This window comes from Ambystoma mexicanum, chromosome 6q, assembly GCF_040938575.1.
Source record: "Ambystoma mexicanum isolate Mex_15411 chromosome 6q, UKY_AmexF1_1, whole genome shotgun sequence".
NCBI classification, from domain to species: Eukaryota; Metazoa; Chordata; class Amphibia; order Caudata; family Ambystomatidae; genus Ambystoma; species Ambystoma mexicanum.
In genome coordinates, this window is record NC_090937.1 from 1,005,472,998 (window position 1) to 1,005,545,086 (window position 72,089).

Here is a 72,089-nt window from a genome sequence, read left to right on the forward strand (position 1 = left end):
GCAGAGGTCGCGAAAGAGTCCAGAGGGAGGACAGGAGGCATCAAGGTGAATATTGAAGTCTCCAAGAAAGAGGAGTTGAGTGGTTGAGGACAGGAGTGAATAGGAGAGGTCAGCCCACTCAGAAAGGAAGGAGGAAATTTGACCAGGTGGCCGATAGATAGTAGCCACGGTAAGGGAATGGCTAGGAGAGAGAGAGAGTCGGCAGACAAGGCATTCAAAGGAGGAGTAGGTCTGCGTAGGGGTGACAGTGGCAGGAATCCACTCAGGGAAGATAAGGGCCACACCCCCCAATTAGTAGAGAAGAGTGGGAGGATACCTGATGAGTTCTTATTCAGACCACATGTACCTATGGATGAGGAAGAAGGACAGACTATTCACATGGAATTAGAAGCAGCTATAGTACAAGGCGAAATAGCAATGATTGAAGGAGTAAATGACGAAGGCAGAGCATGGAGGACCGTGATAGCTCTTGAAGAGGGATACAGATTGACTGACATAACAGATTAAGATATGTTGAGAGATGAACGTATCGATAATGAGGTACTGTTTTTGACCCAACACCAGCGGGGCTTCAAGTTAAATTGTATCTGTTTTAGGATTGCGATAACGAGATTTGGTTCAAATACCAAGGGCAAAAGATATTGTTAGTACATATCGAATACATTGATACCCTGGATTACAGATACAACTTATTTGGGTTATCATTTATCAAAGACTAAAACATACTCGTTTACCTCAAGGGTATTTTGAGTCCCAATCAATCTTTAACAGGGTCCTACAGATGGATCTAGATAACAGAGAACTCAAGAGTGCAGTAATTCATTTCATAGATGACATTCTAGTCTGCAGTGAAACAGAAGATGAATGTAGACAAGACTCCGTTCAGTTAATTACTATATTGGCAGAAAAAGGATACAAGGTAGACAAGGAGAAATTACAGTATTGTTGTGTTGTACATAGGACAGTTAATTTCACATGAAGGAAAGAAGGTGCTCCTGAAAGAGCTAGAGCTATCATGAAAACACCAAAGCCAAACACAGTGAGGGAGATGCAGAAGTTTCTGGGTTTATGCAATTATTGCACAGCCCGGGTGTTTTCTACTACAGCATAATCACTAAGCCACTTTTGCAAGCACTAAAGAAAGCACAAGTTGGTAAGGAAAAGATAGAATGGACTGAAGAAATGGAGGAAGGATTTGAGGAATTAAAAAGAGCTATATGCACAGCTCCAGTTTTAGGCATTCCCAACAATAGCGAGGAATTTTATTTGTTTTCACACACAAATGGGTAAGTAATGACAGCAGTACTCACACTAAGAACAATATTGAGGTATAAGCCTTTGGCATACTACAGTGGGATTTTAGATCCAGTTTATGAAAGTACACTTTCCATGCGAACAATCTTTGGCTGCTGCCTGATTTGCAATTGAGAAAACCACAAGTATGACCATGGGCTGTTCCATTACTCTCTACGTGGAGCATGCCTTGTTTGCCATTTTAGAGAAACCTAAGGACATATTAACACCACAAAGAGCTTCAGCTTATGAAGTAATGATTTCTAATCCAGCAATTAAAGTAGTGAGGTGTAAAATAGTGAACCCATCCACGTTTGTAGCTGAACCTATAGAAGGAGTTGACCATGTGCATGACTTTTCAGATTATGTCGAATGCTAAGATGATATACCCCATGTGAAAGAAAATGCTCTAGCGGGAGGGTTGATTCGTTTTTTGATGGTTCTTTCTTCAAAAATTGACCAGACAAGTGGGGAGAGGCATTCAGGCCCTGCAGTTGTAAGGCACAGATTAAATGGTGAGTTTGAGGTGGTAGTGAGTGCAAGCCTACCATCTTATTTTTCAGCACAAGCAGCAGAATTGGTAGCACTTATTGTTGTGCTTCCGAAACATACAGGCCAGGTACTGATGGTGTACAGTGACTCTGTCTATGTAACGCCAACCATACATGCAGTGCTGTCACGTTGGAAAAGGAGGATTTATCTCTGCGTAGACGGCACTCCAGTGCAACATGCTTCTTTATTGGACAGGCTTATTAAAGCACTACAACTCCCAGCAGCTATAGCGGTTGTAAAAAAAGTGTTGCACATACTAAACAAATAGACTTTATCCCTCGTGGAAATGAAGCCACAAATATGGAAGGCAAAATAGTTGCATATTCTTCAGAAATGTCTAGTTTTGATACTGAAGATACTAGAGACATTTTGAATAGATGTATGCTAGTACGAGAAGGGTTTAATATGCTGTCAGTTATGCAACCAATAGGGATTCAGGGTAGAGCCCCACAAGAAGAGCAAGAGCTATGGAAATGAAGGGGTGTTCCTTATCCCACACTGAAGCCTTATGGAGACAGGAACGCACTGGAAAGCCAGTGATGCCAGCAGCATTGTTGAAAGTCGCACTTGAGCAGCTGCATTACCCCATGCATATAACCAGAGAAAGTCTTACTGCCACAATTGCAGAAGACTGGTTTATCCCCAATTTAATTGGAACACGTTGTACAGTTAATGGTGAATTGTATTGTGTGTCAAAAGTTTACTGTAAGGTATACACTGAGAACAATCAGGGGAGTAATACCTCGACCAAATGGTTTGTTTCAACATTTACATATCAACTACAGCTATATGCCGCAGACATTGGTGGTGGTGTGTGCCATCTCTAGGTGGATCAAAGCCGGTCCTTTTACACACCCTGATGCCACTTGCGCAGCAAAGTTTTTGGTGCGCACATTCTTTTCAAGATTGGGTGTGTGCGAAGTACTAAGATCTGACAATGGAACACATTTTGTAAATGAGCTATTTGAACAAATAGGACTTCTGTTGAGCATAATGCATACATTTTCTTCTGCCTATCATCCACAAGCAAATGGAATATGTGAGAGACTCAACAGTCTCCTCAAAGAGAGGATAGTCAAGATTAAATTAACTCTGCAGAAGGGATGGTTATATTGCCTACCCCTACCATTATATACCCTTCGAAATCAGCCAGGTTCTTACCACGATCTTATTCCCCATGAGTTAGTGACAGGGCGTTGCATGAGAATGCCTTGTGCGCCTCCATCTAGAGTCTGTATTGAGATGCAGAGTGTAGCGAAGGCTCCGGGTGATGAAATGCACACTTATTTTACATGTATCACTACCAGTGTTTCTTTCATTGCATATCAAGTCAAGCATCGGAGCGAGAGACCAAGGAACACGGAAGAGGACAGTCCAGTAACCAATCCAATCGAACTATTGCCACTGCCAAAGCTATCAGCACTTGTACCTGTAAATGGCACAAACCTAGGTTCGAAGATTCCTTTTGTGTTGAGGAAGCCTCCCCAGGAAGAAGTGTTTGGTTGCATTTAGGGGAGGTAAAAATCTACAAAGGTGAGAACCTCCCTCCAGCGTCCTATGACCAAGAAGCAAGACAAGAAGAAGAATTTCTGTGTGTGCAGACTCGATCGATGACCAAGAAGAAGGACGATAAAACAGCAAGTGGTTAGCAGATATTTCTTTTGGACTGGCATTCAGAGGATACTCCTTAAATATTTTAACAGGAAGTGCATAGACTTGTAGAGAATTCCAGAGGCTAAAACTTACTTTTTAGAAATTCCTTGAAGAAATAAATATTGCAGCAGTACTATGCCGAACCGTCAGTTCCTGATTAGAAATTGGAAAAGAGACCAATAATCTGATAAATTTTTAGGAGAATACCCATTTCAATGAAAAATATATGATACCCATCAACAGAGACACACATCGGCTCGTAGTTGCTATTTTTGTGTTTATACTTCAGTCCTACCCTGCTCTTGTGAGGAGAGATGTTAAAATTCACACCTTTCTAAATGACCCTAAAAATGGTCCAGTAATAAGGATACACTTAATCGCAATAATTGAGCAGATTGTGCAACTATGAATGTAAAAGTGAATATTTGAATCAAAAATGGTTCCAGAAGACATTAATGGGATTATAAAAATAGCCTGAGTTCAATAAGTATTGGGCTGGCACACCAAATGTTTCTCCAGTCTCATTTATCCCAATTGCCCCATTGAAAAATTACACTTATGATTTTTCCTAGTATGAGTACAAATGATGACAATTTCTTTAACCTCTATGGGAATGTCAGGTGATATAAGAGGGATGAAGAAAAATATAATCAGTGGATAAACACCTATTTTGATAATGCAGCTCACCTGAGGAATAATATGTGGTACCAGCACATGGAAAAGGTGGGGGAGAGAGCGTCTGATGAGAATTGCTATATCTGCGCTATCATCCACTCTGCCATGAATACAGTAAAGACCTTCATTCCAAAGGAGATGCCAACGCACAATGCAAAATGCCTCAGTCATCTAGGAGCATGTACTACTAGAAGACAGTTTCAAGGGAACTGGGCAACCTTGCAATGTAGATCAAGAGGGTCATTTCCATACCAGGCAGATTATATCAAGACATCGCAAATGGAGAAAGAGGCTGGATGGACAGACAGGATGCGTGTGTATCCTGCTGCAGGACAAGACAAGGTGATTGTTGAAGAAATGAAAAGAATAAACTGTTCTGACATGACGGAGAAGACTTGAATGCCTGGATGATGGGGACATTCACAACTGCTGATATAAGGACAAGTGAGTACAAACAAAGGATGGGAAGATGGAATGATGTTCTCTGCAGCTCATCTGCTGAGGAAGTAAGCAGTGAAAGGAGTACAGAAGGTGAATGATGAGTATCTGCAGTCTTGGACCAAGTACTCCAAGCTGTTGACATGGGTGGAAGATGAAGCAGGTCTGGTGTCTGTGGTCGCAATAATTAATGCAACACTGTGCTTTCAAAGCAAAGGAAAGAATTATGTTGGACATAATGAAGTGTGCAAGAACACAATTGATATTCCAGGAATGAGGAGAGGGGTGGCTTTCTTAATGGATCAATATCAGCCCTGCGTATCTAGAACATATATTTAACTGGCCAGGAATTGGGGTGGAGTATGTATATATATCCATGTTCCAGCATTGGTGATTCCACAAAGTGGCTTGAAGATTGAAGAATTTCAAAAACTAGGCGATCACCTGAGAAAAACGAGGTCATTAGCACTCTGGCAGATGACGAGATCAAATTATTTCTCACAAAAATCACTAACAGCCTATGAAAACATTCCAGACAAGCACAAATTGTTCAGCAGAACTGCAGTGATATTCACATCTATGTTCATGCTGGGGATCCAAACAGCAGTGTATGCCAAATGGTTACAGATCACCAGGTGGGAGCTGCTACAAACAATCAATGCCACTATAAAAGGATATAACACCATAAAAGAAGAATTGAGGGCCATAAGGCAATTGACCCTCCACAAAAGATATGTCCTCAACATGATTACAGCAATGGAAGGAGGTGTTTGCGCCAAGATCGGGCCATCATGATGCACATTCATACCATCTCATGACGGTAAGAATAGGATCTTGACAGAGGCCATATCAGTGCTGACAGATCTACACATAAAAATGGTGGATGAGACAGAGGCCATTGGAGATGACAGTTGGTTTGCACTCCTATTTTCATGGTTCCCTTATTGGATGGAAAACTTATTGAAGTTCCTTGGAGAAATACTGGTGATGATCATTTTTACATTCTGTATGATCAGAATAATAATTGGACAACGTAAGAATTCGACAAAGAATTCAGTGTGGGAATGAAGATCATGATTGATGCAAAGGATGAACCAGAAGATGCTGACCAATGATGCCATCAGAGACTACATAAAAGCTAGTATTGTGGCACCTGAAGGAACGAAATTCTGGCATCCAAGGGATCATAAGAATTACGTGGGACGTTGGGTGTACTGTACCCCGAATGGACAATGCAGTTACATGGCCTGGAGTGTGGATGAACACGTTAAAAGAGCGGACACCCTGGTGGGGGTGTTGAAGATGTGGACACCCAAGAAACACTTCTTCAAGAGAAGAGGCAAAGAAGCAGAACAACTTGAGGAGGTGGTTGAGGACTCAACCAGAGGGGGGGAATGTAGAGGAGCAGCTGTATACATCTGCAGGAGACCCCGCCCACTACCTCCCCTGTATTGGAGACATGAGACCGTGCCTGGCCTGACACCAGCTATCATACCAATAATGCAACAAGTATTTGGAAGAAGATGCCTGTTGAGACATCCCTATTGAATGTACCCCCGAAGCAAAGACCACCTGCAGGAGAAACTCCCTGAAGGAATATGAGAAGGAGCTAAGCAAATGAAATAATGATGTCATAAGAAAGTGTGCACGACGTCCTGAGATACTGACTGACGACAATGTATTGATCCTAAAGGACAAATGATGAAGTAAAGGATCGACTGAACTCTCATGTGTAAAAGAAGAAGATTACACATTAACAGACAACAGATGCTCAATAAATGTACATATGCTGAAACGCAAGGTAGATCGTCATCATAGAGGCTAGCTATGAGTAGTAAGTAGAATGCAGGTGAAGCCGTCATTTTACAGAAACTGGTCATTGCTATCATGAAATAAGTAAGACAGAAACCATGAAGCAGGAAAGGAAAAGCTGTGTCACAGCAGAATAACAGGCTCATGGAACTGCATGGCGAGGCTGTCTGGTCTGAAGTCAAGATCCTAGAAATCGAGATCAGCTAACTATTCTGAAGAAAAACGAGTGTGCAGAGGATGAATCTTTCTCACATTAAGGTGCAAGGAAGAACACAAAGGATGCCAAGTTGTAATTTTTTTTGAGCATTTAAAAGCTGCAAAACGGACCAGATTGTGGTCTCCTGTCACGTGAGCCAAGGATAGAAATAGAATGTGAACTTGGAGTTCCAGACATGATAGCGAATGTCCTCACTCCTGTGCATTCCCAATGACAAGAATACTCTGCAAGGTCAAGTACAAAGACAATTTCATGGCAGGGTGATGAGAGATGCTAGGCTAATTGGGTGGTGAGGTAGCTTCATGTTCTATGTACCTGCACCTGAAAATCCCAGATGAAAATAGATACTGTAGACTGTGTAAGAACAAGGAGATTCTGGAAATGGGAAGCCACGTGCTGACTGCAGGCCCTATGATGGGGCTTATTTATATTAGACATTTGAACTTTCTGCTACATGACTTTCAACACTCTTGATACAATTACTGAGATGCTCCAGAGGTGTTCTTTCCTTTCAACACTCTTGATACAATTACTGAGATGAGGGAGATTACTCCTGATGTCTTCTTCCCATTTGGTACATCTAGCGCATGTACTGAGACGAGGGAGATTACCACTGATGCTTTCTTTAAATTCAGTACTATTGAGACAATTACTCAGACGAGGGAGATTTCACCCAATGGTTTCTTTCCATTTGATACTCTTGATTCAACTACTGAAACAAGGAAGATTACTCCCGATTCCTTCTTTATATTCTGTACATTTGAAACATTGACTGAGATAAGAGTTTACCCCTGATCCCTGGTTCTTACTGGGGTGTTGGGTCGATGTGTTCCCATGGAACGCTCTCTCTACTTTTCTTTCCACTCCCTGCTGCCGTGCTTTGGCTCCATGGGGTCACTGGCCTGATGGTGTTGGCGCAGTTAAAGGAACATTCGGTCCACCTCCTTGAGGTAACGCCACCTACTCTGCGACTGCCAGCAAAAGATTCCTGCAATCTGTTGTCAGCATCCTCCCAACTGGAGGGTCGCTACCCCAACGTAGCTTCTTGCATCCAGGTTTGAACTTCCCGGGTGTTAACTCTGACCTGGTGGGCAGATGTTTAGGAGGCAACGCTTGGTTTAGTGAAACAGGGGAACCTTCTGGACAAGCCAGACCAATCTAGGTAGCTTGGCAGATGGTCAAGACTAAGTCTCAGGAGGGGTGAGAGTGATCGTTAGCCCACAATGAGCACACACAGCAAAGGACCATAAATTACTCTGCATATGAAAAATATCTATACATTTATTGTCAGCCAGACCAATAGACACAAGTAACTTTAGTAATGCGAAAACAGTTATCACACAAAATCCTTATATTATACAATATATATATATATATATACACAATGTTTCCTAATGCAATACAGTAGTACATCACAGCCACAACCTGTAAATAGAGGGTGGAGTTAACACATTAATAGCATTAGGCAATGGAGTTGTTCCATAACTTTCCAGTTCAGCCCTAAGAAGAGTGGATCCTTGTGCTCAACAGTAGAGTTGTGCTTAAAAACGCACGATTGCACAGGTGAAGCCAAAAGCGGGTCTTTTTGGGAGAGCTGTAGCAAGTCAGGAAGGGGCTTGAGGCGATGATGAATTGGTTCCCACTATTCGAGTAACGCCTGCCTTTGGCAGCAAAGCAGTGTTCAAATGGAGAGAACAGCTAAGGAGGGCAGGCTAACCGAGCCAAGTTCTTACACCTTTTAAGGGACATTCATGCATAAAAGAAATCCGTTGTGCCACCGGTAAGTGATGCAAGTACTCACCACCTGCAGCACATTCCAGACCAAACTTTTCCAATTTAGTTGAGGTCGCTAGTATGTTCAGGTACTGCAGTTTTGTGGCTACGGTGGGAGAACGATCACCCTTGGCGGGACAGTTGCCTTTTCTAAGCTTTCAAGGGAGGTGTGAAGTAGATTCCGATGCAGCAGTCTTCAGGGCACAGGAGAGATGCGGAAGTCATAGATGTTGGCAGCGATACGCACTCTCCTAATTTGAGACCCAGAGGAGCTAGGCCTGCGAAATTTTGAAGGAGAATGCAAGGGACCACAAGCAAGTGATGTTGCAAGTCTCGGGTTTACACTCAAGACAGCAGTGGTTCTGCGGGATACCATGAGGTAGAGCTGGACAGTTCAATAGATGGAACTCTTCCGAAGTGGCTTGTTCAGTGCGTAAGCAGGGGGTGCAGAGAGTAGTTGTTCCCACTACTCCGAAGGGACAAAGCACCCTGGCAGGCCTTCTGAATCAAAAAAGAAAGCAGGGGTCCGACGGGGCAGCAGAAGGCAAAGGGCACCAAATCCTTCTAAAGCATCTCTGGCGGTTTCACAAGTCCATTTCTTCATGCAGGAGACTTGGCTCCATCTGTAGTTCAGTGAGATCTCAGGTGATTGACCTGGAATGGATGCAGAGCCCCTTCTCTTATCCAAGATTAGCTTTGCACCAAAATTGTGAACTTCCAATCGAAGATCTGCTCTCTTGCAGGCATCCCAGTCGTGGCCCAAACACGGCCCATGGTGGTTTCAGTCATTCAGGCACTCCAGACATCCCGGTACAAGTAGTGTGGAATGGGAACAGACAGTCCGAACCTGCTTCCTGGGCACACACACGTGACAGGCATAAGCCCGCAAAAGAGATCGGTTTTCAGGAGTATTAGGGAGAATTATCCAGAATGGCTAATTTCCCTTAACTTTTGAGTCCCTCAGCAGCTTTGCTGGATTTCTAGGGTTTAATCGTTTTACCTGTTAAGAGTGTGAGCCTTTTATTCCCACTCTTACATGTGTTTTGCTGTGTATTGTACATTTTTATGCTCATGGACTATGGAGTCTCACGCACTCCATAGGCATCGTCTTTTTACTGTGTTTCACCCAGCACTTTAGTGCAGTGACACAGGGTTGTCTTTTCAGACTTTCCACTTTAAACTCCATTTTCTGGGACTGACTACTGTCTTCCAGAACATGTAAAGTTACCATTGACTTTACTAGTCTTTTTAAATTTACAGACCCAGTACACCCTATCTTCCAATACAGTACTGGAGGGGTTAATAGTTATCCCCTTTTGTCTGATTCTCATGGAACATTGTTATGTTCCCCTTTCTCTAAGATTTGGCTGGTGGCAGTGGTATCTACCATTTTTATTCTACCGCGGACTATGGAAAATAGCCTCGGTACCATTAGAGGCTATGGTGGTATTTTCGGACTCCAACCCGGTAAACCACATTTATTTTAACTTGGTTCTGGTCGAGTTCTTTTGCCATATCTTTTTGTAAAGGTATTTCTAGTGTTTTACTCTGCTCGCCAAACCAGGTTTGGTTCTTTTGTTCACCGTCCTTTGGCAGGCTTCTGCACAGAAGCCCTACTTAGGTGCCTGAGTGTCTCAGTGGGCAGGATGGTAGGGAGGGGTTTGAGGCCCCCTGCACAGGGTCTCCTTGGAGACCCAAGTCGCACTCTTGTTTGATTGGCTAGGTGGCTGCCCTGCCAGGACAGCCACTCTGCTGTGTGATTGACGGTCAGGCTGTGTGAACGGGGGATTTAGTGCATGAAAAGCCCATTTCTGGGACTGGAAGGCAGAGTCGCCACTGGAACGAGAGCATCAACGAGAAGCTGAGGAAGACGACTGCTGCAACTATTGGACACCTGGTGAAGCCCTGCTTCAGGTCCAAATCGCCTGAAACTTCGACGACAGAGGAGATCTGCAAGGAATCTTCTTCCCTTGAGCTTGGTGGGAACAACCAGCTCGCCAAACACCAGACACTGGTCCTCATCCTGGTCGAATTTGCTGTGCATCGCTACAGTAGAGCGAATAGCCAGTGGGAAGAGAACCAGTTTGGGTTTTAAGGGGCGCACCTTTATTCATCATTTTGCTCCGCTGCTGGCTTCTTCCCTGGGCAGTGCAGGACCCTTCAGCCATCCTCCTTCCTGTCACCACGACTGAAGCTTCAGGAACCGCGAGCCTGCAGGAACTGCCAGGAACAACTGCCTCAGCTACAGCATTCTTCTTCTTTTAAAGTACTGTGCAAACTCGGTCGTTCTTTCCGTCCAACCGCGGTGAAAGTGCTTGAAATCTTTCGCCTCTCCGAAGGCTTGTCTTTCCCTTCTCCTTTAAATAACTTTTCCTCTGACCAACCTCGTTTTGAACTCTTGGCAAAGACTTAACCGCAAACTACCTCTGAGCGGTGTGATCCTCTGCAACGACTCTGAACCATTAACATTGGCCCAGACCTATTGACTTGAATCCTAGTTGTAGTAGCCTTTTCTAGATTATTCTGCGCATAACTTTTTGGTGCTGTTGATTTTGAATAACCTTGTCTTTTCTCCCCTTTTAAATTGCTGGAGTGCCATTTTGCTCACACTTCATTTTGAGCTTAACTTGTCCAGAATTGATTGGGTGTTATTGTAGTATATTAAGACTGTGATTTTCTGCTGCTTTATGAAAGTGAACTGTTTTATAAATGATGATGTAAATAAATGTATATTCTTTTACTCAGAAACCTTGAATCAGTGTTTGGTTGAACCATAGTAATTGTTGTCCTTTGTGTAACCTCTTGTACTGCTCACTTTACTCTTGAGATAAGTCTGGCTGCTCAGCCATCGCTACCATTTTACTGTGTAGTATGGGCTTGTACCAAGGGTGAAATTGTACTTACACTTGTGGTCTTAATTGTGTGTGGTGTTACCAAAGGGTACTGCATATGATTCTGCCTAACAAGGAGAGGCTGCATGCCCAAATAAGGAAAACTCAGGTTACTCGACTTGGGTGAAGGCAAGGGACAAAATGGCCATGGGACAGAACAAAAGACTTTGTGGCTCTGCCATTTTCAGACCTGGCCACAGTCTTGAACCAAACGTGGTAAACACAGTGTGATTCAGTAAAAAGAGGTAAAACATTATAAAAAGTAACTGCTGCCACCTGTTCGTCCCAGGCACACTTAGACAATCACCCAAAAAAATCCTTTGAGGGTGTCTAGGGCTATAAAACAAAAAGGGACCCTACTGGAAGGTACATTGTGTACTGTTAAAAAGTTACTAAGAAATGGCAACATAGTCAAGAACAAAAGGAAACTAATTTTCCCAGTATTGACAGTCTGAAGCACGCGCCAGTTTACCCATAACAAGTGAGCAAAATCTCAGGGGAGTTCAGCTGAAGGCTGGGCTCCACTGGAAAAAGTCAGCATAAGAAAGTCAAACAAAAGCAAAATGTTTGGGCGTCCACAAATGGAGGGAAAATTACACATAAATGAAATCTTTCCTAACACAAGGTCTGCCATGATTTACACCTGCTTCACTTTTCATTGGGTCCTTTCTCCATTTCTATTTCATTCAGCTGGTTTCTCCCCAGCAGAGAGTCACAGTCCTTGGTTTATGTCCATTGTGTATTCTTCATGCCTCGTTGGGGTCACCTCTTCCCAGTACCTTCTGCCCTTGGCAAAAGTTTTGTAGTTTTCATAACTCCATCAATATTCTTCTTCACAGTACTCCTTGATGATGGCTTTAGTGCAGATTTTATGTCCATTTTAGTCTTCCTGATCTTGGTGGTATCAATATTTAAATGAAGAAGGGAAGGAGTATTGCAAAGGCATATAGTAGTGCTTTCAGATTGTTTCTCGGCAGACCTTATGGGTTTCATGGTCTCAACGGCAAGAGGGTTAGGGAGTTCCATTACGGAGAGTCTCTCCCTGTGAAGTCCCACTTTTTGCCACACATAGTAGGAATGTTGCGTAGCGTGCTCACCTCCCTAGCCCCACATGGAAAGCTTCCAGCCTGGGGAGAAATGACATGATCCCATGAATCGTCACACTTCCTAACTCATATCACAGCAATGTACTTAAAACCCTCAAACCTGGCAGCTTACTCACCGACCCTGCAACCCTTCCACGTCACTTCTCGTGTCGATCCTAATGCACAAAAATAGGAATACAAAACAGACAAAACAGAAACGCTTTGATGAGAAGCAAAACATAACATGCAGTGCTGTTGATAAGCTTTTCACTATACCAATATTTAAGAGACAGGATTGTCTACTGTTGTATAAAAAAAGTGTTTTATTTACATTCATAAACCCTCAATATTTCTTGCTAAATCAACACATTGTTCAAAACACAGTCATCTTCAAAGACTCCCATTGTACCTCACTATTTGTTCAACATAATATTCCACCACATCTGTTTGGCAAATAACAACTCACTTACAATGTGGGGCTCAATTCACATTTTAAGATGAAAACCCTGTCCATTCTTTATCCTTTCATTTAAGGAAACGGCACAACACTTCTAAAGTCAAAGCCACAATGCTCAATTCATTAAAACAATATTATGTAAAGGTACTCAAACCTAATTCTACTATTTCCAAACTAAACAGAAAGCAATATAGCAATCATATGTATTTCAATAATTGTCCATATTCAATGCAAACACCAAAGAACAGCACTGCACATTATTCAATCAAGCCACAACCCATTGCATTTTAAAAATCATTAAGCTATAGCAAAGAGCACACACACCTGTATCCTCTGAGAGGACCTCAGCACAAGCAGCCACAGCATATTTACAGGGTCTCTAGCTTGGGAATCCCCTAAACATAAATGTTGTCACTTGGTGGGGAAATCCCCTGCTTTTGGATTTAATTTAGAGGTACAGAAGTTCCTCCCTCTCTTAGGATGCAGGGAAACAATATGGAGGGTAACACCTCTCAGCCTATTGCTGAATTATCAAGCCGTAGCTTCTTGTCAAATTATCTGTGCCTCTTCAAGCAAAGATGTCTGCAGGCCCTCAAAGTGCCTAATTCAAGGACCCAGACATTACGTGGTATTTTTTCTTTAGCTTTCAAGCAAACTATTGCTTATTCCGTAGAATTGTTCTCACTGCCTATTCATTATAGCTGTGTTAAATCTATGCATATGGGTTAATGTTCTGGCTTGCTCAAAACCTCACATATAAGCACGTATGCATGCAAGCAGGTTTGATATGATTAAGCTATCAAGCTGCTTAGCAGGTTGCTGTATTAAATGATAACATAAATGAATGACACAGAAACACACTTCTCACTAAGTGTTTGTGACAATACTACTAAAAGCTCACTTCTAGACAATTTACAATACAATGCTAATATATGCCTCTTGGTGCCTCTTTCAGCATTAAAGCACATTTAGTATACTTTTACTATTTAAAGCACTACTGTTTCTATTCTAAGTATGGCAGTGAGTGCTGCCCTTATGCATGTATCCCTACTCAGACTTAAGCATGACCTAATATATCCTCACAGGATACAATATAGGAACATCACTTGCTTACCCCAGTCAAGGCATTATATTCTGATTGCCCTTGTAAAGCTAATGCAAGTTCTACTATTATGAAGGGATATTCTGAAATGAGATGGTGTCTCAGCTGTTGCTTCTACCCCACAGGGCAGAATGGGGTGAAATACCATGACACATCCACTCATGAAAATGAAGGTGGTGGCACAATCAGATATACATCTATCACCACTCTTTCAGTTTCATTTTTTTGACACTCAATATCACTTGAGATCTACAAGCACAAAGTGCAAATGTAGGATCTGTGTGCAGTGGTGAAATAGTTAAACACGTTTCAACAGGCACAAATCACACCTGAAATTGGACATTTTCAAAAATTATCTCATGAGTGACCTGTGCTTTTGTACATCCATGTCTCACTCATAACTGCCTTTTTTGCAAGAGAGAAAACGTAATAAGTAAAGACCCCCCAAAGAAATCTGACTTACACTCAGGGACGCCATTTCGAGGTCGCCAGAGGTCGCAACTGTGACCACTGAGGTCTCCCTTGCGACCTCTAGAAAAAAAAGAGAAAAACATTTTTTTTTTTTTTTTAAATGTTGTAATGTAAGCTCATGGGCTGTGGCCGGCACCATGTGGCTCTTTAGTTCTGGCGTGGCTGGCTTTCTTGTTAAAGCCCCTTAAAAAAAAAAAGAAGAAAAAGAAGAAAAGGAGTGACACAAGTCTAACACTTTCAGCACTGACCCTAAATAAGAAAGATTAGGAATACCAAATAACGTGTCTTTCTGGAATTCTATACAATAATTGCTAGACTCATTAAAGGTTTATTTCAGGCACACTTCAGGGGTTGAGTCACAGATTTAGTCTGTTCTTAAATGCCTCAATTCAGCCTTTAATCCTTCTGAGGTCGATAAATGAGTGCCAACACAGGTTGGGTGATATTGGGTGTATATTTTTTCTATATAAAGCGCTTAAGCATAAGTGCTATATAATAACACACCATTATCATTTGGTCGTGGACGTCTGCTTGCATTCACATTAATTTGGTAATATGGACCTATATACACTGATCTTAACGCTACATATGGCGATTCATTCTTGTATGAAATGTACATCACATTATAGCGATATCGTAACCATATTTTTTGTAGTGTACAATGCTATGTGATAGCACTTCCTGTTTTGTCAACGGGTGAAAGGTCGCATTCCATCACATCCCATGATATCACTTCGGGGTGGAGTCAAATGACATCACTTCCTGTGAAGTCACCAGGGGTCAACGGTCGTGTGATGTCACTTCCGCTACCCCTGCCATTTTGGTGAAATGACGTCCCTGCTTACACTCAAAGTGACAGAACCTCAGTTAATAATCATTCATCCCAGAACTCAGATATGCCAACGGGTGCTCTGTACTTAATTATGTAATTAGCATGTGACACTTTGAATGGTGCATTAGCTTACACATATATACCCTCTTAATGTACCTCTTACTCCAATAACACTACTGTACAAGACACAGAAAAAAGAAGAGCCAACCTCTTTCTATGAATCAATGCTGGAAAGGAAAACATTGTTTCTATAGTCATCTTTAAGACTTCTCATGTACATTTTACAACATCAGCTTTAGGTGTTTTTATGACATCACCAATATTAGGTTTCCTGGCAGTTTGTTGCAGGCCACTTATGTTAATATCCAACAACTGTAAGCTGAACCATCGCTGAGGTTGTAAATTACCTCCGTCTCCCATCCACCTAATCCTTGCTGTAAACACAAAACTTGTATGACAACTAAATAGATCAATCCAGAGTCTAAAAATCAAATATTTCTGACAACATACTGAGGGATGAAACACACACACCCAAAGGTCAACAAGAGGATCAACATATAGATAGTTGAAGGAGAACACAGAGGCAGGCCACAGGAAAGCATGTCACTGTGATTTTCTCCCCACTGTATAATGGGCAATACATGATTGATATGAAATGTTTTCAATGTGCCTTTACGCATGGAATGATTATCAGGGAAACCCCGCACGCTTTGTAAAATGGAAGACATAATTACACTATTACTTGCCTTTTGGGCAAACCAGAGAATGCATATATTTAGCCAAACTTTGGGATTTGTAAGTGATCTACATATTCATCTTGCCCAGTGTCCTTCTGCCTGAAGGAACCCATGCTCTGGCTATAGTGAATCCAGCTGTCAATAGGCCATTCTAAGATTTGAGGCTACTCTAAAAGTCGCGTTCTGCAAATGTCGTCATTAGACAGAATACAAAAATGCCAAATAAGTGCCGTCTGCAATTTCTCCTTCAGAGCCATTGTTGATATGGCACTTGTACTGTTGAAGGGCATCAGCATATGTCCAAATGTACATGTATGAACTCACTGAATCCGTCTTTGTTCCACCAATGCTCAATTACCCAATGTTTATTTGGGGAAGCAATTAGTCAAAAACTGTTTTTCACTGTAGTCACTTGAATCCATGCACTCCAAAAAACAAATTTCAGCACAGGCATATAGAGGAAATAGGTATTATTTTATGCTTCTGCAATTTAATCAGATATTAATATAATTTATAAACCCTATCCCTAGGTGTGTAGTGGTCTGCTCCCCATCTGTCTTCTCCCAACACTGTCACCTGCATTTCAAGGTCAATGAGGGTATGGCTTTATTGAACTCTCAAAAGCCTCCACAAAAGCCATTACGGTTCAGTTTATTTGCATGTGGCGATGGAGGCAATGAAGACCCCAGCATGTGTCTTGCTTTTTAAAAGAAATGTTTTTTTTAAACCTATGTTTTATGTATGAAATTAAAATTTCTGTTTTTGTTCTGAAATATTTCTTTTTCTTGGTGATCTTTTCATGAGCTAGTATATATGTTTATCTAACCTCACTGCTAATACAAGTTGACCACCTGTGCGTTGATAGCAAGGGTAGCCTTTTTCCTTTGGATAACCATTAAACAACATTCAAAATGATCAAATATCCCTAATTCAATCTCTGCTAAATGGCCAGTGCTGGTGTGGGACATCACCAACAACCCCATTGCTCATTTATTTGCCAAGTTACATACCTGTCAGCTAAGACTCTATTATCCATTGTTTATTTTGGGGCCGTTATCAGCAGAAAACTAAACTGTACTTTTCTGTGGCTAGTTAAATCTGTATACAGAAATATTGTGCAGGTCCCGAGTGTGGGGTAGAGCTGGCCCCAAGACAAAAGGAAACTGGATCTGGCTGACTGAGGCCTAAAAAGCACAAATACTTTCTTGTAATTTGAAAGCACACTGTTGACTGGCAGACCGAAAAGGCCAGCATGTGAATTTCAACAATGCCAGACACCCCAACAGGGTTGTCAGAAAAAAGAAAAAGAAAGCTAAATGAGCCCCGTATTCAAATGACTAGACCAACATGTATGGGTACAGTTTACTAAAACAGGGCTCTCAAGGGAAACTCTGTGCATTCTGCAACCTGGAAGGAAATTAACACATGGAAAATGAAACTGCAGTTGACAGAAGTAACTTCAAAGGCACTCAATTAAGGAAACTGGTGGCTTCTCAAAACTGTGCTTTAAAAGAAACTGCAAGAATGAGGATGGAGAAAAATATATTTTATATTTCAAGACATTGATAGCATGGTGCAAGAGAAAACTACATATGGTATGAGGTCCAATATTAAGGCAGTCCTCATGTGTAAAGGGATTGGAGCATTCACAAATACTAATTTTCCGTGCATGAAGTGAAGCTGTGATTAGCCAACGGACTTCCCCCTACACTTAGCAGGCACTCCCTTCTCCCTCTATCCAAAAATCTCGTTAAGGCTCAAAGAGCCAAGAAAGCGACAGAGCTTGTGCCAGACTAATGTTTTATTAGGGGAAAACAGATGACCACTGTTCAAACAAAGACCCGGCTAATAGTTGTGAACTATGTATAATCCTCAAGATTTCAATTCAGTTTGTGGTCCCTCCCTAGGCGGACTGACAGATGACATGCAACAGAAGACCATCAGATGAATCAGGGGGTTGGGTGGTCTTGCTCTGTTCAGGGAGCTAAGAACACATCTTCAGGTCATTTGACTTTGCAAGAATGTTAATGGATTTATAGCAGCCTAAGTCAACAAAGGATCAGATGGCCAAGGCTATAAGTGAAGTTTCTTAAAGAAAAGAAATGTTCGGTTAATTAAAAATAAAATCATGCACGTTATCAGAGATTGCCATAGTTTTATATGGAGGATCATATTTTGTTCATTTTCTCCATAACCGGACCTCTCACTGAAATTATACAAATATCACTGAACAGTTTATGAACAGACCCATTTAATTGTGCACCTCCTCTAAAATCTCGACCTTTGGAACAAGTGTTACAAGCTAAAATGTGATGATAGCGTCCCAGAAAATGTCACAAAGAAGAGATTCAGGGAGATGGTAGCTTTTGAATTAGATGCCTTTATATAAAATCTTGTGACAATGACATGTTCCCTGTTTGGGTAAACTACATAAATCAGCCATTCGCACATGCAACATTGTACCAGCGCCAGAAACATTTCATTAAGTCTGCCATGATCAGGCCAATTCATTTATTTTTATGATGCTTATCTGTAAATTGGCAAAGGTTGCCATGATGTGGTTTTAAAGTTAATAACTGAAGTCATGCATTTCAAGGGGTGGAGTCATAAACTCACCAGATATGGTGCCTAGTAACTAAGCTGGCACCTGATAATTTAGATATTGTCGGTGCGGTTTAGATTTTAAAAGGGGATGCACCATTTGAAAAGGGGAGAGCTGTCTGAAATCATCTGAGTGGGAACTGCTGGAAAAAGTGCTGGAGAACCAACATTTCCTGGGAGGTGGAGAAACCCAGGGAAAGAGACAGAGACTGTGATCCATACAAGGAGAGACCAATGGAGGGATGCTGGAGGCAGGCTATCCATGACTAATGTTGGAATCTGACTAGGTCCCTGCCTTTACCTGAGCACAAAGCCCAGTGCTGTTCAATGTAAGTAAACTGGTCTAACAGACCAAGTATTTTGGGGATCTGTTTGAGTTAATACCTTTCCCTTATTTAGTGAGTGGCGTACGGAAGTAGATCCCTAGCATTTTCTTACCAATTACTAATTTAATCAAGTCCGCTATAGTCAAATGAAAAAAAAATGTTTGGTTGAAGTTCAAAATTAACAACGTTGCTTTCAGTGTGGATAACAAATTCCCTAAAGTGGAGGGGTGCAAAAAGAAAAATGTCCTACTGCTCCCCATTCCCCAGACCCTGCCTTAAAGCAGAGAGGTTTCCATGGTAGACTTAATATCTGGGTTTGTGCTGGTGCAGAACAAAGTGTTGTCAAATTAAATAAAGTGAAGTCATTGATTTAATAGCATACCCTCTACAGAGAGTGGGAAAGGGACACCTGGTAGAAGAGAGATTCTAGATTGCATAGTGGTGAAGGAAAAAGGGTTCCTTATGTAATGATGGTCTGAAAACCCCAGTTTGGGCGGAAATGATAGGCCGGGAAATCCTTAACTCAATAACGGAAATAGTCAAAGTAAATGGCAAAACCTGCTTTATTAACAATCTCTATAAAGCAGCAACAGCATACAAGCAAATACAATCTTGAAGCTCTCACTCTTTCTCAGGCACACAAATGGTTATAAGTTAAAAATACATAAGTGACATCATACTACAATCTTGTTTACAAAAACCTGTGAGGTATGGGGATTGGTTAAGGGAATTGTATTAATATGGAAGATATAGGGCTTAGTGTTCTCATTAGTTATACTCTATCTGATGGCTCCACCTGAGAACACCTGTAAATTGATAATGGTGAGTATGTGTCATTTCTTTATTACTTGATTGGATAATGCAACATGTACTGGGCGGCACAGCATTGGGAGTTTCTATTGGTTGGCACCTTACTTACCATCCTTGAGCAATTGACACGCCATCAACACATGAGCCAAAATGAGAGTAGGGGGATAGAAAACCAGGAACTGCTTTTCTTCCAATTAAATTAAATACTATCCCTTATTCCCAGGCCACAAGATAGAGTACATTCTTTGTAGTCGAACTTGCTAGGCGCCTTGGTTCTGAATATATGGGTCGAGTCGAGGCAGGTGCTTTTCTGAGTCTTGCATTAATGAATAGATGCTGTTCTTGAATTATGGGTCACATGTGAGAGGACCATGTTCTGAATCATTTCACCCTGCATTTTATGAGATTTTAGCTAGTATGAATGTGGGTGTTATTACTTTTCTAACCACTGGGAACTTGGTTGATCTGTGGCACCCGGCATTCAATGGCTGGTTGTTCTTTGATTCATCTGAGAGAAGCATGTCTTGTGCTGTGGGAATTACTATCCTGTGTTCCTTCCTGGACTGTCCTTGTACTCTGTAATGTCTCTGTAACATTGGCAGGGTTCATGCAGCTGCCGTCTCTGCTCTGCACAGATCTGTAGTTCAGTGAATTCAGCAGTTTGAGTTTTTATGAAGCAAGCCTCGAGGTCTTTATTCCTTTTAATGCGTGCAGCGACTTCCATTTTGACTAAGATGGCTGCCTTTTACTGTTGCATTTCTATGTTAGTAAACTATGTTCTTCGTGTCTTTATGGATTCAAGCAATATTATTGTATAAATGCACGTTTGACCTAGTGTCTGCATTTCTTCATGGTGAGTGCATATTTACTTTGTGTCTATTGCATGTGCGTGTGTCAGTTAAAAGTAAGTTTGCTTAGCCTTGCCATCTTCAGTTACATCAGTTCCATCTCTTCCTGTACTGTCTGGGATACGGCCGGTATGGTCACCTTAGTGCATAGCTGATATCTCCAGTGCAATATAGGGCTGAGGGATGGGCAGTAGCGAAGAATGACACATGTATCTGCCTGTCAACACTTCTATATAAAAAGTGCTTTGTTCTCAAAAGTTTGTTGTGCTCCAATACGGCTAGCATTGCCAAGCGTGCAGGGTGAACAAAATAAAGAGTTGCATGTTATTTAAATCAAACTTCATCTTAAGTATTGCCAAGCGTATGATCAGCTCATGTTTCAAGGTGCTGCATGATACTTTGCATGAAGGGATTTTTGTGAGCGACCCAAAAGTATTTGAAGAGTTTATTAGACCTGCGTGGTTTTCTACCTGAGACCCGAAAAACCAGAAGTGGTGTTATATGGTTCACAGACAGGGCTAGATTGCATTATATGCACAGGGGGGAACAAACTCTCTGCAATTAATTGTTGCCATATAAATATACCCCACACTAGTTTGCCTAGTCACTGTTAATCTGACCACACAAATACTACGAAGTCTGGGCTTTCAATCCACTGTTTTTATTTTGGGACGTGTAGTCCCAGGTCACACTAATTGAATACAGCCCTTTGGATTGACCCCAACAATGCTCCGAATGTTCTTATTAAACCTGAAAAATATCAAATTACATAAAAATGACTCATCTAAACAAAAAAATTAAATACACAAATTGCTATACTTGTAGAAATGTTGGCCTTCAATGCGATGGCGGTCCTTTCGACTGGTTCCTGTACAGATGCCGCACCAATCGTTTGATATTATAACTCTAGATATTTCTATCAGCTATGCTATACTAATTGCCCTGCAAGATGTTCATGTATACATTGTATATATTGTAAGCATGCATCGCCTGTACCATGCATGTCAATGCTGAAAGGGCTGCTTGCGTGGTCACTTTGTTATTTTAACCCCTCCCGCCTTATATATGTGCACATTTCTCTATGCAGGAGTGTTTTAATTGTGGGTCAGTTGATGTGGGAAAGGACAGATGATCAAATCAAAATCTGCGGCTTCTGTTAAAAAACACTGCTCGCACACCTTGAAGGTCTCCTTATATGTCAATTGGGGTGGAACAGATATTTAATTGCGATAAGGTGCAGAGGTGATCTGCAGCAAGGAGACACGTAAATAAAGTGTCCATGGGTCACAGCGGCGAAGTGCAGCCCCGCCCACCCACACATGAGCTCCACAAGCAGTAGTGACATCTACATCAAGCATCGTTTGTTAATTGCAGGCCACTGCAGAGCGATGGAATATTACAGTCAGAAAAAGTACACTAATATTAAATAGTCGATGGCTTCTTGGTAAAGATGTAAAATGATACATTGGACAACTGATCATATTTTCATGATTGTGTTTTAATTGTAGGCCATTCTAGCCCTTGTTCTGTCATAACAGAACAGAAGAGAAGATCAATCCCAGCCCCCATGGCTTCTCCTCTTTTTCTAGTCGAGTGTGCAAACGTTTGCACTATGAATGATGAATGTATTTAAGCTTAAGCTCTGCATGGTACATCACTGTGTCCAGTGCTATCTTTGAAATGGCCCTGAAGGCCAATTGTTCAGAACAGTTGATAATGTGACTTATTGAGCAATTCTAAAACCGTGTGCATGTGTAGCGTGGTTTTTGTCTAGTGCCACACCACGGAGAGAGTAGAGAGGTGGAATTTGTTTGCATTTAGACCTTCTGGAGATCAGGGAAAGAAATGTGTGGGAGGCTTCTCACCATATCGCAGTGAAGGGTGCATCATGGGTAGGCTGATGTTTCAAATGTCAATGGCAAGTATTTTATGCACAGAATGCTGGAGTGGTGGGGTGGGGGGACCAGACCCTCTCAGAGTTAGATAGGCAAATGAGATGATAACAATGGAGAGGGGGGCTGAAATACAGTGCACCACAAAATAGACCCACCATCCCTTTAATGATGTTTGCATCATGAGCCAGACCTGTCTGTGTGTGCAGGTGCTGGCAGCCACAGGACACCAATAATGGTGCTGATGCCACAAACATCACAAGTCATTGTTTTCATTAACCTCTTTTAATTTGTATTAACCTATTTCAAATCATTGACTATTTTTACCTACACTTTTTCATCAATATTTAACACTTTGTAAATTGATTTAACTCTATGTAACTCTCGTCACCTTTTATAACTCTTTCGTTAATATGTGTAAACAAGTGCTTATGCTTCTACTGGTATTTATAACCCTTAATTTTAAAACGATTTAATAACTGCACCTAGCTTAGTTCTGGGAGACCGGATGAGGGGGAGTGAGAGAAGGGGAATAAGCCATGACACAGATATTAATGTCTTGGTAAGTCCCATTGTTGGTGGTAAAATCCCAGGAGCAGGATAGAGAGAGAGTAACAGTATATTGATGTACTCCTTTGTGTCTCATACCATGCATGGTGTGGCACAACAATGCTGTGTACTGTAATCATAACTCATTTTCTTTTTTAATAATGTTCATATGAAAACTCACAGATGCAACAGCAGTAGTCTCAGATGGAGTTGCAGCCCTGCCCTTCTTGGACCGGGAGCAGGACTGCTGTTGGAGCATCACCACCAGCGGCCCGGGCACAAATAAACAGCAGCACAAGATTACAGCCATATTACCTCAGAATACTTCTATGGCCCGATACTATCCATGAGAAGTTCCAGAACAAGAAGGCCGCCTGGCCCAATATGCGGCTACTGCTGCGCGTGGGGGGACTAGGAATGATGTGTAAGGCCCATAAGAAGTTAGGGGGTGTTGCACAGGTGAAGCAGCAATGGGCTAGGTGCTGGTGTGCTTGCTACCCTCTCATGCAAATTGTGGGTGATGGCTTTTTCACTTATAACTACAAGGTACAGTGAATCCACCCGAGATGACATTGATGGAATTTTAGAGGGATTACCTTAGCCTGTTCCCGTATGTGGGCCCCCTTAGAGGTGCTGGTTGGAGGGAAGTCTCAAGCTTTTCATAATTATGGAAGCCTGGTCCAGAGCAGAGAGGAGGGCGTGGCTGTTGGATGGAGAACAAGCAACAGGCGGCAACATTGATTTGTTTGCTAGTGAGCAGCTTAAAGTTATACTCATTTCATCAAGCAACTCTTCACTGCTGTTCAGTGGAGGACAGTTCTGAAGCGACCCAAACATGCAGAGATTTAAAGTCAGTCTGGATCCGGCCAATAGTAAGCTTCCATGGGTGCGATGCCAGCATCCTTCAGATAAAGATGCTGATGGATTTAACCCCCCCCCTTTTGTACAGGTTCCTGGACTTCCTCAACCTAATTTACGAGGGCAACGAAGCTTGGCTTGAACCACAAATAACACGGGAATATAGCTCCTTCCTTAAATTATGCTTTGTAGCAGGCATTTGTTGATGGATCCCTACGGAATCCGCCTTCTATTTAGTTTTATGTTGGCATGAAAACCTCATGCAGGTGCAAAACGGAGTGCACGGACAAGATGGGGGTGGTCAGCACGACGGAGCTCTGAACTCAACCCCATGCCACTCCTCCAATTCGTCACTATAGGAAAAGGGGGGAGAGCAGGAAATGGAGGCATAGAAGCATTACATCTTAGGTTTACCCTTCCATTTCCTGCACCGCCCGTTTAAAATGAGGCTGTAAATCGGATTTGCCACCCATCACAGTAAGTGTCCCTCTGGCTTTGCAAGACTGACTCGCCAGCATGCTGCTAATGTCCAAAGGAGAAAGATAGGTGGGAGGTTGTGAAGCAGCAGCCTATGTGTTGACATGATCTGAAAAGTGAATAATAGTTGGTTTATTTGGTTGTAATAAATGGATTCATCTTGATGCAAAGAACCCTGACAGAAGATGTCATGGCAGGACAGGTGTTTATGAATTTCGGATTAGTAAATATTTTGCATTACAATTGACATACAGAACCATTTAGGATTCGTTTTCTGTGACGTTTTAGACGGAGGTTATGATCCAATTCTCCTGGAAAAGGGTGGGAAATAACCAGGGCCGGCCTTAGGGCAGGGCGCGTGACTGAGGGCTCCATTAGCCCCATGCCACGCCAGCTCAGGGGAATCTTTCAAGGGCTGCCCCGAGCTGGCGTAGTGGGAGAAGGTGCAGCAGGCACCCTTTTGTTATTAAATGCACCCGCAGCCGCAGTGTGCAGTCAATAACATTAGGGTGCTGATGTTATGCATCAGCACCCTATTCACATGATTACCTCCACACTCCGACGCGGGAGCCAGGTGGTTTGCATTGGAATAAGGTGCTCATGCGTTAGCATGAGCGCCCTATTCCAGTGATTAACTCTCTGCCAGGTGCCGTAGCGGGGAGTTAGAAAAGAAATGTGGCTCTTCGCCCGTGGCTGACTTGGTTACTTTCTCTGTCTCTGTCACGTAGGCAGCAGCTTGATGAGGTAATTTAGCAGGCAGGTTATTTTGGTGCACAGGAGATCAGTGTGGTTGTGGGCTTAGTACATTACTAAAAAGAAAAACTGCAAACTGCAAGCTATATCGGAAAGAAGACCGAAGTGATTTTTTCTATATAACCTTCTGGGGGTTCCTGTTTATCGCTGATAATAGTGTCTATGGTTTTCATTTTGCATTATAGCAGTTCATCATTTTTAAGAGCATGGAAAGGGCCTGTCGTGTCTTAGTGGCTAGTCTGCTGGAAAGTGGGCATGGTCTGTCGTAGTCACACCCAACATTGAAACACCTGGTGCTTTTGTTGTTTGCATAACATTTAGTGAGTGCTGTCTCTGTTTTGGAGAGACGCGCCAAGCTCCGTTTTCCCTGTGCATAGTAAGGAAAATAAAGTAGCCAATTAAGATCGGCCTTTGCGACGCGGGTAGCAGCAAAATAGAGGAGGAAACTGTTTTAAAACATAAAACATCTAAGGATGAAATGTGTTTGTTGTTATTATGTTAACATTAGTCCTCTTTTTGGGGCTAAATTCTTCAATGTCAGAACTGTGGCAGCAATGACTGGAGACTGAATCGTGCGCCTGCCATTCACTGGAAAGCCTGTCGTGTGCCTGCTGAGGAGTGGAACAGGTACAGCCCTGTTTCTTGGCCCCAGGTGGAGAGGCTGACGGCACAGGGCAGAGAGCTAAATTGGTCAGGTTGGAGGGGCAGTAGGGGGCCCACCCAGAAAGCGGACTCTGAAAATGCCGGACAAAAGATTAAGCAGCCTGCTGTGCTGGTGGGTGCTCCTGAGATGTTCGACTGGCTGCTCTCTGCTGACTGACTGCAATGCGTTCGGAATATGCAAACAAAAAGGAATGCATGTTCCAAACACAGCGTGTGAGATGCTCTAGAGTCACACACCCTGTGCCCCTCATTCTTTGTGTTGACAGCCTTTCAAGTGGGGCAACTTGCAAGTGATGGCTCATTTAACAAGCCATTGTTTTTACACATTTCAGTGTTAAGAACTGAACATGGGGCATTTGTATTCACCACACCAGAACCAGTATCAGGTAGCTGACCAAACCTATACATTCTTCAAAGAGAATTCAATTGCCACACAGAAATGTTTTAAAACTATTTTCTTAATTTTCATGATTCTTTATTTAAAACACCAAAACCTTTTCTGTATATTACTTTTGAGCTACATATGGCGCATCCTTGGGAAGGTTAACTGTCATTTTCTTGCTTAAGTATTCTAGTGGTTGCTTTGGGACATGGACTAAATGTATCCACTCAGCTTCAAAAGTCATTTAATTTTCTTAACAAGCCAGTCACTACCTAGCACGCACACCAGATGGCAACTCAATTTCACTTTGCACCTTGATTAGGAAAGTAGAGTTCATTGTGCATCACCATGCAGACTGTAGTCCATGGCAAATCAATGCAGTGATATGTGTGAAGAAATGTTTTGTGTGCTGCACAAGCCACCACTCTGTGGGTTAATGGCGTCTATGTGGCGCTCCCTTTTGTAATTGCACATATGATTGTTTTTGTCTGATGTATCCAATGTTCATACAATAGCACACTGGAACTTTTTCTGTATGTGGCTCTGACGAGTGTGCCATACTGTGCCCACACTTAAACGCATAAAGCAATCGGAGAAGTTGCCTCAAATTGTGCATCCACTAGGCCAAACGCCCTTTCTACACTACTACACCATGATTTTCATTAGCTGCAGGCCAGCACTAATAAGAGATGCTAATGCCAGCTCAGTTAGATAATGCATAGGCCTGCTCATTTTTGCAGAAATAACCCCTGAAGCCTGCGTAATGGTGAGGAGGTAGTGGCTGAAGAACTCTGGACCCTTTACCATGCATTTGAAGCCGGTTTTGTTTAAAATACTCTATCAGCTTATTACTGGTCAGGCTAAAGTTTGTAAGAGGTACAATCCTTTCTGTGAAGCCTTTCTGTGCATTGTTTATTGGGTGTCTCTTGTACGGTATGCTGTCTTGTCTATAGATATAACTCCCCAAATGATGTTTCAGTATTGGGGGTTGGGCATGCTCAAACTGAAACCCAGACTTTCTTCATCTAAAATTCTTCAGAAACAAGAAGCAAAAGAGCCCTTGTACCGCATTTGAGTGGTTGATCTTGCAGCCATTTTATACTTGCATCCAAAAACGTAATCTGTCCAAATGAGCATGTATGGTTTATGGTTACACACATTTTAATGTTAGGGTGAGTGTTGTCAACAGTGATGTGAGCACCAAGCAATGCATCTGTTATGAATTTAGAGATTCACACATACAATCCTTTTATCATAGACTTGTTTATCCAACATAGAGATCTCTGATCACTGTTACAGTCCTGAAAGGCTCTGTGATTTAATGCAAAGCATACAGGAACCCTCACTGGTGCTAGTTGTCCCCTTTCCCACTCTCATAGAGGTATTTTGAAAGAGTACAATAAGAGTGTACCAGACTGTCCATCTTGGAATGATAACCATCCATCATAAAATAATGAATATGGCTAGTCTAGTATTGCCCCTTGTGAAATACAAGTGAAGTGGTACAAACAGAACACCTGCAACACAGGGCCAGTGGTCAGTGGGACCTCAGACCCTGGTAGGCTGGTCACACCGCAGTGTACCAGTATGGAAAGTTTGAAACTGCATTCTGGTGTTTCGCCCTGGGCACCAAGTTGGCTCGAAGCTTCCCTGAGCAGGTTCCCCGATGAACGAGGAACAGGTGAGCTGGGAACCCGAGGGTGGCACACGCTAAGGGCCCTCAGTTCAGTTTCATCACCGCTGTGCACGCACGCACATTGGCCAGATACTCCACCCTGAACGTGCAGCATTGGACACATTGTGGTTTCAACCAAGTGGACAAGCAACACTGCTTCTTGGCAATGGGGGACGCTTATGATGGCAATGAAGGAGCAAGGTGCGGTGAGATTTGCCAGCTGCATATAAGCAAAGGACTGGGGGCATGGGCAAAACTATGGTTGTAGTTATCTTGTGTCCTTTCGTTAAAAAAAGAAAGAAAAACCTAAGGTGCATGTGAGTTCATAGCTTTATGAGACCACAGTAGGCTGCAGGCAGACAGGGGTGAACACACAAAAAGCAAGGAGCAAAAAGAGGGCAGTGTCTGGTTCTGGCATTCTGGGACTGGTCTTGGCATTCATGGTGAACAAACCAGGCTCCGTGCTTTTCCTGTCCTCACCAGGAGAGCTGCCGTTGAAATGGAAAGAATGGAAGGAAGGATTTGCAAAGTATGTTTTGGCCCAACTACTCAAGTGAGAGGAAGTAGGCCCTACTGTTTCACTTTTTAGGTCCAGGGGGACAAGAAATTCTCAAAAGGCTCCTAGGCCCCATTGAGATGGAAGGCATGACTCAGTTTGACGTGAGCATTGCCAAACTAGACAAACATTACAAGGTGAAGGAGGGCAAGCTATGGGCCTGCTATTATTTGTGGTCAGGGAACAAAAGCATGGGGAGACCATTGAAGAGTAAATGAAGTAGCGGTTTCCATGTTGATTGACAGCAAGCGGATTACACCTTGATCGGTTTGGAGACCTGGAAGAACAAGCTCAAATATTGCACTCTGAAAGAACCAGGAACAAGGGCTAATGCATGGGGATGTTCCCATTGATATTGCAGGGGAATTTGAGGCAGTGATTCAGTTTATGAGAGGAGAAGCTATTGGTAAGGTCTATGTGGCTCAAAAGGGGGAGAATTGCTTACTTCGGATGACCAAGCTGCTGTCATGATTCCTGCCCCTCATATCCCAGCCCTCCAAGATGTCAGGCTGGAGCCAGGCCACGATCACCTACATGGCCCTCAAGGGCCTCTCCATCCCTCCGAAGACCCATTTGGAGTCAGACTTGGCGCTTGTGGCACCAGACTCACTCACTCCCATAGGATAACATTGGGGATTGGACTTGTAGTGCATTGATGGGGACAAGATGGATGCCCCCACATATTTCGGTTCTCAGAACTGCATGTGCAGTCTAGTCTTTTGGGTGTGGTTCAGCCCAGAGACAACTGGGATACCCAGAGACTATTTAAGCCACGCCCAGGCTGAGAAACATGCTTTGTTTTTTCTGCACCTGCAGCGTGACACTCACCATGTTCAGATCGGTCCCCAGTAGGCCTGCATCTTTCTTCTGCGCTCAGCTCCTGCAAGAACAAGAAAACCGTTAGGAACAGCCTTACCTTGCGGTGCTTCTGCCCATCATTCATCGCTTCTTCTGTTCTGCGGGCATCTTCGACGGTGTCATTCCCATCCCGGCACGCTGCTTCCTAAGGAAAAGGGAAAAGAACAGAAAAAAGGCATTAGTAAGCATTCAGCAAATCTTTGCTTATTTTTAAAGACTGTACGAGCTTCAAACGCTTATCTGAATCCCAGCCGCTCTGGGGGAACTCTCTCTCCGGAACTTCTCATCCATCTGCAAGAGGAAAAAGACACTCCAGGTTAGCGTGGAAACATCTAGAGGCGCCGCATACCGCGCTTACTCACCGCACTTCTTCTTCATAACCGGCATCCACGCTGAAAGTGTTGCGGCACCTAAAACACATAGAAAAAGAACTCAGTTCAATATAAATACGAAAGGGTCGCATCGCGCTTTCACTCACATTCAGCGCTACTCTACTCATCCCCGGACGCCGGCCTTCATCTAAGGAAGGAAAGGAACGAAGTTAGAGAACTGTCCAAAAGACTCATTATACTTACCTGTCGGACTCTTGCCAGTGAAGTAACTAGGCAGCAACATGCCCGCATCAATCAATGCGCCCCTGCACTGAAAGCAGGATGGAGAGCACACTTTCCGAGAAAACAAGGTGAGCTGTGGATCAAAGGGACGGGTTGGACCCCGGGGAAGAAGGGGTTCAAGTACACAGAAACAATAGGGAGTTAAACTCTACCAATCCTGTGTTTCAGGCCCAGTCTCCAGTCGAGTAGACTCCAGGGAAGGGTTCGAGGTCGGAAGAGGTCAGAACAGGCCGAGTGGCGTCCCCGTGGATACCAGGTGAGCGTTACAGAACACAAAGCCTCACATCAAAATCCACCTGGGCCAAATGGAAACATCAGAAACCGACCAGTTAGCCCACATGTTGGGGCAGCTACGTTCCGAAGTACATGCAGCGAGGCAGGAGACCAACACCCTGAGGAGAGAGCTGATAGTAGCCAAAGAACACACAGCAACTTCTCCAGTCACAAGCAGGGCATGCACCATTGCCGAGAGGCGTGCCCTCGATGCCAGCACCATCAGCCAATCCCGTTCAGATAACCCTTCCTGGGGCAGTTCCCTTGGCCCCGCCCGAACGATTTATGGGGATCCCAAGAGGTTTGCAATGTTCATGAACCAGTGCCGCCTGCACTTCCTTTGTAGACCAGGGGCCTTTCCGAATGACCAATCACGGGTCGCTTTTGTGCTATCCTACCTGAGTGGTAGCGCCGCGGACTAGTCTGTACCCTTTGTGGCCCAAGACGATCCTTTGCTGCATGACTTTTGGGGCTTTCAGCAGGAGATGGAAACGCTGTTCGCCCGTCGTACTCATGGGCAGGAATTAGACAACGAACTTCTGTCCCTAGGCCAAGGGAATCAAGACCTATTAACATACATAGCCACGTTCATTAGACTCGTAGTTGAAGCAGAATGGCCAGTGGAGAAGATAACCACGTTATTTCATCAGGGGTTGCGTGGGGAGCTCAAGGATGTTCTCGCACAAGTAGTGAAGCCCCCCGAAAGACTGCTCAGAATTCATTGACCTTGTTGTTCAACTGGATCATAGGTTGCAGGACCGAAGAGCAGATCGAACCAGATCGGACCCTCGCCCTATGTATGTGCGTTCAAAGGACAATATTGCCCGCACAACGGAAGGTTCAGGAGAACCAATGCAAATCGGGAGGGTCAGATCCCCCTTGACTAAAGTGGAAAGGGATAAAAGGAGACAGCAGCAGTTATGTCTGTACTGTGGAAGGTCAGGTCATTTCCTTAAAGAGTGCCCTGTGAAGCCACCGAGGAGGGCGGTAGGGGCCACGGACAAGGAAGATACCATCAAGGAATCAGAAAACTCCCCAGCCCAGCAAGTGCAGGGGTCCACTTGTCAAGCGAAGAAAGTGAACTACAGACCTCCCATTTTGCACTATCTGTGGTCTTGATCAATCACCAACAACCATCTCGGATGCACGCAGTAAGAGCGTATATTGACAGTGGAGCCGTTGGGAATTACATCGACCAGGATCTTGCGGCAAAGATGGGGCTTCCGTTAGACCCTAAATCAACAACCAACACTGTTACCACTGTCGACGGCACGGAAATAGCTTCTGGTCCAGTATCCCAATGCACTGCAGCTTTAACCCTTCTGTGCCAGGATGGACACCAAGAATCTATCGTTTTCAACCTGATTAAGGCACCACAGTTCTGGTTGATTCTGGGAATGCCATGGTTGGTAGCTCACAATCCTCGAATCGATTGGCGAGCAAAAGAATTGGCCTTTCCCGAGACTTACGTCCACACATGTTATCGCCAAGAGAAACAACCAATAGACACCAGAACCTCCACGCTTTCGACTGTGGCAATCGGCACCCTAACAAGTGAATACCAGGACTTTCTAGATGTCTTTCAGAAAGAACAGGCTAATACCCTGCCACCGCATAGACCATACGATTGCCAAATCGACCTGATACCCGGCACACAAATCCCTTTTGGGTGAATTTACGCACTCACAGAACCAGAAAACCAGCACCAGAAGGCCTATCTTGACCAATACCTGGTCAACGGGTTCATCTGTCCCTCGAAGTCTCCAGCAGCCAGTCCTCTATTCTTCGTACCGAAAAAGGAGGGGGACTTGAGAACGTGCATCGACTATCGCACACTGAACCAGATTACCGTAAAAAACGCTACCCCTGCCACTGATCCCTGAATTGCTTGATCAAGTCAAAGATGCCCAAATCTACACAAAACTAGACCTGAGGGGGACATATCACCTTGTTCGCGTTAAACAGGGGGACGAATTGAAAACCGCTTTTCGCACCGAATACGGCTTGTACGAATATCAAGTAATGCCCTTTGGCCTTTGCAACGCGCCTGCAGCATTTCAATACTTCATGAACGATGTCCTACGGGAATTGATTGATGTCTGTGCTCTAGTGTACATCGACGATATTCTAGTATATTCTGCATCAAAGCAGGACCACGTTAAACTCGTCCGATCCGTTTTGGAGAAACTCTGTCAACACCAGCTCTACGCCAAGCTCGAAAAGTGCTCATTCCATGTCTCTGAGGTGGAATTCCTGGGCTTTATTCTCAGCCCAAATGGAATCTGAATGGATGTACACAAGGTAGATGCTATCCTGAACTGGCCATCCCCAAATTCATTCAAGGGGGTTCAAAGTATGCTGGGTTTTGCAAACCTCTACCGCCGGTTCATCCCAGGATTTTCGCATATCGTGCATCCCATCACGTCATTGCTAAGGAAAAGCAACAAAATGTTCCAGTGGACAACAGAAGCCGAGGAAGCTTTCCAGGAACTCAAAGCAAGATTCACATCTGCCCCAATCTTACGCCACCCTCGCCCTGATCTCCCATACCTGGTGGAAACGGACGCCTCAAGCATGGCTATGGGAGCCATCCTCTCACAAAAGGACCCCGAAACGGTCCAGTTACACCCTGTTGCCTTCTGGTCACGTAAATTCACACCCCCTGAACTCAATTACGCTATCACAGACAAAGAACTCCTGGCCATTAAGTCAGCCTTTAAGGCATGGCAGCACTACCTCTTGGGCGCCAGACACACAATCACTGTAATAACTGACCACCGGAACCTCCAGTACCTAAAAACGGCAAAGGCCCAATCCTCACGACAACTACGTTGGGCTCTTTTTTTTGCTGAATAGGACTACGTGATTACATTGTGACCAGGGGTGAAAAACGGGAAGGCTGATGCCCTTTCCCGTATGGGGTTGGAAGAGCAAGGGTATCAGACCCCTGACCCAATAGCAATCATCCCGAGTGACAAGCTCCTAGGAATCACAGCAACCATAACTCAGAAAGAATTACATGAAGAAATCCAAAACCTGATGTGTCCGGAGCAATTACAAGTGTGGAGTGCACAAAGAGAACATTACATGATAAAAGATCAGTTGCCCTACTTCAGGAATCATTTATTCTTACCAAACCAAGAACTACGAGAAAAAGTCATGTCCGGTTATCATGATTCCTTGATCGAGGGGCAGCTAGCTTGAATCGCTAACACCCTAGCCAAGGTAAAACAAAATTATTGATGGCCCACGTGGCGTAAAGACATTATCCAATTCATCCTATCTTGTGGAGTGTGTGCTCAAATCAAGTCATCCAAGCAGAAACCGGCTGGGCTATTACAACCATTGGAAATCCCACCATCACCCTGGCACACGTTGTCCCACGATTTTATTATATTTATCTTTATATTTATATATTTATATTTTATTTATCTGCCTACCCACTGTACATATTGTAAATAATATTACTATCTGTCCCACCTTCCGCCCCACCACCTTAATTGCAACATGTATGCTTGTACCTGTAATACCAATGTATGTATTTATTTGTAACCGCAACTATTGTAACTGTTGCCTACTGCTTGCTAATGTAACTGTACTCTTATGTAACATGATCAAAAACCTTACGCGCCCGTATGCCCCTGGGCCTGGTTGCGCTTTATAAATAAACCAAATACAAATACAAATATTACTGACTTAGCACCCAGTCAAGGGTTTAACACTATTCTTGTGGTTGTGGACCTATTTTCAAAAATGGCACATTTCATTCCTCTTAAGCGGCTCCTAAATGCTTCCACTCTGGCAAAGGTATTTCTTGAAGGCATCGTACGGCTCCATGTGTTTCCTTCAGTTTTAATCTCAGACCGAGGCACTCAATTCGTATCTAACTTCTGGAGAAAATGCTGCTCTATGGCCCTGATCGACAAACGGCTATCCACCAGTCACCATCCCCAAATGGATGGTCAAACTGAGAGGACAAATCAAACGTTCGAGCAGTATCTGCGTTGCATGTTACACCAAGCTGAAGGAAGCTGGTTCGACCTATTATGGAGAGCTGAATATGCTTATAATAATTCCCTACACACCAGCACGGGGCAGACACCCTTTTATACCATGTATGGCAGGCACCCACGTACTTCTGAGTTGGACGTTCCTACAACCCTGGAAATGCCAGCAGTCAAAACCTTGCACACGATCATTTCTCAAACCTTTAAAAGGACAGATGAACACCTACTTCAAGCTAAAAATCGCCAAAAGAAGTTTGCTTATCAACAACGAGCAAAGGCCCCCAACTACCTAGTGGGAGACAAAGTCTGGCTGGCGTCTAAACGCGTGTCCATTAAAGGAACTCGAACTTTCCGTCCAAGATACCTGGGTTCATTCACCTTCACCTCCGTGATAAATCCTGTGGCGGTCAGACTAGCTTTGCCGTCAAACATGCAGAGTCATCCTTTGTTCCACGTGTCTCTCCTTAAACCTGTTCAACCTGGGACCCGGGTAGCAATGCCACCGCAGTCAGTAGTAGTCGCCGGGGAGACAGAATTCGAAGTCAAGGACATCCTGTATTCAAAGTACGTCAGATCCAAATTATACTACTTAGTAGACTGGAAGGGGTATGGTCCACAAGACAGGACATGGGAGCCTTGTGAGTGCATCCATGCACCTCGCTTGCTAAGACGATTTCATCAAAACCATCCAAACAAACCAGGACCAAACAGAAGAGCCACCTTGAGAGGGGCCTGGGGGGGAGTGCTGTCATGATTCCTGCCCCTCATGTCCCCAGCCCTCCAAGATGTCAGGCTGGAGCCAGGCCACAATCACCTACATGGCCCTCAAGGGCCTCTCCATCCCTCCAAAGACCCACTTGAAGTCAGACTTGGCGCTTGTGGCACCAGACTCACTCACTCCCATTGGCTAACATTGGGGATAGGACTTGTAATGCATTGATGGGGACAAGATGGATGCACCCACATATTTCGGTTCCCAGAACTGCATGTGCAGTCTAGTCTTTTGGGTGTGGTTCAGCCCAGAGACACCTGGGATACCCAGAGACTATTTAAGCCACGCCCAGGCTGAGAAACATGCTTTGTTTTTTCTGCACCTGCAGCGTGACACTCACCGTGTTCGGATCGGTCTCCAGTAGGCCTGCATCTTTCTTCTGCGCTCAGCTCCTGCAAGAACAAGAAAACCGTTAGGAACAGCCTTACCTTGCAGTGCTTCTGCCCATCATTCATCGCTTCTTCTGTTCTGCGGGCATCTTCGACGGTGTCATTCCCATCCCGGCGCGCTGCTTCCTAAGGAAAAGGGAAAAGAACAGAAAAAAGGCATTAGTAAGCATTCAGCAAATCTTCACTTATTTTTAAAGACTGTACAAGCTTCAAACGCTTATCTGAACCCCAGCCGCTCTGGGGGAACTCTGTCTCTGGAACTTCTCATCCATCTGCAAGAGGAAAAAGACACTCCAGGTTAGCGTGGAAACATGTAGAGGCACCGCATACCGTGCTTACTCACCGCATTTCTTCTTCATAACCGGCATCCACGCTGAAAACGTCGCGGCACCTAAAAGACACAGAAAAAGAACTCAGTTCAATACAAAAGGGACGCATCGCGCATCACGCTCTCACTCACCTTCAGCGCTACTCATCTCTATAGCACGTCGCCATCCCCGGACGCAGGCCATCATCTAAGGAAGGAAAGGAATGAAGTTAGAGAACTGTTCAAAAGAATCATTATACTTACCTGTCGGACTCTTGCCAGTGAAGTAACTAGGCAGCAATGAGCCTGCATCAATCAATGTGCCCCTGCGCTGAAAGCAGGATGGAGAGCACACTTTCCAAGAAAACAAGGCCCAGTCTCCAGTCGAGTAGACTCCAGGGAAGGGTTTGAGGTTGTAAGAGGTCAGAACAGGCTGAGTGACGTCCCCGTGGATACCAGGTGAGCGTTACATGTACGCATATGGTGTGTGGTGTGCTGTAGATACTGTTGTGGTTTACTGGTAATTGCTGAATAGGGTGTTAGGGGTGTGGCACACACGCTGTGTGAAGTCGTGTTGGGGAAGGTTGTGCCATGGATGGGGTCACCATGTCCCTGCTGCCTGTAGCACTTACAGGAATAGGTGAACATTTGTGCTCATGGGTCAGGCTGGCTAGGCCGAGGGAGTCACATGTTTCCTTGGTGTGTGCCGCTGGTTATTTGAGGGTGGTGAAGGTGCTTGGCACTGACATGCCAGGGCTAGCATGGCGGACACATACTAATTTTGCTGTGGCAGGTGGATGTGTGTCTGAGTGGCAGCAAGAGCATGTTCTGTTGGTGATACAGGGTGCCTGTGCTAGGTTCTTTGTGTATTTGGGGAATGAGTGAGGTTTTGGGTGAAGGTGTATGTCATTGTATGCACCCAGGTTGTAGGTCTGGGGGGTCAGCAGAGCTTTATTTGTGTTGTGCACGACACACTTGACATATTTTGCTGCTGTAGTGGGTGCAGGGTGGACAGGGAGGCTGGTTTGACATTGGGGTTACTTGCACTCACCAGCCTCCTCAGTTGTCATGGCTACGGCCTCTGCAGCACTGACCCCTTCTATAGCCTTGAGGTGCAGCACACTGCTGCATGGCAGCAGGTGGATAGGGGATGCGCTGCACCACCTGTGGCCGTTCCCTGTCTGCACTGGGCCGACAGGAGGTTTCGCACCCTCAAGCGCACGTCATCCCAACTCTTCTGGCAGGCATGCACAGTGCAGGGGGGGTTGTGCCAACTGCTGTCATTTTCTGGGTAACCTCTTCCCAGATGGTCTTCTTACACAACTGGGCCTGCCTGCATTGGTCAGTGGAGAAATGTTAATCTGCATGTTGGACAATGGTGTCCGCCAACATGTTTAGCTCCGTCTCATTGAAGACATATTTGTGGGGGAGAACGTTTGTGGTGAGGACTAATCATAGGTCGTTGGTCAGTATCTTTAACAATGTCAGTCTTAAGGGTGTGTCTAGGAGGATTATGAAGTGGGTGAGTAGCCTACAAGGCCTAACATTTTTGGTGGAACATGTTATTGGTAAAAATAATGTTATCACTGATCCGTTGTCAATGGGGGGAATTAGAGGGTGCTGGTGGAACCGGTCATAAAAGTGATGAAGGAGATGACAGAATTGGGGATTTCTTTTAGTACAACAGTATGCAAAACTAAATGACTGGGACAAGGGATGTGCCCAAGATGAAGTTTACAGGAAGATGAAGGAGCTGGTGCAATAAAATTGGGTTTGTGGATGGGAAGGTGTGGAAATTAAGTTGTTAAAGAGTATTGGTGATGAGTTGTCTGTCGAAGGTGGATATTATTGCAGAGGTCTTCGCTTGATAGTACCTGAAGGGGTAAGGGATAGCATAGTAGGGCTGATTTGTGGTGGCCTTGAATAGATCGACATGTGGAAGACATATGTGGAAGGAGTGTAGTAAGTATGTGGAGAGTGACAAAAGACTTTGAACATACACCTCCCTTGAGAGTGAGAGGGGCTCCCATGGGACCAACAGAAGGGATTGCCTTGGATCTACTGGGTCCTTCTAATATTGGAGGTTCGCAAAATGCATATCTGGTTGTAGTAGATGACATGTTGTCTAAATGGCCAGCGGTCTGCACATCGAAAGACTTCACTTCTGATAACATAATTGCATTTCTTGAACCACTGTTTTGGAGGGAGGGTTTCCCAAAGCATCTTTTGTCAGACAATTGTCCTCAGTTGGTATCAAAGGATTTTGAGGAATTTCTGCAGAGGTAAGTGATTGAGCATGTGACCACAGCATTATACCATCCCCAGGGGAACAGCTGTGCACGTTGATGGATGTCATAAGAACTGCAGTTGCAACGAGGGTAGATTGGAAATGGAGGTGATGTAGAGGGTGTTCCAGTATCACCTTGTGGCATATGCAGTGACAGGTGAATCATCATTTGAGGTTTTGAGGAGGAGGAAGCCAAATACCCATCTGTGTCCAGGATTCTCCAGGATGGGGAGATTGAGAATTAAGGAGGTGCTTGTAGATAGAGCGAAAGAAAAGAATCACAAGAGTGGAGTGAGAGCCCAGATGAGGTATGATCACCAGAATTATTGAGAGGAATTAATGGGGAATCCAGGAGATCTGATAATAATTAAACTGCCAGGAAGAATGAGGAAAGGTCGGTTGAGGTTTTCTGAAGAAGTGCAAGTGGTAAAGGATTGGGGGTCCACCATTGTCAAAGGCAGGGGGTAGAGTAAGATGTAAGGAGAGGATGGCGGTGCTCAGTGGTGTTTGCCAAGAGATGAAGGAAGGGAGTACTTGAGAATGTCAGATGGGTGCAGGTTGTGCATGATGGAAAAAAAGGAAGGGAGGTGTTAGGAATGTCAAGCACAGAACAGAATGTTGCTGGCCTGAAGCAACAATATGGAACCTAGAAGGAGAATGTTGAGCGTAGTGAGTGGGTGGTTGAGAAGTGGCAAGGATGGGAGGCAGTTGTTGCTGCATATGGACACCTAAGGAAAATAAAGGAAAAGTTTCAACCTAAATGTCTTGCATGTAGTTCATGCCTCAACAGTTGTTCTTCCCTTCCCCAGTTTAAATAAATACATTTTTGCACACCTTCCAAATTAGATCAGCATTTAAACTTTACAGTTCTTTTTATACACATTGCGTTTTCACTACTTCTCCCTTCCCAGGATTGCAGTAGAGTGAACAAAACAAGCATTGGCAAAGCCAGGAGTTTTCCCTTTTGTGTAGGCATGCATATGCATTTGCCTGGCACTGCCTAATAGTACTACTTGTCAATGAGATGGAACCAGCTAGCAAATGGAGTGAGTATCTGGGCTTATTATGGCAGTGGCTGGCAAATTCTATAAAACAGCCAAAACTGCTGGCCTTTCCAATCTCCTCTTGCTCGCCCTTGCTAGCCCCATCTCCCTCACTCTCCGCACACTGTTCTCTCGCACCTCACACACTGTCTCTCTCTCTATCCTCACTCACTCACTTCTCATATTCTATTGCCTCAGATCTTTTCTCTTCTTGTCTCTCGCCCAACAATCTCCTCTCTTCTCTCACACTCTCATGAACACCCTTACATGCATCCTCGTCACACCTCTCGCTCGCTCTCATATTTCATGCACCCCTACCTTTTCTCCTGCTACCATCCTGTTTTCTGCCTCTCACACCTTCACTGGCACACCCTTGCTATCACCTTCTCTCTCACCCTCCTCATATTGTTCTCATCCCCAACTCACACTTTTGCTCTCTCTCCCTGCCTGTCTCCCAACTGTCTCCTCTCTCCTCTCACATTCTCAATCTCTTTTACCCTCACACCTCTCACTAGCCCCTTTGCATGCACCCTCATCACTTTTGCTCTTGCTCTCACCTTTTCTTGCACCCCTACTTTCTCGCTCATCCTTCCTCTCACACGAGCATTCCTAGCATCCCACTATCTGCTCTCTCACTCACACCTCCTCTTCCTCGCCCTTGTTAGCAGCTTCACTATCACTCTCTTGCCCCTGCACCCTCCCTGGCATTCTTGCCCTCTTTTTCTTGCTACTCATGCCTACAAATGGAAACTGCAGTGGACATAGCAAATGCCAAAACTATTGTATTTGCCAATGCTCGATAGAGTAAGCGAGTCCCGCACAGTTCCCACAAATATGTGTGTGGGACCAATATGACAATACCCAAAGAATAAAATAGGCAGACCTAGGCTGTTGAGCCTTCAGTGTGGGTTGCACACCCTAAATTCCACGATGTGGTTACATTTCCTTATTAGAGCAGTTGAAGTGGAGTATACGTTTCTTCGCGTGTTTTTCTTTGTAAAAGATAGTCGTTGTTTTGTTTTGTTTTGTGTTCATAAAGTTTTAATGATGAAAACATGATTAAGTGCAGATGCAAATCCTGCCAATGAATTTCGGACTATTCATGGTCCTTCATCAGGGTCTGTGATTCTCATCTGATCTGCACACAGTCATATGCAAATAGTAATCATCATTGAATTCAACTCAACATAAATCATCCAAGTTGATATTGCATAGCAACAAGCCAATCAATACCTTGAAATCATTGTATCCATCATAATTCAAAAAAATACAAAGGCATAAATAGGAAATGACATGCAGTAACGTTAGGCAGATATTATGGATCAGGGTTGAAAGACCGAGGTAGAAATGTTCGAGGAAGAAAAGACCAAAGATTATTTTTTCGAAATAACGTTTGGTCTTTTCTATCCTGAACATTTCTGACTTGGCCCACACCCGTATCGACACCCTCAACACACCCCTACCCAAACCCCCAACACACTCCCCTACTTACCTTGCTGCCCACTCGCTGGTCCCTGCCACGCCTGTTCCCTTTCACTTCTGTGATCGGGAAACGGCGCTGCAGGGTCCTTTCCTTTTTTTTCTTTTCGTTTTTTTTTCGTGACAGCTGTGGGGGACACCCCCGCAACCCCTGGTCACAATATATTGAGCAAGGGTGCAGGGGGGACACCCCCGCAGCCCCCAGCACCGAATGCATGATCTGGTCGAACTTTTCAGCCGTTCGGAATTTTCGAATGGCCGAAATTTGGCCAAATCACGCATTTGGTCATTTATTTTGGGTAATTCCGATATTATAGAGCACAAAGAATTCCAAGAGGTCTTAGGATACCACTAAAACCGACCCTCTGTTAAGAAAACAAGGATTTTGTGAGGAAATGGGAGAAAATAAGTGCTCACTTGATCTGATATTACTGACTATCAAAGAACTGGCAGTAAACATCAACACACTGGAAAAGGAAATCCAGCAACCCACACAGAAGCCTCAACACCCGAGGTCTGTCTATTTTGTTCACTTTTGACGTGCCCGACAAGGAGGCGCGTATTAGGGGGTCTGCACCCCACTCACAAGCATTGAGAATCATACTAAGAGATATTTGATAAATATCTAAAAATCAATTCCCGAGTAAGAGCAGTGCCAGTTCACAGCACTCTTTATTAAATATCCAAAGAATACCCAGGAGTTCGCTGTCCAGCGCAGTGATACTTGGTCCGCGCACGCGCCTTATCGCCTCCTCCAGCATGTACTGTAGGCACATTAAGGTGCTGAAATGGCGAAACGCGCTTTCACACCTATTTTCCTTAGAAAAGTGCTGGGCAATAGAAATATCTTGCGAGTTGGTAATGGCTTTAAATGTGTTAGACGCAGATTGCGTGAGTGCATAAAGTCGCATGCCATTGACAGCCACTAATGTTGCGTCACAGACACCAGTCTTTCAAGATTTGCAGTAGCCGTTCAGATGCGACCCAGGGCCTATCAAATAGCTGCACGCATGCAAGGTATGCACTCGTACAGCCGCTGCCATAAATATAGCACGGCACGAGAGAGTCGGCTTGGCAGGCTGTGACTTATGTAGCTTACAGAAGTGACAACCATATCAGTCACCCCCGAGCCTGGAGAAACAGAATTGGAAGCACGCACTTTCCCCCCTGAGTCCTCAGCCATGGAAGCTCGCGGACGTTCCTGAAAACCGCTGCAATATGAACACATAACATGCGTTTGTACAGAGAGGACACTGAACTGACTACAACGTGACGCACCTACCCGGGTTATGAAACCACTGCAATAAGTTAATAAAGGGAAAGGCAACACCAGCACTCACTGAATTACGGAAGCGGCCAGAGAGAAATGCTGCAGCTACCACACACTCGACAATTAACACGAGCATGGTGACTACCCAGTCACAGAATTACAACGCAGCCTAACGAGAACACCCCCTAGAAATAAAAACGACTTACAGTAAGATAGAAGTAAAATGTGTTTAGCACTCATTGTGACATCAGTGGTCAAACATACGAACAAGCACATGAGACATAAACAAAAGATACAGGAACATAGCTATTAGTGAGACATGCCCCTGTATCTTTAGCTAGCAGTCTGCCAAAACAAGAATAGGGCATTCCGACGTGTATTTCATGATGTGTGGATTACAATAAGTAAGGCTATAGTGCCATCAAGTGGATATAAAGAGTGACTGTTAGTAAACCGAACGTTCCTTGGATTTTTATGACAATTAACCGGTTATTTGGGTTAACGTCATATTCTCACAGTGCCGCCAACACTTACAGATGCTATGGGGAGACAGTGCTAAAGTCGATTTAAGGCGTGCCATAAACACACATGTGTGGTTCCTTACTCCCTGTAATGTAATTTATAATGCGATAATGCATTGCGAATACGAATATACATAATTTAATATAAACTTCGCACTAGAGAGTAACATGTAAAATCCACTTTGTAGTGCATTGGCCTTTGACGCCTGTTTTGCGCACAGGTGGTTAAAGCGTCTAGAATACATGCATCAAAAAGTGCTGAGCCCTCCCCTTCCTTCTAATGATGGGGGGTTGAGTCAGGAGAGGGCAGATAGACTCTTCTAAATGAGTGTGACACGGTGTCACCCTCGCCCAACCCGTAATAGGATTTCCGAGTGCATGACTCTGATGTTCTGGTAGTCATGTAATTCACCTTATACAATTGAGCCGCATTCATATAGTCATTCGCGGTATAGGCCCCTCTTTGCAGCATCAGTGAACAACAAACTAAACCATGAGGAACATATTAACGGCAGGGACGTCTATTCAGCAACATGCCAGGGTTTAGCAGATGTGACGTTTAACACAGGATGCAGTTACAGGAAGTGTTATCATATGACATTTGACCGCAACAACATGTCAGATCATGATATCACATGACCTTTGTCCCTGTTGCATCACAGGAAGTGTCATTGCACATGCAAAGAAAATATATTAATTGTAAGATATAAAAAATGACAAGTATCTATAATGCAGACAAAAGTTTGATTTCGTTGCCAACTTATGTTAACTAGGTTGCTGCCTCTGTATGTCACGAATACAGTCCTGATGGCAACGGCACACCAAGCAAAGCCTTCTCTGACCATGGGAATATCCTTTATATGGCTGAACAGCCTCAAGTGCCAGATGCTGCCAGATGCTGCCATAATGTGCTAAGTGTAGCCTCATAGGACCGGGTAGTCTCATCTCATGGTATGGTAAGCCTCCGATGCCTCGCATAGTCATCTTATGAAAAGTACAGCATCGCATGCCCAGCTACTGCCATCATACACCAGTTGAAACCTTATTCAGGCTGGCACTGACTTGTTCCACTGAGTTGTCCCGCCACACCAGAATTGGCAGGCTTAAGACAAATGGTCCCATTGGCAGAAACTCTGCTGTTCGTTTGTTAGCCCTTGAGAATAGCTTTCCAATGAGCTCTGGCAGAGGTCGGTATTTTATAAGGGGCGATAGCACAACGTTAAGACTGCAGTGTTGTTTCATAGCTCACCTTCTACCCCATACAACCCCGATTCTTTCACTTCACCTTCCTGTAACTGCGGCACCTTATTCAGGCAAAGGGATGCTGCACCCTGCTTCATGAGCCGTTCAAGGGATTCATGATCCACTTCTTAACCTGTCCATTCTTCATTTTATTAGCCCCCCCATGAAGGGAAACCCTGCTGGATTTCAGTAACATTCTGGAACCAGTTATGGATCTGCCTCGAAATTAGGTGAGACGATAGGTGGGAAGGAGGTTTTCTTTTTTTAAAATTATGTATTTATGCTTTACAATAAACCTATATTTATCTATTTATTTATTTATTCATGTATTTGGTATTTATAATGTGCCTATATAGCAAATGGTGTTTCAAGGGGCCATAAGAAAAGATGGGGTTCGGGGGGAACAGGGACGAAGAATAATAAAAAACGGTGTGACTAGGCCTTCTATCATTCCGATAGTACAAGTGCAGTAACAAGAAGTGCGGTGGAGTTAGGTTGTGGGAGTGCCGGTCAGAGCCGAATGTGTTATTGCAAAATGGGAAGGGAAGAGTGGAGAGCACCCAAGTGCTGCGGGGGAGAGGGAGGCGAGGAAGAGGACCCCTGGGCTAAGCGAGTGCTAGGGGGAGGTCAGGTGGATAAGTACCAGGGGAAAGCAGGGAGTGCAGAGAATGAGGGTCCACATGCTCAGTTTGAGGACAGGCTGGATCGGGTTCTGTAGAAGAGTAGGCCCCACCAGGGTAGTACAGGCGGAGGGAGCCCAGTAGGGTAAGTGTAGGTTTGGGCGTGGGAGGGGTGAGGTGTGAACATAGTGCTGCGGTAGGCTGTGCGAGGAGGGCCTGTTGTCCTGTATGACCCAGGAACCAGGCAGCTGGTTAAAATGCAGCAGATGTGGACATTAGCAGGGGAGGGGAAGAGGGAAGGAAGAAGAGAAAGGGATAAAAGATTAAAGAATATCAAGGCTTACTACCTTATAATACAAATAAGCCAGTCACAAGGTCAAAGTTACAATTTTACTTTATTGACAAACAGCTGTTTGGTTCTCAACACCCCGTAGTGTGTGCAAGCAGACACCGTGAGATGAGAGAGTGCTGAACATTCCACAAATGCACATATTTATACAAATTCTTCACACTCTTGGACACATCGTCCAGCCCCTCTCATGTAATACATGACCTAGGATTTGTGACCTAACTACATAACTAATCTATGCTTAAACATTTTTGCATAGTTTGCTTATTTCCATCAAAAATTAAAATGTGTTCCAAATACAAGACACAAAGGTAACATTCCTCATTTTACTCACTTATATTTGTCTACCATTTTTTCTTGAGCTTAAAGTCAGTTAGTTCCAAGGAGAGAAAACAAGGATTTCTGCAGAAGAGTACGTTTCGCCATTCATTATTTTACTTTGCTGTTTGAACAGGGAAGGCACTGTTGGGACAAATGGTATCTAAATTACTGATTAGTACAGCTTTTGTTTAGCTCCAAGATTCTTCAGTGTAGGATAAACAATCCACCTTAGCAACTTCAACATTCTCATCTATATTAACATCATAAAGCAGCACAAAGTTCATTTTGCTCTGTTGAAGCCGAAAACACAAATTCTGAACATGGAACAGAATGCAGGAGGTGATCAAAATGGTGGACAACTCAAAATGTTGGTGTATTCAGTCTGTTTCAGGTTCATTCAATGCGATATTACAGTGTGATGTGAATGTGCTCAGGCCGATATTTACTATCAGGAGGTATTATGTCAAATATATTTTCACAGGGAGGGTCTTGAGAAGCTTACAGAACTTAAGGAGATCCGGCTCAAGCCTGAGAGTGCCTGGGAGGCCATTCCAGCTAGAAGGAGGCTCCCACCGAAGAGAGAAATCTACCCCCCACTCTCTGCTTGGAAAAGCATCTGATCTGCAGAGTGTTGGAGCTAGAAGACTGAAGGGCTCTAGCAGGGAGGTATTTAGGGAGCGAGAGTGGGATGTAGCAGGGCCCCTGAAAACCTTGTGGACGATGCAGAGAGCTTTGAACTTGATCCTTGCAACAACCGGAAGCCAGTGGAGAGATTCTATGGCTTGAGAGATGCGGTCCCTGGGCGTGAGGCCAAGGATAAGTCTCGCAGTCCTATTGTGGACTAGTTGAAGGGGGCAAAGGGAGGATTTAGGCAGACTAAGGAAGAGCCTGCTGCAGTCGTCCAGCCTAGAGAGGGCCAGAGCTCTGGAGACAATGAGATTATGGGGGAAGGTGAGGAAAGGGAGAATGCCTCTGAGGAGGTGCAGATGAAAGTGGGCCTTCTTGGCAAGATCTGTGATGTGAGGAGAGAAGGAGAGAGAGGGGTCAAAGATGACACCAAGGTTTTTTGCCACACATAAGGGTGATCGGAGGGGGCCCATGGAGCATTGGCGGCTGGTGAGTTTGAAAGCTGGTGGGGCGTAAATTTCCCAGGGCGAATATAGTCGCGAGCGCGCGCAGCGCGCGAGCCCACCCCCCCCCCAAGGGGGGTGCGGGGGGGTTCTCCCCCCGCGAAAATTTTGGAAAAATGGCCTACAAAATGTGCAATTTACTGTCCAAAAAACCCACCGAAATATGAAAAAAGCATTCGGTTTTACATATTAATGGTGGTACACTATTCTTACGTGTGCAAGTGTGATGGTGTATTTTACAGCAGCTTGTACCTTCTTTACTACAGATGAACACAAACAGAGTTGGAGTGCCCTGAGCACCAAACCCTACAAAAGACTCATGCTAGCTCACCTCGTTCTGGAGAATGGTCACTGCAATGAACTCCTTCGCAGGCTATGGGAAATCCAAATCCCCGAAGGTGCACTGTGGAGGTTGAAGTTTGATGTTTTTAGTTGCACAATTGCCCTGGACTGGTTGGATTTGTTCATGTAAGGTGTTGCTGATGGTCTGTAAAGAGAAAGCGAGAGACTGATCTGAGAAAGGGCAACATAGGCTTAGAGCAGTATTAAAATGGTTTTCACACATGAAGGAGAGAGAGTTAACTGCTTGTAACATTGAAGCTGCACCAGAATAATCATTAGTACAATGTGTAAAGAAAGTACCAGCAACTACCACCATGTGCCAGTCATCAGTTGTATAACGCTGCAATATAAACATTTTTGTAATGTTTTCGTTCTGGGGCTTTAAAAGTGCGCTTTGCGGAGCTCACATTACAAAATTAATTTGCTGCAGCCCTTAAGGCACCCGATTTATAAGCACTCTACGTGTCCTTCGCTGAAGTCCTGTTAAAAACAGCATTGGCAAAGCCACTGAGATCCTGTTCAAACACCAGCATTGACAAAGCCAGCATTTTGGCCTTGTGCATACGATGTAAGCTTCTGCCAGGCACTGCTATTAAATCATGATGCCCAGGAATTTGCACCATGTTTCTGCTTCTACAACAACAGGTAGTTAATTCTGCTACAGCTGTGCCTGGCAAGTGGCACTGTGCCTGGCAGTGTAGCTGTGCTACAGCTGTGCCTAGCCACAACAAGGGATGAAGGGGTGAAGGTAGACAGATCAAGCAAGCACAACACAAGGCAGTGAGCCGAGGTCAAAGGGGAAGGTGGGTAAACAGCAAGAAGAAGCACAGGCTGACAGTTAAATACACATGCACATACAATAAAACTAAGGTTTTCCCTTGTAGTCTCGTTAAGTTATACCCAGAGTTAAACTTAACAAAACCGTTTGCCCTTTTATCTACTAAGGCCACATTTCGAGCCTCACCCTAGGATCCCAATGTCACTGCTGCATACATACTACAAGGGACGGGCGTGTCCACGCACAGCACACACACACATGGGACGGGACTGAATCTGGTGCAAAGGACGGGAGGTCAGGCATTCGAAGGGAATGAAGGGATATATGTGACTTTTTTTGTAGTCCCTAAATCAAGAGTTCGTCTGATTAACTCCTTTGGGTAGTTGCTCAACATTGAGGTTTGGATCAGTGGAAGGTGAGACGGGACAGACATTGCGCACGGTGAGTAGCGGGAGGTGGCTGCATTGTTGGCATTAGCCATGATTGTGGAGAGGCACATCTCGCTGTCCAGCTGGACCCCGAGGATCGAGGATTGCGGCGGCAGGTGAAATGATGCCCAACGGGAATGATGAGATGTGAGAAGAGGTGGCATGTGACACTATGGATGTGAGCACTTTAAACAGCTTTGATTTGGACGAATTGAGCATCAGTCTGCGATGCCCTTCCCGCAGTGCCAGAGGGAGTAATTTTATCATGAGGAAAGGGGGAGCAGATGTGCACTGCTACGCTCTCCTGGATGATAATGGGATTTTGCTTGTAGAATTAAGGCTGCAGAGCCAACTCAGCTATGCAGAGGGGTATCTGACCACACCTCGAGTCATTATTGGTGATAAACCCGAATGAAACACATGCCAGCAGAGCCTCTGGCGGTGTGCCCCGTGTTATCCTGCTTGTTCTCTTGCTTACATTCTTTTGCTTCCAATCGCTCAACACCGTTTTGAAAAGGTGAACGTGTGCTAAAGTTGTGGTTTATTTCTACCAAAATCAGTCGACACCAGTTGTGCACAACATGGCACTTTCTCGAAGTTGTTATGAGGGTTGACCAATTGTCGGTATTAAGATAGCTCAGCGGGTTGAGCGCTTGCTGCTGCGATCAATGTGTGATCGGCAGGTCGCAGGTACGAATCCTGGCAAGGCCAACTCAGCCTTTCATCCTTCCGAGGTCGATAAATGAGTACCAACTTCGGCTGTGATGATATGATAAATGTATGTACATGTTCTCTGTAAAGCCCTTTGACTTAAGGCGCTATATAAATAACAAATCATCATCTAGCTTAAGATTGGATGGCATGTGCCATTGTGTGCCCATTAGGGGAGAGGTAATTGGCAATGGACGGGCATCACCACTCGCTCCCCTTAAATTTCCCTTTCATGGGAGCTGACAGTAAAAGCACAGTGGCTTGCACCGCGTCAGGCATCTGGCTGTCCATCGCCTGGTAATGTGAGGCACACTGTATACATTGGCCCTCGGAGGCAGAGCCCACGTTTCCGTTAGCCGCGCGGCCCGCAACCACTCCCGGCGCATCTGCTTATTGTGCCGTTTTATATTTTCGCCATTTTTCAACAAAAAATGCCGAAAATATAAAACGGCACAAGTCACCACCAGGAAGAGCCTGGCTGGCAGGCAGAGACCCTCTCCCTGCCAGGGCTCTCCCAGTGGTGACTTGTGCCGTTTCCCGGCCGTTTTATATTTTCGGCATTTTTTGTGGAAAAATGCCGAAAATATAAAACGGCACAATTAGCAGATGCGCTGTGAGTGGTCGCGGCTGCCCGCGGCTGGGCAGCAGCAGCACACGCCTGCCTGCCCTGGGTTATCCCAGTCCGTGCATGGCCCACTGGGCCTTGCGCTTGCGTACCGGTCCGGCGTGGCCCAAGGCAAGGCCCTTGGGCCATGCACGGACCGGGATAAACAACAAGGCTAGGCCCAGGCGGCCCCCGCCGACTGCCATCAACTTGGGGCGAGCCTTGGTGGTAGCGGGTGGCCCGCTACCACCAAGGCTCGCCCCAAGTTGACGGCAGTCAGCTCGGCAGCCAGCAACACTGAACGACGTGTAGGCCTTGGCCTACACGTCGTTCAGTGTTGACTCGGCCCTGGCCCTGGGCCCAGGGCGGTGGTGGTGGTGGATCACATAGTTTGGGCTCGGGGAGGGGAGTGTAAGTAACACTCCCAGTCCCCGGGCCCAGAGAAGAAACGGGGGTACTTACCGCGGCGCCTGGTCACTGGGGCTGGGCAGCAGCACAACTTGAATGTTGATGTTGACTCGTCGTACCGGGGATGGAAAGAGAAAGTCAACAGGGTGTGAAGGCGGCGCAGGCGCACGCACACACCCTGCGCCGCCAATAGTCTGACTCATAGATACAGTAATATCATTGGCTGTTTGCCAGCCAATGATATTACTGTATCCATGGCAGGGGAGGGATTCGAGGGAATGAATAAGTGCGCTGTTTGCGCAAATTTCAGACTGGCGGGGCCACCCCTGAAGCGCCCCGCCAGGCTTCTAATGAAAGGGGCTACGTAGAGTGCGTGGAGCTACGAGCTCCACGCACTCTACTATAGAAAAAATATATACTAAATTGGGACGCGCCCCGGCGCTGGGCCGACCTAACACACTATTGTTTCCTTGCCACAGCGCCCCCGCGCTGTTGGCAAAGGAAATGCAGCAGTACTAAAGCTAAAAGAGATTCAATCAGAGAAGTTCTCTGACTGAATCTCTTTTAGCTTCTCTCTTTTTTTGGGGGGGCGGCGCCCGGCCGCCCTATCATAGCAGCCGCCACTGCCATGGAGGGTGGCCAGAGAGTAGGAGGGAAGGCGGGAGCGGGGGTCCCAATGTGAAGGATCTCAGTCTTACAGGATTTAAGGCAGGTATATGTAGCAGCAAACCATGCCTGTATTGTAGTGAGATAGTAAGGAATGAGAGAGGAAGAAGAAGAGGAAGTGGAGGGAAGCTTGAAGGAGAGCTGTGTGTTGGCCACATAACACTGGAAGTGAGGAGAGAAGGTGTAGATGAAATGGGCTAGAGGGGCAAGTTAGATGTTGAAGAGCCATGGTGAGGGGATACAGGCCTGAGAATGCCACCTGGGAGGAGAGTATGATGGGGGAGAGAAAATGGCCCAATTGAGCCTGGGAAGGTCGGTCAGAGAGGAAGGATGTCAACAAGTCAAGTGCCAGGTTAGTGATGCAAAGGGTATCACAGCGCAGATTTATAAGGGTGGCATGATTGACCTTATCAAGAGTAGATGAAAGGTCAAGAAGGATGGGAATGGAAAGGGAGTTGGAATCGAGATTTGAGAGCAAGTCTTCACAGGTGTTCAGGAGTGCAGTTTCCATACATCAGGATGCTGTGAAGCCAGAATGGTGGTCGTGTAGACAGCCAACAGATTGATCGTGGTGGATCAGCTGGGAGATGACCAGCTTCCCCAAGAGCTTTCCCAGTAAGGGGTTAATGTAGATAGGGTGGTAATAAAGCCGGGCAGGAGGGGTTGGCAGAAATCATTTTGACGAGAGGGTGCACAAGGGAGTGCTTGATGGGTAGGAGGAAGGAGCCAGTGGCAAAAGAGTGATTGCAAAAATCATCCAAGGCGTGAGCAAGGGATGCAATGTTGTCCTTGATAGTTCCGGAGGAGCAGGGGAGCTCCTGTTTGAAGGAGACTTTCATGGAGAGGACTTGTCTAGAAATCTCATCCGGTGGTATGGGTGATTAAGAGGAGAGTAGAAGGGAAGGTGAGGGGGGGCCAAGGGAGGCCTGAGAGTGGGTGAAGGACAGGAGCGGGGTGAAGAGGAGAGTGAGGACAGTGTGCTCTTGCACCTTGAAGTATCTTCTATGTGCTTGATGGAATTACCAGTAATTATCACAGACCAAATAACCGGACAGACCAAAGGAAGATGGTAAAATACTACTTTAATCTAAATAAAAGAAAGCAGGGAAATATGACAGCTATCAAAGTAGATGCTCAATGTTCACACATAATGTTGTTTGTACAGAGTTTATATAATTTCACATATGTCATTTATGATGTCATCGTACGTGGCATTTTATAAAACTTTATCGCCGGAAGGGATTGATTAGGGTAATTTATCTACTTATAGAATTATATATGGGTCAATATCTCATTAGCTGCCCATTGTCTGTAGGACATGCCCTGAGCTACTTCTACGTATGTTACATAGTGATTATAGCAGAGAATATGACAGTGGGCTAATAACTGCAACATTGTGCATTTCATCGGCCTGATCCTTAGCAAAGGTCTATCGGTTTTAGTTGCCTTAGTAGTCTGCTCACTGTTCTGGCAGACCACTATCTTAACTCAAGCTCTAATGAATAGTCTTTGTTTTGAGTTCTTCATCACGTGTCAGGAGATGTTTTCAGCCTCTCAATTACTGCTATTTGATTTTATTAAATAGGATGCCATTTCTCCTTCTGGCCTCTAGAGACTTGCTCATTCCACCTCACATTGGCTTTTGCCTTCGTGGTTGTCCAACACTTGGCATCTGCAAATGTCCTTGTCTGTCCTAATTTTAGCAGAAATATGTCTCACGCACAGATGGAGTGGACGACGAGTGGCAGTCCTGCAGTGCTGCCTGAGAGTCTGTCTCTCATTCCCATTGAGCTTTACTGTGTGGGAGGACCTGCATAAAAACTCCATCCACCCGCGGAGCGGACGCGGAGTGGACGACGAGTGGCAGTCCTGCAGTCATGGCTGCCAGGGCAAACAGAGAGATCAGAGATTTTGACCTAAACGACGCCTCTAAAGAAGAGGAGGAAGGTCAGCGCCTAAGAAGCGCGAAACTTAACCAGAAATCCAGCCAAAAACATCAGGTAACCACTTCAAAAGAACAACCTCTGACCACTCCACGCAGGACAAATATGCGTACAAGCGTGGAGCCTCGGAGCTCTAAGGAACTGGTTCAAACGGAGGCTGATCAACAGACTATGTACAAGGATCAGGCTTTTTCAGCGGAAGCAACAACACTCAAAACCCCCCCCGACTCCCTCTGCAGCAGAAGAATTCATTAAAGAGAGATCTCAACTTCATCAACGACAAAGCTTACCTGCTTCTGTGCCCGCCTCGGTCTACGTCCGGGCACTGGACCCGACCCCGGCCTCTCCTCGCGTGGCAGGTGTCCTGGCCCTGCCCCGCACGGCGGTTGCGGAAGCTCCGGGCCCCAAGCCGGCGGCTCTCAGAGGAGGGCTGCTGTCCATGTGGAAAGGTGGGGAGGAGTTGGCGCGGCAAGACCACGTGGGTGAGGAGGATGTGGAGGACGAAAGTTCTGGGCCGTATGCTCGGGCGGTGGATTCGGTCCCAGTCTCCCCCTGCGCGGTGCATGAAGGCGTTCCGTGCCCCACGTCAGCGGCTCTCGAAGGAGGGCTCCCGCTCATGGGAGTTGCAGGGGGGGGGCGGGAGGATGATGAGAGGGAGAAGATTGGTGGCCGAGAGGCGACAACGGAGGAAGACACAAGCCGGCCTCCATGTGAGAGTGGGGCCGGGAGCTTCCACAGGACAAGGACTTGCCTCAGCCGCCGCCGCCTGTCCTGTTAGGGCAGGTTCAGGTGGTGGCACTGTTCCATGCAGAGGCGGAGGAAAATTCGACATCCAAAGTCACCCAGGAACAGACTGAAATTTTTGAAACATTTCATCAGGCTAGTAAAATGGCAAACCCGAAGAAAAGACAGAGAATTATAATGGAACATAAGAGCTGCACCACCTTGAATATTAAGAAGGGTTGCAGAACGAAAAAGGCGATGCAAAAGCCCAAACTAATACAAAACACACTCCAAACAACGCTGGCTAAAGTCAAAGGAAAACAGTTTAAACGATGGGAGAGAGGGGCACCCAAAAACTCTGTTAGAGACTACTTCATGGCTCAAGGAAGTCAAAGATCAGTGAATGGAAACTATCCCCTGGAACTTTCGGACTTGGAAATACTGGAAGCTCTAAATGAATGTTTACCTTTTGCCAAACTGCGAAGACTGGAATATAACACCAGCGAAAAGCTGACCTCCAAGAAATGCCCTGCCTCTGACTTGAGTAAGGGGATATTAAATCAACCAAATGAAGAAGAGAGGGTAGACGGGGAGAAACACAATTCGACATCTCCTCCAATGATGCCACAAAAATTGCTAGATCGACAGGTGAATATGACGCCGCAAAGTGACTCAAATAAGAGTGAAGATAAGGCGAACTCAAACAAAGAGTCCTTAACGGAGAAGGCTCCATCAGCCACTCAAAGTGAAAATAAAAACCTGCAGAAAAATAGGTCGACCATGGACGAAACTGATGTTTCCAGTGGACCATTATCAGAACTAAACGAGGGATTCCACCAACCAACACCAGAGATAATATCACCAATGGGGGAAGCGGCTTTGCCACCACAGAACGACGAAAAAGGAACCTCAGAAGGAGTACATAGAACACCTGACAAAACATCTCACCAGGATGAGTTAAAGCCAACTGAGCGGCCAACGCCGACACAGATCTGCAAATGCCGCATGATATGAATGAACTAAACCAGGGCCCAGCATTGAAACCTCGGCACAATTTAAATCAAAACATGTGGGGAAATGAAAGCCACAGCCTCCTTACAGATAAAAACAGAAACCGAAGAGGCTCATTGGAAACCACAAGGCCAACACGAAGCAAATGGGCAAACACGACAACAACTTCAAATGATTCACCAATTAGGAGATGTTCCACGCAACTACAATCGGCAAGCCCCGCGGACCCCCCCAACAAAAAATGGACCTACTTTCATCATGTCATCAGTAAACATAGCATTAGCACCATTCATGAAGCTTTATGAAGCCATCGCAGATTCATTGAAAAATCACACAAGCATACAAACGATGATGTATAGTAAAGTCATCTTCTTAGAAGCCTACATCATGGCCTTAGAAGCAAGGAAAACCAATACTTTGGAAGCCAACAAGGACGCAACTACTCTACGCCAACAAATGAAGCTGCAAGATAAAGAACGAACTGTGGTGGGAAAAACAATTGGGACTCAAACCATCACCATGATTGACTTAACAACAAACAAAACAGTACATGAGGCTACAAACAAAAGGGTGAATATTAAATTACTACTAGGTCAAGCTGACATGACTTTGAAATAAAAAAAGACAATTTCACCAAGATTAAATAAAACTGGAACTCAAACGGCAGAAGGCATCTTCCAATTTTTCTCACGACCAGTAACTCAAAAAAAATATCACAAACGGAAGACTGAGACGTAAATCCACAACAAACAAAGAAGCAAGAAAGGTCAGAAAAAGAAATAATAGCCTATCCCCAACAACAACAAATGATTTCCTGGAAAACAAGGAATTGATGAACCTGAGTCAACATCTAACAGAACAGGTTCCGAAGGCCTCAAATCCGGACAGATCCAGTGAAACACTGAATCCCCAAATTAGTAGGGAAAAGAGCAAAACAGAGTTCTTACAGAGGAAGGAGGAAGAGACCAGTGAGAACCCTGCAAAAAAAATCAGGGCCAAGGAGAAAAGTCAAAATAAAAAAATCATTTGGTCGCCAGAAACCTCAAGGCAGACAATTCTAATACAAACAATGAAAAAAACGAAAAGAGAAAGGGCCAGATCAAGAACCCCGGATAAGTGGACTTCCAGACACCGAGAGAAAGAGCAAAACCTCTCCCACTCACAGCAGAAGGTTCACGAAAATGAACAACCAGACAGGAGATGGCGAGTAGAACACCAGCATCATCGGGAGGACCAAGGGAGAAACAGAAAAAGTCACAGAAGGGAGACTCCAACCCGGCCCCGCACTAAGCCTAGAAACGACAAAACCAGAAATAACGACAAGAACCACTCCTGTTCATTAAGAGACTCAGGGGAAACGGCCTTCATTATAGATACAAGACGCAAAAGTACAATAAAAAACCGAGAAAAGTGGATCAAGCGAAATGGCGAATCAAGTTGAAACAAGTGAAAGAAAACAGAGACAAGATAACATTGAACCGAAACTCTGTGCTAAAACTCTTCAAGTACATTCAAAACCTGAAACATATCAAATCAGAAGAGCTGCTAGTGGTAGAGCCAAGCCACGAAGATACCAAGGCCAAAACAGTGCTGTATACAGCATCAACAACGTTAAAAAACCTCATCATCAATAGCAAAACTGAACTAGAAGAAATGGGATACGAGCTAAAAGTATACTCTGCAAACGGCACAGACAAAAAAAAACATCAGAAAGTAAAGAAGAAAATACGCACCAAGAAAAGCAAGATTCAAACCATTGCAATCTACAAACATCAATAACCCGAACGAAGACAAATTATATCAACATTATGGCAAGAGTCAAGGAACGGGAGCCTGAAAAGAGGCCATGGGCAAAGCTGTCAACCTTTAAAGAAAACAACAACTACGATAGTCTAACAAAGACAAAAGATACAAGAAAGACTAACAGAGGCAGGATAACTAGTCTACAAGTAGATCAAAATCCAAAAACTGAGAGCGAACCTAAAAAAAAATGCGAGCCAATGAAAGGGATATGGTCTTGGTTGCCAAAAGCGTTGATGGAAAAAAAGAAAAGACAGCAACGCATCAGAGACGAGCACATTCTTCAGGAAAGACCTTGTTTGATCCATCAAAAGCAGATGATAAAGATGTGCTTGAGGAACACGAGAGGTCACACTCACCTATTATCCACGAGCGACATGGACCTGGGGTCATATGACCTAATATGCCTACAGGAGACTTGGCTGATTGAACCACCCTCAATGAGGGACTTTGAACTTATCCTGGCACCGGCCAAACAAGGGCGCGTAGGAAGACCTTCATCGGGGCTACTGATCGTCTGCAAAAACGAATGTGGGATAAAACTGGAAGAAACTTTGATTAGCAACTTAATGATACTGATGGTTAAGGCGTCATGGTCTCGCCAGATAAACAATAAAGCAGGGTATGAAAAATGCACATTAATAATAGCTTACACCTACTGGAACCCAGCTAGCACGGAAACAACTGCTTTCTTAGGGAATGACTACATGGAATTCAACATAACTACAAATGTGCAGGGAAATCGACTAAAATTGTCAAGAGAGTCCATCACAGACATAGAAAATAGATTTAGTTCTATGTCAGACAATCGGCGCAAATAAAGCGGATTACATTCCTCTCTTGACAAAATACAAAAAGACGGCAACTTCAAGAAAGACAGGCGGAAACCCTCCAAGACATGCGTTTGATAAAACATTGGTTGAGAAACGCAGCGAACTTCGAAAAATCCAGCGCAGAGCAAAACTTTTAGCAACATCGGCGGCAGTAAAAGAAGCGGAAGTGGCACCAAAACACTATAAATCATGGGTAAAAGGTCATAGATTGATTCTCTACCAGCAAGACGCAGAAAACTTCCTAAAATTCATAAGTGGAAGAAACGCAAGGGAATTTTCGAGCACCTTGAGATCCACCTACGACGTACAAGAAAACTCCATAATAAGTGAGATTGGTGAAACAACTTGGACAAAACACTTTGCAATGATGTACCTGGCTCCAACAACTCCAACAAGGTCATCAACAGAGCACAAATCGGATCCATGGGTAAGAGTGGACGATCCAGAGGAAATTCGATGAAAAATCTCTGGATTAAAAAACACACGAGTGCCAGGTCCCGACGGGATCACAAATGTTGATTTAAAAACAAACCGAAAGGAGTGGGCCACTCTCCTGAACAAAATTTTCAGAAGATGTACGGATTTGAAAACTATACCGCACTCATAGAAATCAGCTACAGTGGTACCAATTTTCAAGAAAGGAGACAAAAAGGACCGATCGCGCTTCTTGATGTAATGGGAAAAGTGTTTGGTTTGATGCTTCTCGACCGCTTCAAGATCTGGGCCTTAAATGCCCCCTGCGACGACCCCTTCCAAACGGGATTTAAGAAAAATATGGGTACCGCGGCAAACATATTGATGCTGAACGTGCTGAAAAACAAAGTTTTGGAAGGAGGTACAAGAATCTTTGTCGCTTTCATCGACCTCACTCAGGCCTTTGACCGCATAGACAGGTCGAGTCTTTGGTCAAAATTGGAAGCCTGGGACTGTCCAGCTGCCTTATTGAATCCGATCAAGGCCCTGTATACTGAAACCAACATGCGCATCCGTTTGGATCAAAATGGTCTCTTGTCATCGCCAATTGTAACAGCACGAGGTGTGAAACAGGGGTGCCCGCTGGCGCCGGCCCTATTCCTGGCTTTCATTTGTGACATTAACGATGAAGACACTGAAATACGATCATTCCCACCAAAAATCTGCAAAACTCCAATAACGAGGCTTCTCTACACCGATGACCTTGAACCTATTGGACCATACACCAATAGGACTCCAGCGCCAACTAACAAATCTACAAAGCTACATGAAAAAAACAAAATTGGACATTAATGTAAAAAAAACAAAATTCCTGACATTAGAAGCTTCTTCGCGAAAAAAAGAAAACCTTGATTAAATCTGGAAGGAACACCATCGAAAGAGTATTTGATTTCAAATACCTAGGAGTGACATTGGACTCCTCAAAACAAGACAAAGCGATGCAAGTAGCCTTAATGACCAAAGTCAACAAAATGGCAGCCCAAGCCACGGCCATAGACAAAATGTTTGGCAGATACTCGCTAATCCCAGTATGAGAATTCTACAAGAAAAAGGTGATGCCAACTCTAACATATGGAGGAGACGCAATGACCAACTTACCATCAAACATCTGGTCAAAAACGGAGGCTAAATTTTGGAGGAAAGTGTTGATGCTACCAAATTCCACCTCGGGTGCATTGATTCGTCAAGAGCTCAGTTTACCATCTCAAAAGCACAGTGGTACAATCAACACTAATGTTATACAGGAAATGTCGGTTGGCAGAGCCTTTGTCAATTTACAAGCTTGTAAATCAGGAAATAGAACGAAACACCAGCAAACGGCTTACAAACTGGAAAGAAGAGAACACCAGAGTGTTGGAACAGATACAGGCCGGCGAAGAAACACTAATAAATAACCCAAAGAAAATACTCACAAAAATAAGAGAGCTCGACTGGATATTAACCTTGGAAATAGCAGGAAAGAATAAACTAACCACACTCCTGCCCCCAAACCCTAAAACAATTAATGAGCTCCACAAATACATCAAGAAGTTTCCATCTAGGAAGGGGAGGGGCATGTTGCTACATGCTCACCTCAATTTGCTGCCCACAAACGAGATCTTGGCCATCAGAGGCAAGGCTGAAACAAACTTTTGCCGCTTTTGTAAGACACAAGAAAAAGAAACAATTTGTCATCTACTTCTAAAATGTGCCACAAAACAACATATAAGAGAACGATACTTAAGGCCCATCTTCTCAGATTTCACCATCTCGGACGAAGAAATATGTTGGTCTCGTTTGATTGGAGGAGATAAAACGAAATGGCAATTAGCTACATATAAAATACTGGAAGCAGTAAATTTTCCAAGGCTACAGCCAAAAAATGAGGGCACATTTTAGAGAGTCAAGTTCTTTTTCTTTATGAAAAAACCACGACAAAAGCTCACTTTGTAAAAATCTTTTGGATTAAACGCGAATAAAAAAAATAATTAAAAAAAATATATATGTCTCACGCACATGGTCTTTTTATTCGACTCCCTTTGAGCCTTGCACCCATCTCTCAAAATAGCCTCCTTGATCCCAGGCCAAGGCACTCCCTTATTCTGCACACACAAAAAGAGTTTCTTTATTAATTAATTAATTAATTAATTAATTAATCAAGTATATAACACTTTTTAGCAAGCTTCTATATGCTTTTTGTACCTTGGGTTACAGCATATTTGCAGTTATTGGTCGGCAAGTTACTTTATGTTCTTATTTTCACAATTACTTAATTTTTAGATACGTTTCTCTTCGTGCTTCAGTTACATCGTCAGTCGTAAGTATTTTCATATCACTTCAACAAAGGTTTATATATCTTCTTAATGACATCATTCTGTTGTCGTCAGATCTTTACTTAGTGTTCATCCAGGATTCCCATATCTGCATTCTGGCACTTTGCCAGTGGGCATTGTTCTTGGGGACTTCCTTCCACTTTCTCAACATGAGGGTATCTTCTGAATGTCTGAGTGCATATCATCTTTCCTGCTGCAGTCTCTACCTCGCCTGTCCATTCCCAGGCCCTCTGCACGGCTCTGGCCTCTCATTTCATCTCTAAAACTCAGGACATCCTGTCCTCTCTCTCTTCCTCTACCCCTCCCCACTGCTCTTCCTCTGGCCCTTTTTCAGCCACCTCTCCTTCTTCCTTCTCTGCCTTTCCCCTGTTCTCCCCAGACAAAGCTTCTAGACAAGTCCGATCTATGAAAGTCTCATCAAAACAGGTTCATCCCTGTTCCTCCAAAACCATTAAGGACCACATTGACTCCCTGGCTCCTGCTCTAACTAACCTCTGCAACCACTCCTTCGCCACTGGCGTCCCCCATGCCACCTGATGCTGTCACAGCTCCGTTCTACAGGCGCAGGAGTGGCACGAACCAACCACCCCTCCGCGGTCTGGGCGTCTGCAAGTCACAGCTTACACAGACCGCCAAGAGCCAGGCGGGGAAAGAGGGTTAGGGAACTGTTGGTGGGACACAAATGGATTTTTAGGGTAACCGAAAAGAGGGTCAGGAGAGGGGAGTTGGACAGGCAGGGGGAACATAGGATAAACACAATACTAACAATTAAACTCACTCACTTCCGCAAAATACACATAATACATACACATTATAAAACCAATCTCAAAAGTGAGTCAAAGAGAGACTTATCTCTGGGGTGAGTGCTGGCCTCCTGCCTGCGCACTCTCAGGTCCGGTATCCGGAGCAGTTCAGTGCTGCAAAGAGAGCATGAGTTATTACTTTGTGGGTGTTTCCTAACACACACTACACGGTACATGCAGAGGATTAGTGACAACTCCCCATGCAGACCCACTCGTATTGGGTTTTGTTTATGTTAGTTTGCATGCCCCCTATGATGGGTTAAACATTGTTTATGCGGACAGATAGCCGCATGTGGCTCCGCAGTGAATGCTGATTCACGTGTTAGGAAATCACATGTAGAATGGGTTCTTGATGTGCGGCTAGCCACACGTGGCGAGGTACGACTTCGGTACAAGTCGCACTTGACTGGTTGCGGTTTCATTAGATAGCGCACATCGCTAATTATGCATGCAAATTATATGCACTGTGTTAGGACAGTTTTTCTGAAGTCCAACTAAGGGTCTAGTAAAACCATTCAACTGAGGCAGTACAAGACTCCACTCTTAGTATAAGGCTGTACCACCTGAGTTCAGGATAGCGTAGACAGAGCAGTCAGGCTTATCTTAGGAGGGAGAGAGGGCAGTAGATACAGTACAAGTGAAATTGTCATACAAATGATCCAAAGAAACACTGAAACACTATGGGCCTCATTACACGGTAGGCGGTAAGGGTTTACCGGTACTGGTATTTTACCGGTACCGGTAAATCCTTACTGCCTTGCTGCGAGGTCCCTTTGCGGGTTGGGGAATTTACCCCCTGCTTTTAGCAGGCGTTAAAAACCAACCCGCAAAGGGACCAGTGGAGCTAATTACGGTACCGCAATTTGCGGTACCATAATTAGCGCCTTCCCCATTCCCATAGAGCCCTATGGGGCAAAAATGGGAATGGGGAAGGGCAATGGTGGAAGGGCGAATTACCGCCCCGCCAACCTTGGAATAGGGCGGTAGTTCCCCTTTCCACCAAGGCGGTGCCGGTATTTTACCGGCATGAACCATGGCGCTTATAGCGCCATGGTTCACCGCCATCCGTGTAATGAGGCCCTATGTATTGTAAAAATAAAGGATTTATTTAAATACAGGTAGGCCCAGATAAATCTAGGGATTAAGTAAGTACTAACACATTATATGAAATCACAACATAAAAACACAACACTATACTTTAAAGTACACAGACCCAAGTATAGACCTTATTTGGAACACCTAACAGTAGTTCTAGGGAAGTCAAAACCTTGTTATACACATTTAGTATAGGTCAAGCATATTCTTTGGGAGTAAAAGTCCAATGGTTACTTTCAGATTATTTTTGGTAATACAAGGGCAGTAGGCCCTTCCAGTTGTACAGTGACTCTTGGAACAAATCACAAACAGTTAACTGGACAATATACTTGTTGGTGAATAGTGAAATACTTATTCCAGGTGCAGTAGCAACCTATAACTACTTTTGTCACAACACACAGTTATACTAGGTGAGTAAAACCTAAGGATGTAATATACAATTACAGATGCTTTGGAAATTAGGGAACCCCAGATTGAGGTAAGCAATAACTCTGGTAACTTGTTTTGGATGGCACACAGCTAACACAAGGTAAGTAAAACCCACATACTTTAACTTCACAATGAAGGGGAAAGTAAAACCCAATGTCACACTTTACTGAATAGTTATTCTAGGTAGGCAACAACCTAATGTAGACTTAAGGACAGGCTAGCAGTAAGTCAGGGGAAGCAAGACCCAGTTGGGGGACACTCATACAGTTATCCTAGCAGGACTAACCTGATGATACCAACAGTTGGAGGACACTCATACAATTACCTTACAGGAATAATTTGGGGAAACCAACACATTACTTTTGTAAAGAGGCACAACCTAATCACAGGAGAGTAAAAATACATTTACATCTACTTTCTTTTAGACTGGTAAAACAGTGCCTAAGGAAGAAAAGATGTTAACCATACTTTTAAGAATACTGCACCACACTTTCAAGATCAGTAAGAACTTGTGTAACTGTTCACTCTTAGAATTACAGTTACCCACCAACCCTTTACAAGTAAAACACTTGATTTCTTTTCTAGGCAGAAGTCCTAATGCCTTCAAAGTCTTTCCCTTATTCTTGGAGCATAAGTGTTCTCAGTGGCAGAAGGGGGGTCACTAGGACTAGTGACCAACAGGCAGTGTTAGAATAAGTTCTTTAGTAGCAAAGGTCAGAGTTTCCTTAGGCAAACTGGCAAACATGTGAGTATTTTACTTCTAGGGTTAGAAGAGGGTCCAGGGGCTTCACAGAAGACACCCCAGCAGCATTCTAGCAGTGGGACTGGGTGTACTGGATGAGGGAACTCCCAATCACAGAAGACACGCCAAAGCTACACAGAAATCCCAACAGGCTTAAGGTAAGTATATACCCAAGCCAACACAGTACCTCAGCAATGAAGAAGAGATTGCAGCAGGAGAACTTCAGGGACTGCAGCCAAATACCCGGTCAGTGGATTCCTTGTCCTGTAGACTGAACACAAGACCTCAGAAGGGACTTTGCAGCAGGGATTGATGAAGAAGGCTCTAGGCAAGATTTCTCTTATGGCTGAATGCGGTTTTGCGGGTTTGGCGCCTTTTCAAGGAGCACAGAAGAAGACAGAAAATCATGGTTGAATTCTCATCGTTTAAAAGGTCCACCGCTCTTGTGAGCGGACTTTTCAGACTCGATTCGTGTCTCTGGAGATACACCAGGAATCCCACGAAGTTTCAGCGAGATTTGGAATTTGGAAGACCGTGCACTGCACAGTAGCTGGAGGTCCCAGGGTATTGGGGTATTGCAAGAACGCAAGGTCGCAGCAACCCGTGGGATGGCTCAAAATGCAGGTCTTCTTGAGTCTAGTGCGTATCAACAGGTGTCATGTCCCCCAACCCTGCAACACTCACTTCCACTAATTCCGCTTTCCATAAACACATGTTTGCCCCAAAACCCCTTCATTGGGTTCATCATCCATTAAGACCTCTCTTCGCGTTGATCTGCCAGCCGGCAGCAGGAACGCTCACCGTGATCCCCTGAAGCCATCCTCAGCTCTGTGGAACCAACCATTGACTTTCACTGAGGGGAGTCGCCCTTCATGCTTCCCGAAAGGCTTCTTCTGCTACACTTACCTGTTTTTTCACCGCTGCCCCACCGCAGCCCAGCTCTCCTCATCAGCTGTCATTCAGGTCCACGGCTTCACTGCAACACGCACTTGCACATCAGCTGTTATCATCGGGTCCGCGGCCTTTCTGCAAACACGCCCTCGCAGGACCGGCTCTGCTCATCAGCGGTCTGCAATCATCAGGTCCGCGGCCCTGCGCAAGATGCCAGCTGCTACGGAACTCCGTTGCAGTCACTTTCAAGTGTCCGACTCCATCAGGAAACCAGTAAGGAGGAAAAGAACTGTGAGTTTAGAAAGGGGGAAGAGCACAGTGTGTAAAGACTCATACCAGCGCACACCAACTCTTCTTATGCATGCATAATTAACAACCACCAAAAGGCTTGCCAGAGAAAGACATTACCAGACAAAGCAAGAAGCAAGCCAGCTATATAGCAACCATCCCAGCTATACAGCAACAATCACATTCCAAAGCGCAGCAAAATCCAAGCCACAGCAGGCCTGGGCAGGACTCTCATCAGTGAAGTAACTGGTGGGATTGAACCTTGCGCCCCTGCTATGGATATAAGCAGGATGGAGAGCTAATCTTCTTTATACATAAGGTGAGCACACGCATGCATAGAGGGAGGTGGTCACGGGAAGGCTAAGGTGATAGGGTGGGAACTACGATTACCACTAGACCTTTAACCCACTACCACCTGTCTTCTTGGTTTCCAATAGATGCGGTCAGTCCAGTGAGCAAGACAGAATATCAAGCTGAGGTTCCTGATACTCCCGCAGAGCCAAGGTGAGCGTGACAGAACGCGAAGCCAGCTTTGAAACCTCTGCCCGAGTATCATGGAGACCTACAATACCGACCAATTAGCCCAACTGTTAGGGGAATTACGGGCTGAGGTCCATGCCGCTCGGCAGGAGACAAATGCCTTGCAGCGGAAGTTGGTTGTAAATAGGGACCGTAAAGAGGAATTGGCGCGGCAAATGCTGCAGGACCAGGCTGAACAGGCTCCGTTATCTGGCAGTCAGTCCTCTGCTGCCCCACCTACAATCCTGGTGCAGGTGGTCCTCCCTGGATCGGTCCCACTAGCCCCACCCGAACGATTCTCTGGAGACCCTAATAAATTCGCAGTGTTTATGAATCAGTGGCGTCTGCATTTCTTGTGCAGACCAGGGGCGTTCCCCAATGAACAGTCACGAGTTGCCTTTGTTTTGTCATATCTGGAAGGAAGTGCAGCAGACTGGTCCATTCCATTGGTGAATCGGGATGACCCATTGTTACGTAATTTTGCGGGTTTCCAACGAGAACTGGAGAAGTTGTTTGCCCGGCACACTAGGGGCCAGACCCTGGATAACAAGCTCTTGTCACTGCGACAGGGGAGTCAGGACCTGCTGACTTATATAGCCATGTTTAACAGACTAGTGGCCGAGACCAAATGGCCTGAAGAAAAAAGAACCACCCTCGTCCATCGTGGGCTAAGGGGGGAATTAAAGGACGTTCTTGCCCAAGTCGTGAATCCTCCCGAGGATTGTGCCGAATTCATTGATCTCGTGGTGCGGCTTGATCATAGGCTGCAAGATCGGAAAACCGATTGAGCTCGATCAGAAGGAAGAACCATGTTTGTACGACCTCGGAAATCCCAACCTCATCAACCAGAGAACCAACATAAACCCATGCAGATCGGCGGTGTTCGGGGGCCCCCTGGCAAAGATGGAATGGGAGAAAAGATGGCAGCAATAGCGGTGTTTGTACTGCGGCAAGGCGGGGCATTTCCTGCGGGACTGCTCAGTGAAACCACCTAGACGAAAGCTAGGAGTAATGGAAACCGAAGAAACCAAATCTGACTCTGAAAATTCCAACGCCTGGCAAACGTAGAGGTCCATTTGTCGAGCAAGGAGAAGGACCTACAGACCTCTCATATTGTCATTCCAGTGATCTTGGTTAGCCTACAGCAGCCCTCTCGCATACATGCCCTTGAGGCATATATAGATAGTGGGGCGATAGGCAACTACATAGATCAAGGCCTAGCAGGCCAAATTGGTCTTCTCACTCATCCAAAACCTAAGCAGGAAAACATCACGACAGTGGATGGGACCCAACTCTCTTCAGGGCCAGTAACTCATCACACTAACCGTTACACTCCTCTGTCAGGATGGCCATAGGGAAGACATCACCTTTGACCTGATAAGCACACCTCAGTTTCATATGATTCTGGGAATTCCATGGTTGGAGGCCTATAACCCGCTGATCGATTGGCGTGCGAGGGTGTTAACCTTCTCCAAGGAGAGTTCTCGTTCCTGTTACAAAAATCCGGGGTCACAGGAAGAACCAAGACAGAATGTCCGAAGAAGAAATGAAGTACTCGGGTCCGCTGCCTTTCTGCAAACACGTCCTCGCAGGCCCAGCTCCGCTCATCAGCGGTCTGCAATCATCAGGTCCGTGGCCCTGCGCAAGATGCCAGCTGCTACGGAACTTCGTTACAGCCACTTTCAAGTGTCTGACTCCATCAGGAAACCTGTAAGGAGGAAAAGAACTGAGTTTAGAAAGGGGGAAGAGCACAGTGTGTAAAGACTCATACCAGTGCATACCAACTCTTCTTATGCATGCATAATTAACAACCACCAAAAGGCTTGCCAGCGAAAGACATTACCAGACAAAGCAAGAAGCAAGCCAGCTATATAGCAACCATCACATTCCAAAGCGCAGCAAAATCCAAGCCACAGCGGGCCTGGGCAGGACTCTCATCAGTGAAGTAACTGGTGGGATTGAATTTTGCACCACTGCTACGGATATAAACTGGATGGAGAGCTAATCTTCTTTATACATAAGGTGAGCACACGCATGCATAGATGGAGGCGGTCACGGGAAGGCTAAGGGGATAGGGTGGGAACCACAATTATCACTAGACCTTTAACCCACTACCACCTGTCTTCTTGGTTTCCAATAGATGCGGTCAGTTCAGTGAGCAAGACAGAATATCAAACTGAGGTTCCTGATACTCCCGCAGAGCCAAGATGAGCGTGACAACAGGCTCTGAATTTGGGTCAGGTTACACAGCAGGCTCTCTGGTTGCTGGAAATCATTCCCACCGCTTTTGCTTTGTCATCCTATCCGGTTTTCTGTTCCAGTGGTTGACATGACTTCAGCTTCCAGGTTTCCAGTATTTATCAGGAACTACAGCACAACATCTGCATTTTCTCCCTGCATTTTACAAGAAAGGGGCGTCTGGTTGTCCAATCAGGACAGCCAGCCCCCCACTGGGATTTGTCCCACTTGAAGGAAGGCGTAAGACAAAGGATGAGGGAGTTTTGGACTCCTCCCCCACTTCCTGTGCTTACAGATTGACTGGAGCCTGGGCGGGATGTCCAGGGGACTCCCGCCAAAGACAAAACTCAAACAAAAGAATTTTCTACTCTGGATGTCAGGGGAAGGAACAAGAAATGACAAGAAACACAAAAATGGCAGAAAAAGAAGACGGGGGCCATTTTGGTAAAATGAGCCCGCGGTAAAGGTGCACCAAATTAGTAAAAGGTATCACTGCCACCAGCCATTAAAGGTAAGCTTGTCACTGTAACGGAATTGTTACAGTTTTAATGTGAAAGGGGATACATTGTATCTCCCCAGCACTCCACATACGGTGGGGTGTGCTGGTTTCACAGAATAAAATGTAAAAGGGATCCGAAGATCCTTTCTACCCTTGGGAACTGTAGTTCACTCAAGGTTAGTACAAGACATTTAAATGGGGAGCCCCTAGGGCAACCCAGCAACAACAAGCACTTATTGCCAATAAGTTGTTAGACATGATAACTTTAAAAAGACACTATGGAGAGTCTTAAAAATGACACCCATAAAAAGAGTTAAAGATTAGGTGAGTGTGGAAAAAGGTTCCCACTCACTGAGGTATTAATGAAAAATATCCCACTAGAAAAGCAAAACGTTCTGGTATTGAACCAAGAAAGGAAGATTTACCAGCTCTGTGGAAATCTTACCTAACACACTACTCGAGGTGTTGCTACACCCCTGGATGCCCCCTTGCGCAGAATTGAGTTTAGGCTAGAAACGCTACTGCGTGATAAAGCTTCTCTGGAGCAGGGGGGACTTGAGAGTATGGGTGACACCCCCTGCATGTGCCCCTGTTCGCGTAGTAGGCTCCCTGTTTTTTCGCTCCTTAACGCGGCTATGTTGCGGCATGTGTGACATTCCCGCACTTGTCTAGGTTCCCCTGCGCTGGTGGTACTTATTTTAGGCGTGCAAGGGGTCTGGAGGGAGGTTGTCTGGGGCGTGGCCCCTCGTGCGCTTCCCCTTGCTTGGAGCTCCGGTAGACACGTCTGCTTCAGTCAGATGTTCGAGCACAAGCCCTGTGCTTCTGCTCGCTTGCGCATACATGCGCGTGCCCCACCCAACGTGGGTGAGGATTTGTAGTTCTTGGCCCAGGGTCCACTGGGTAATGTAGTTTGCAGGCTCCTTTCCCTGCATAAGGGACACAAAAGCCTCTTATAAGGCTGGATTCTTTTTCGTGTTTTTCTTTTTGGTGTCTGTTGCTGGGCCATGTCTGAGGTCCATACCAGGACCCTTTCTATATAAAGCCAGGGCCTGTGCCCTGACAGTCGCACTCCCTTGTGCACCTTCTTATTAAGAAATCCTCTGTCAACCTGTCCTGCCCAGCTAACTATCGCCCAATCTCCATCACTCCCTTCCAGGGCAAACTCCTGGAAAAGCTGGCCATCTCCCAGCTTAATCTTCACACTGAAACCTTTGGTTGTCTACATGACCATCAGTCTGGCTTCAGAGCTGCCAGAAGCATGGAAACTGCTCCCCTGAATATCCGTGAACACCTGCTCTCCAACCTTGATTCCAACACCCCCTGTGTCCTCATCTTATTTGATCTCTCTTCTGCCTTTGAAACCAACCTTGCCATCGTGCTCAATCGTCTCCATGATAACCTGGGTATCACCGGTCAGGCCCTGGCTTGGCTGACTTCTTTCCTCTCTGATTGACCCCCCCCCCAGGTCCAACTTGTGTCCTTCCTCTCCTCTATCTCTACCAGTGGTGTCCCCCAGGGTTCTAACCTCTCTCCCTGACTGTTCAACCAATACCTGGCACTTCTTGCCTACTACATTGCCGCTCTCTGCCCCAACTTTCAGTGCTACGCGGATGACACTCAGCTCATTTTCAGGCTACCTTCGGCCACCTCTTCTCTGTCTCTCATCACTGACTGTCTGTCTGCTAACCAGGAGTGGTGTGCCGCCAATGATCTCTGCCTTAAGGCCAGTAAGACTGAGATTCTCCTCGTTGGCACACCCGCTCCCTCCTTTCCTGTTGCTCTCTGGCTGACTCCACACTCTCCTTCTCTCCTCACATCTCTGATGTCTCTAAGAAGTCACACTACCAGCTGCACCTCCTCAGAGGTATTCTTCCTTTCCTATCCTTCCCCCAGAAGCTTACTGTCTACAGAGCTCTGTTTTTTTCTAGGCTGGATACCTACAACAGCCTCTTTACTAAATCTGCCTGCTTCTACTCTCTGCCCTCTGCAACTCATCCAGAATAGGACTGCGAGATTTGTCCTTGGCCTCAAGCCCAGGGATCGGATCTCTCCAGGACTGAAATCTCTGCACTGGCTCCCAGTGGCTCTGAGGATTAAGTTCAAAACCCTCTGCATTGTCCACAAGGCCTTCCGGGGCCTGGGGCCTCAATACCTGCAACTCTCCCTTCCTAAATATCTTCCTTCTCGAGCACTTCGCTCATCCGCCTCCACCTCCCTCAGCATCAGTCGCTTCTCTAAGCAACGAGTTGGTGGTAGATCTCTTTCTTCGGCTGGGGCCTCCCTCTAGAACATCCTCCTTGCCTCCCTGAAACTTGAGGAGAACCATCTCCGGTATCAGAAGCACCTCAAAACCTCCCTCTTTGCTTCTGCTTTCTCTCCTCCTCTCCCCTGCTGTATTCCTGGCTGAAACTGTACTGGTTACCTGGCCACCCTCGGGATCTTGTGCCCAGGTTCCCACCCCCACCAGTTACACACCTGCACTGCCCCCCTGGCAACCCCTGCACTTGGGGACTGTTCTCTGTATCCCTACAGTCCCCCACCAGCACTTGACACCTGATGTCTGCACTTTCCCTGCACTTCCCGCCAGCTGGCCCTACTTCTCTCATTGTATTCTTTTACCCCATGTACTGCACTGTCCCCCCCCCACTCTGCACTTTTCCTCTTCCCCCCTTCCCCCGCACTTGCTAGATTTGAATGACACCTGGCCTAGTAGGATCGTTATCTCTGTCTTACCTCTGTTTCCCCCTCCCTTGCTGCGTCGCACCTTGAAACACTTGTGTAGAGGCGCGTTATAAATGCCATATCATATCATCATATCGACGTGGTATGGACATGACGCAAAACCTTGTGCATGGGTTTCCAGTTGTAGCTCTTCGTTTGTTACTCCAATAAGACGGTGATGAGGGGGCAGGGACTAGAGAAGAGGCACCTGCTCCTCTACAACTGGATGTTCTGAGTTTTGGTTATGGCCAGTGCAGTGCAGAGGCTCTGGGATGGCAGGGGAGAGCTGGAGACTGCAGAAGGATTGGCGAGTTCCTTGCGGATTTTGAACAGTTGCTGTTGTTAGTGGCCCCAGAGATGCAGGCTTGGATGTAGTCTTTCCTCTTCGAGTGTATGGAGAGTCTGTATTGCCTTTGGAGCAGGCGTCATGCCAGTCTGTAAGAGGAAGTTCTTGAGGCCTGCCATTTCTGCTCAGCAACTCTGCACTTGCGTTTCAGAGAGGTTAGGTCAGAATCATACGAGGTGTTGCGCTTGGAGGCAGGCTTCATGCGGATCCTCGTGACAGGGGCAATGATGTCCAGAGTGTTGTATATGGAGAGGTGAAGGTTAGCAAGGGCTGTGTCAGTGTGAGAGTCAGTGGTCAGAGTCGGAGGAGGAATGAAAGTGGCAGCAAAAGCAGCAACTGACACTTGCTTCATCGGTCGAATGACGGAGGAGGAGACTGGCTGTGCGGACAGAGAGTTAGCCAGGGGACCCAAGAGATCCAGGTGAGAGGACAGGAGGGCATGATTAGACCAGAAAAGGGGTGTAGTGAGAGGGATGGTGATGGGGATGTCTGCTGAGATGAGAGCATCCAAGGTCTGTCCAGCTGAGTGAGTCAGACCGGAGGGAAGAATGGTGAGGGAAAGAGATTCTCAGAGGCTGCGGAAGAGTCCAGAGGCCATATCAGGAGAGTCAAGGTGAATATTGATGTCTCTGAGGAAGAGATGCTCAGAGGTGGAGGCCTGGAGAGAAGAGGTGACGTCAAACCACTCTAAAAGGAAGAGGGACACCAGACCAGGGATCCTGTAGATGGTGGTAAGAGTCAGCTAGAGGACTGGGGAGACACCAAGCCTGCAGACGAGGCATTCAAAGGAAGAGTAAGACTGAGTAGGTATGATAGTAGCAGGGATCCATTCAGGGAAGATCAGGGCCACTCCGCCCCAAGCCGTTTAGGCCTGTGCTTAGAGAGGATCTTTTAGCCCTCTGGGACGAGTGTGTCAAAAATCATGACAGAGCTGGCAGTGAACCATGTCTCAGTGAGAGCAAGGACATCAAAGTCGAATTTTTCAATGAGGTAGCAGATGTCAGAGGAGTGTATAACGGCAGAGTGAGAGTTCAGGATAGCTAAATGGAGCTGGTTGCCACCTTTGAAGGTCTTTTGAGGACGGGTACAGGAAACAGGAATGTGGTAGGCCCATCGGAGGTGGCAAAGGGGCCGGAGGGGTGGCAGAAGGAAGAGTGGCAGGAGAACGGATGGAGTTGATGAGAGACAGAAGATGCCCATCAAGAAGCAGGAGGTTGGGCTGAGAGACCTGAGCCATGACAGTGCCATTCTGATAGACATTAATTAATTAATGAATGAACATTTATAGTGCACATATCCAGGTATTCAAGCAAAAAATGCACCTAGGTGCAGTTGGTATTTAAAGAAATGTAATCAGCAGTGATGGCAGACATTACTGAAAGAGATAAGTTTTGATTTTTTTCCTGAACAGCTCCAGAGATGTCATTCTCCTTAAGTGGAATGGGAGATAATTCCAGAGCTGTAGAGCCATACATGAGAAGCATCTGTTCCCATAACTGACTGATTTTGAGAATGGGACAATTAGAAGGCATCCCTCTGTTGACCTGGTTGGTAAGGGACGATTTATTTTGGCTGAAAGATATGCTGGCTCCAAGCCATGAATACATTTACACAGAAGACACAGAGTTTTGAACAAGATTCACTGCTGCACTGGGAGCCAGTGAATAATCCTACGATAAGGGGGATATATGCCTTCGTGGACAGCGAGAAAATAAGTCTTACTTCAGAGTTTTGACAAACTTGCAGTTGCTGAACCTGGTATTTAGGAATACCCAGCAGAAGGGAGTTGCAATAACCTAGCCTCGAAATGAGAGGCATTAGAGGCTTCAACAGTTTAAGTTGATAGAAAACAGTTTTAACAGTCTGATTAATCTGTCTATTGCAATTCATGTTTGCCTGCCAGATGCAGCCGAGGTTCTTAACATTTTGTGAATAGTTTGTATGGACATTAAAGAGAGAAGGACAGGGAATTGGCATAAGGTTTCGTAGTCTATTTTTAGGACCAAATACAATAATCTCTGATTTGGACAGATTTAACTGCGACTTGTTCTCCAACATCCAGGTTTTGATTGCCTCAGCACATCGTAAAACATGGGCCATTGCGTCCACAGTGTTTTTGGTGGCACCTAGACTTGTGGGTCATTCGCGTAAGAATGATATTGGGCCTCATTATAAGTTTGCCGGTCCAGTAACAACGGTACCGGTAAGCTTGCGGGTACCGTTGTTCCCGACCGGCAAACTATGAGTTCTGCTCACAGGTGCCTTCCCACCTGCCAGGACTGGCCTGCCGGGCGGACTGGTAGCCGCGAGCAGAGCATGCCGGATGCACCAGCACCATTCAGAATGGTGCCGGTGCATCCGACCTCCCCATTCCAATTGAGCCATGTAGGCCTCAATGGGAATGGGGAGCATTTTATTCCAGCACCCACGAATGGGCAATTACCGGGTCCGACAGGGGCCGTAATGACCTGGTAATTGCCCATTTGCAGGTGCCGGAATAATTTGCAAGTTTGGCAGCAGCCTTTCGGTTTTACCGACAAGGCTACCGCCAAACTTGTAATGAGGATGATTGTAAGTTAAATTGTGAGAAGAGATTCAAAAGTGGGCCGATTGAAACACATTAAA